This window comes from Triticum aestivum, chromosome 3B (assembly GCF_018294505.1).
Source record: "Triticum aestivum cultivar Chinese Spring chromosome 3B, IWGSC CS RefSeq v2.1, whole genome shotgun sequence".
Lineage (NCBI taxonomy): Eukaryota > Viridiplantae > Streptophyta > Magnoliopsida > Poales > Poaceae > Triticum > Triticum aestivum.
Genome location: NC_057801.1, coordinates 833,358,470 through 833,430,384, shown reverse-complemented (window position 1 = coordinate 833,430,384; position 71,915 = coordinate 833,358,470). Strand labels below are relative to the sequence as shown.

Here is a 71,915-nt window from a genome sequence, read left to right as displayed (position 1 = left end):
ACTTTTGCTTATAATTGAATGCATGCTAATTTGTATACTACTTTATTTTACGATTTGGTTTTTCTTATTGAATGCTCAAATTGGAAAAGTACTCCTACTTTGAATGCTAAAATTGGAGAGCACTATGCAGAAATCTAGGAGCCCCCTCCATCATCCGCGCCGTCGTCCCCGTCACCGACCCCCCTCCGACCTCAAGGTGAGACCAGCCAAATCTCCATGTCAATATGAGTCCTATAATATGAGTCCTCGGGTTGACTTCAAGTCTGTCGAGTCTCCACCTATATGATAGGACGAAGAATCCCGACTGTTGTCGTGGGGGTAGCTTCCCCTTCATTCCGTGTGCTAGACACAATTTGGTGTAATGCACTCGGACGAAAGGAGGAGCTACCATCACCGACGGTCGCAAATGTTAGAGAGGAATCCGTGAGGGAGAGTCTCCAACCATATATATATATGAGAGGATGAAGAATCCCGACTGTTTTCATGGGGGTAGCTTCTCCTACATTCCCGTGTGCTAGACAATTTGCTGTAATGCACTCGGGAATGAAAGGAGGAGCTACCATCACCGATAGTCGAATATGTACACCACATGAGCTGAGAGTTTTCAAGAAAAGGCTCGACAGACCAATAGTCAACCCGTGATGAATAATAATGATCTAATTTAGGTTTTTTAGTACATATATTTAATAGTACAAGTTTAATATTTGAATTATGAACATAGGAAATGTCGTACTCGGACGACGAAAACCGCCCGAGGGAGTGCGACTGGTGCCACGACGACTGGGGTATGTGCGACAAGTTCCTTGAGCTGGACGAAGATCGACGCTTCAACATTAAGATCGAGGAGACCTTCAATGTTAAAACGGTACGCAACGATGACAATAGTTTTTTTTCGTAATTAAGCACGACTTCAACTATTTAAACGTGTACTTTTCATATTTTCCAATTCGACTAGCTTATTCCATGCTATGCAAGATGCTATGTCTTGGAGAGGATGGGTTTTGAAGACATGAAAGTATGGAAACAAAGAAAATTTACCTAAGGACCCATCATGGTGTGGATTTTGAAGTAAAGCTGTACAATTCTAAGAGTATAACCCATTTTGGTTGTAAAAATTGGGAGGCACTTTGCAAGAAGTATGGTTTTGATGAGGATATGCTTGTTACCATGGATCTTGGTGATCCTAAAATCGAGCAAGACAATATGGACATTTTGGTCCTTGTTGATACGCTTCCAATTCTTCCCCTATGTGAGCTTCTCAAACATAGTTATTAAGTAATCTGTATTGTTTATTTGAAAATAGTTGACAACTTATTTCCATTGACATCTTATTTTCATTCTTCAAAGAATGTGCGGAAGATGGTAGACAAAACCCACACCGATGGCTCCGAATTAACTTATAAGGAGAAAAATCATCTGATCACATTTTGTACTGATCTTGAGAATTACAATATCTACAATCGAACTCCTCAACATTATGGTCAATACGTGCCACTAGTGCATGTGTTGAACTACGGTAACTACTATGGAGATACCCTGGTAAGATTTTTTTACTATTACGACATCCGTGCATCTTTTGCATACTTCTAAAACTAGTACATCATCGCTAACTACGAAGTTGTTACTATGTTTTTAACAGATAATCCCGAATGATTGTGTGCCTCATCTAATGTATCAGCATGGTCGCCTTGATGTTTTGAACATACAACCAGGTCATCCTACGAATCTCAACTGTCCATACCGGATTTCTAAAAGAAGTGGAGACATGACAATCAAAGAATAGAAAAAATGTATGGACAGTCGTAAGGAGGTTCTTGGAAGCAAAAGGAAGCGAAGCGCAAGAATTGGAGACAGGATGATCTCCATTCTCCATAATGGTGAGTAAGGGTTTATATTGTTTTATGCTATTTTACCTTAAGGGTATTTAGGTCCTACCTGATACTGATGATCATGTGCTAAGAACAATTAAGTAGGGTTGGTTCGATGACTATGAGGATGATGATCGTATGACTTGTTATTAATAACGAGTAGAAGTTGTATGATGATGCATGATTAGTAGGACTTGTTATTATATATGATGATGCATGATGCGAGCATGAAGAGTTATTATATATCAATGGGTGAAATGAACATAGTAGTAGCGTTGGTAAACCAAGTACGGAGATATAAGAGAGGACACTTCTCTCTATTAGCTAGCTAATAACAACCTAAATTAACCCCCAAAACCCCTAAACCAGCCCCTTTCAAAAAAACTCAGCTCCAGCCAGCCGCTGACGCGTGGATGCCTTTTGGTCCCGGTTTATGTCACCAACCAGGACCAAAGGCCCCCCTGCCCGGGCTGGTCGCAGCGGCCACGTGGAGGCCCATCTGTCCCGGTTCATGTAAGAACCGAGACTAAAGGCCAAGGGCATTATTACCGACCTTTTAGTACCGGTTCTTAAACCGGGACAGAAGGCCCTTACGAACCGGGACAAATGGCCCTTTTTCTACTAGTGTGATCCCGGGTGGCGATGAGGGGCGGCTCGAGGGCGGTCAATCCCTGGCGGCGACAGCGACGAGGGGCAACTCTTCTCACCGGATCCGGGGGACGGTGCAGCGTATCGGTGGTGGTGGGTGGGTACGCCACCGCGGCGCGATTCCGCCCGCAGATTTGGCCGGAATCGCCAGCGGTGGACGGGCGAAACCAATTGCGGGTGGCTGCGGAAGGAGGTGGGGAAAGGGCCCGGGCTGAAATGTCCCTCCCGTCAACCGCTTCACTGCGATACGGGCACCGTAGGGGCGAGGCGGAAACCTGCGTATTCGCGGGTTGGGGCCGAGGTTTTGCCGCGCTCCTCAAAAAAATTTGCGGGCCGGCCGCGTTTACAGGATCTGTTCGGGTGGGATTTTTCGCGTCGGCCCACATTTTGATGGTTATTTTGCGGGTTGGGGCTTTTTGCGGGGCCTGCTAGAGTTGCTCTTATATATGGCCCCGACCCGCGAAATAACCGTCAGTTTACGGTTCTGGCCAAAAAAGTGACCCGAACAAAAACCTTAAAAGCGGTCCCGGCAAAAGCGGTTGGCAGGAGGAACATTTCAGCGCACGCGCTCTCCACATCCCTTGCCGCAGCCGTCCGTGATACGTCTCCAACGTATCTATAATTTATGAAGTATTCATGCTATTATATTACCCATCTATGATGATTTATATCCATTTATATGTCATTTTATATGATTTTTGGGACTAACCTATTAACCTAGAGCCCAGTGCCAGTTTCTGTTTTCTCCTTGTTTTTGTGTTTTACAGAAAAGGGATACCAAATGGAGTCCAAATGACGTGCCAATTTTTGAGGATTTTTTATGGACCAAAAGAAGACCACGGAGCATCGGAGTTGGGCCAGAAGAGTCCTGGGCTGCCCACGAGAGTGGGGGGCGCCCCCCCCCTAGGGCGCGGCCCCCTATCTCGTGGACAGCCCGGAGACCTCCCTGACGTGAAACCAACGCCAAAAATTCCTATAAATACAGAAACCTTCGGGAATTAACCTAGATCAGAAGTTCCGCCGCCGCAAACCTCTGTAGCCACGAGAAATCAATCTAGGCCCTCTCTAGCACCCTGCCGGAGGGGGCCATCATCACCGGAGGCCATGGAGGGGGATCTTGGAGGGGCCATCATCATCATGAAGGCCAAGGACCAGAGGGGGAAAGCCATGGAGGAGGAAGCACAAGGGGGAGAACCTCTCCTCCTCTCTCTTGGTGGCACTGGAGTGCCATCGGGAGGGGAATCATCGCCGCGGTGATCGTCTTCATCAACATCACCATCATCATCACCATCCTCATCTATTTTACGTAGTCCACTCTCCCACACTCCGCCATAATCCCTACTTGAACATGGTGCTTTGTGCTACATATTATGATCCAATGATGTGTTGCCATCTTATGATGTTTTGAGTAGATATCTTTTGTCTTTGAGTTGATTGATGATCTAGATTGGTACGAGTTGTATGTTTTATTTTGGTGCTGTCCTATGGTGCCCTCCGTGTCGCGCAAGCGTGAGGGATTCCCACTGTAGGGTGTTGCAATACGTTCATGATTCGCTTATAGTGGGTTGCTAGAGTGACAGAAGCTTAAACCCAAGCAAGGGGGTTGTTGCGTACGGGATAAAAGGGGACTTGATGCTTTTAATGCTATGGTTGGGTTTTACCTTAATGAATCTTTAGTATTTGCGGATGCTTGCTAGAGTTCCAATCATAAGAGCATATGATCCAAGTAGGAAAAATATGTTACTTTATGCCTCTCCCTCATATGAAATTGCAATGACGACTATCGATCTTGTTAACAATTGCTTAGGACAATTCCGCACACCGATCCACCATTATTCCACACTCGCTACTTATATTATTTAGTATTATATTCTAAATTTATGATAACAGCACCTACTTTTATATTTTAGCTCTCCGATATCATACAAAGTTATCCTCTTCATACCCACAACACAGTTTTATTTCTTGTTTCTAGTTGGAAGCAAACGTTCGGTGCACGTAGAGTCGTATCAGTGGCAGATAGGGCTTGAGAGAATATTGATCTTACCTTTAGCTCCTTGTGGGTTCGACACTCCATACTTATCACTTCCACCTTTGGGAATTGCTACGATGATTCCCTGCACTTGGGGATTATCAAACTCTTTTCTGGCGCCGTTGCCGGGGAGCAATAGCGTGGGGTTGATATTCTCATGTGTGCTTCTTTGCTTTCTTTACTTAGTAGATTTTGTTTTTCCTTTTTGTTTCTGTTTAGTTGTGGGTGAAACATACAATTTTTTTAAAAGAATGAAAATACCAAAAAAAAATATTTACTTGCCTCTCATGCCTAAAAAGTTCTTTTCAAAAAGAGAAGTGATTGGAAAGTTATGCATTGAAGAAGTGAGGGTCGACCTTGAGCACTTGTGTTCATGCTCACGGAAACAATGTAGAATTTTTCATGGAAGTTTCTCTGTAAATAATTATCCCCTTGTATATAACCTTTGTATTATAAAAAAAAATTGTGCCAAGCTTTGGTTTTAGTATGTTAAGATTGCTTGTTTACTATGTGCAGAACAAAAACAGAAACTTTGGCTGTAGTGCATGCATTTACAGTTTTTACTGGAAAGTCAAATGGGTCTGAAACTTTTTGCACATTACTTCTGTACAAATTTGTCAAATTGTCAATTTTATTTCACTTTTTTTGGAGTTACAGAAGTTTACTAAACTTCCAGATTACTACAGACTGTCCTGTTCTTGACAGATTCTGTTTTTCGCGTGTTGTTTGCTTCTTTCGATGCATCTATGGCGAGTATGTAGGGTATGAACCATAGAAAAGTTGGAATACAGTAGGTTTAACACCAATATAAACAAAGACTGAGTTAATTATAGTACTTTAAGGTGGTAGTTTGCTTTATTACACTAACGGATCTCACAAGTTTTTGTCTAAGTTTTTGTGAATGAAGCGTTTGAAGAACGAGGAGTTACCGATGTGAGAAGAATAAAGAGAGACAAGAGTTCAAGCTTGGGGATTCCCAAGGCACCCCAACTAAACATTTCAAAGGATACTCAAGCATCTAAGCTTGGGGATGCCCCAATTGGCATCCCATCTTTCTTCTTCAACAAATATCGGTATACCTCGGTTTTTGTTTTGTTCACATGATTTGTGTCCTTTGTGCTTTTATTTTTCTTTAAGATTCATGCTAGTATGAGATAGCTCTTCATTGATTTATAGAATACTTCATGTGCTTCACTTATATCTTTTAAGTATGATCATATAGAATCGCTCTTTGTGCTTCACTTAAATCGTTTGAGTATGGTTTTATAGAATGCTTCGTGCGCTTCACTTATATATTTTGAGCTTGGATATTGGTTGGTCTATAGAATGCTCCAGGAACTTCACTCATATCTTTTGGAGTATGAATAATACTATAATTTAAAGTGGGTTTTGAAGAGTGTCAACTTTAGGAATTAGTGATCCCACTATCTTGGAGTGTGTTGAATCTTAGTGAGATATTTATGAAAGTGGATTTGGAAGAGTGTCAACTTTAGTTAGTATTCCACTATTTCGGAAGAGGTCCCAATTGAGTATGAGAACAAAGTTGCTATCCATGATGCTACTGAAATTTTTTATGAGGGAGGAATATGTGCTTGTAGGAGTTGCAATAATATCAAGTTTCCTCTCTATGTGCTTAAAGTTTTGAAGTTATACTTGTTTTGCCTTTCTATGCTAGTTGACTTTTGTTCCTATAAATTGTGTGCTCACAAAATCCCCAGGCATAGGAAGTGAGTTAGATTTAAATGTGCTAGTCATATTCTTCATGATGCTCCCTTTGTGTTTCAACTCTTTTCTTTTATGCGAGCATCATTGAAATCATCATGCCTAGCTAAAAGGCATTAAAGAAAAGCGCTTGTTGGGAGACGACCCAATATTTATCCTTACTGTTTTTGTGTGTCTACATGATTAAGATACTGTATTAATCATGGTTTATAGCTTTTTGTTTCAATAAAGTGCCAACTAAGACCTTTGGGAAGACTTGGGTGAAAGTTGATGTGATCTTGCTGTAAAAAACAGAAACTTTGCGCTCACGAGATTAGCTTTCATTTTTTACAGAAGAGTGCTTTTGAGTTGATTCCTTTTGAAGAAGATTAATAGACAAATTCCTCACGTCCAAAAATTTATCTCATAATTTTTGGAGTAGCAGAAGTATGGCTATTGTTCAGATCATTACAGACTGTTCTGTTTCTGACAGATTCTGTTTTCATTGCATAGTTTGCTTGTTTTCTAGTTTCTATGGCTTATATTTCTCAATATAAATTGTAGAAATGATATGGTACAGTAGGAATTATGTAAAAACAATTATGAACCTTGTCTTTTACAGTACCAAAGTTCATGGTTTACTCTTTTTCATACTAACCTATCTCACGAAGTTCCATTAAGTTTTGTGTGATTGAAGTTTTCAAGTTTTGGGTGAGATATCGATATGAGGAGAATAAGGAGTGGAAAGACCCTAAGCTTGGGGATGCTCAAGGCACCCGAAGGTAATATTCAAGGAATACTCAAGCGCCTAAGCTTGGGGATGCTCCGGAAGGCATCCCCTCTTTCATCTTCAAAACTATCGGTACATCTTACTCGGAGCTATATTTTTATTCATCACATGATATGTGTTTTTCTTGGAGCGTATTTTCAATTTTACTTTCTGTTTGAATAAAATCATTGGATCTGAAATTTTGAATAAAAAGGAACCCTCCCATGGCTAGTTAATTATTTGACTACTCAGTGTCTTTCACTCAGATCTTTTGGAGTAGTTTGTCATTTACTCTTGCGCTTCATGTATATCCTATGAGTAAATGGGGGAATGAATTGAATGTCATAAATCTGAACTTTTATATGTTTCACATGCTTATAACATGGTTAGTGATGATTTCACACATAGAAAGTATGAGGCATAAAAGTTGTTGAGAGTTGGCAAACGTAGTTTTGGTCATCGTTGCAATTAATAGGAAGTAATAAGGAAAGAGAGGTTCGCATACAAATATATTATCTTGGAAATCTTTTATGATTGTGAAGCACTCATTAAGTATGACATGCTAAAAGAGTCGACGTTGGACAAGGAAGACAACGTAATGGTTTATGTTTTCCGACATCTCAGTTAAAGTATATTATCATTGACCTTCCAAACATGTTGAGCTTGCCTTTCCCCCTCATGCTAGCCAAAAATTCCTAGCACCAAGTAGAGATACTACTTGTGCTTCCAAATATCCTTAAACCCAGTTTTGCCATGAGAGTCCACCATATCTACCTATGGATTGAGTAATATCCTTCAAGTAAGTTGTCATCGGTGCAAGCAATAAAAATTACTCTCTAAATATACATGACTTATTAGTGCGGAGAAAATAAGCTTTGTACGAACTTGTTATGGAAGCAATAAAAGCGACAGACTGCATAATAAAGGTCCATATACAAGGGGCAATATAAAGTGACGTTCTTTCGCATTAAGATTTTGTGTATCCAACCCTAAAAGCGCATGGCAACCTCTGCTTCCCTCTGCAAAGGGCCTATCTTTTACTTTATGTTTTTACTTTATGCTTGAGTCAAGGTGATCCTCACCTTTCCTTTTTTCATTTTATCCTTTGGCAAGCTCTTCGTGATTGAAAGATCATGATATATATATATCCAATTGGATGTAAGTTAGCATGGGCTATTATTGTTGACATCACGTAAAATTGGGAGGTAACACAATAAGCCCCTATCTTTCTCAGTGTCCGGCTGAAACTCCATAACCACAAGTATTGCGTGGGTGTTAGCAATTGTAGAAGACTATATGATAGTTGAGTAGGCGGACTTGCTGAAAAGCTCTATTCTTGACTCTTTCTAATGTTATGATAAATTGCAATTGCTTCAATGGCCGAGATTATAGTTTGTTAGTTCTCAATGAAGTTTCTGAACCATACTTGACATTGTGAATAGATCGTTACTTGATCATGAAAAGTTTTATGAGATAAGCTACTATTATGACACATATTGATGCTAGAAAAGGTGATTGAAATTATCATTGATCAAACTTGTGCACCTTCAAGCATTCACACTTCATAAATTATTTCTTTTATCATTTACGTACTCGAGGACGAGCAGGAATTAAGCTTGGGGATGCTCATACGTCTCCAACGTATCTATAATTTACGAAGTATTCATGCTATTATATTACCCATCTATGATGATTTATATGCATATATATGTCATTTTATATGATTTTTGGGACTAACCTATTAACCTAGAGCCCAGTGTTAGTTTCTGTTTTCTCCTTGCTTTTGTGTTTTACAGAAAAGGGATACCAAACGGAGTCCAAATCACGTGCCAATGTTGGAGGATTTTTTATGGACCAAAAGAAGACCACGGAGCATCGAAGTTGGGCCAGAAGAGTCCCGGGCTGCCCACGAGAGTGGGGGGCGCCCCCCCAGGGCGCGGCCCCCTATCTCGTGGACAGCCCGGAGACCTCCCTGACGTGAAACCAACGCCAAAAATTCCTATAAATACAGAAACCTTCGGGAATTAACCTAGATCGGAAGTTCCGCCGCCGCAAGCCTCTGTAGCCACGAGAAATCAATCTAGGCCCTCTCTGGCACCCTGCCGGAGGGGGCCATCATCACTGGAGGCCATGGAGGAGGATCTCGCTTATAGTGGGTTGCTAGAGTGACAGAAGCTTAAACCCGAGTAATGGGGTTGTTACATACGGGATAAAAGGGGACTTGATGCTTTAATGCTATGGTTGGGTTTTACCTTAATGAATCTTTAGTATTTGCGGATGCTTGCTAGTTTCCAATCATAAGAGCATATGATCCAAGTAGGAAAAATATGTTACTTTATGCCTCTCCCTCATATGAAATTGCAATGACGACTATCGATCTTGTTAACAATTGCTTAGAACAATTCCGCACACCAATCCACCATTATTCCACACTTGCTACTTATATTATTTAGTATTATATTCTAACTTTATGATAACAACACCTACTTTTATATTTTAGCTTTCCGATATCATACAAAGTTATCCTCTTCAAGCCCACAACACAGTTTTATTTCTTGTTTCTAGTTGGAAGCAAACATTCGGTGCACGTAGAGTCGTATCAGTGGCAGATAGGGCTTGAGAGAATATTGATCTTACCTTTAGCTCCTTGTGGGTTCGACACTCCATACTTATCACTTCCACCTTTGGGAATTGCTATGATGATTGCCTGCACTTGGGGATTATCAGTCCGCCGCCAGCAATTCAAGCCATTCCCGCCAGCGGAATCGCGCCGCCCGCCCAGAACCGCCGAGCCGAGCCGCTCCGGCGTCGCCGGCGCGCCAGATCGACCTCCGCGAGTCGCCGCCCGCCCCACATCCGCTGAGCCACCACCGGTCGCCCCTCGCCCCGGATTCGGCTTGCCGCCACCGGTCGTCGCTGCCCCGATGAGCCCCTTTTCCTTCCCCTTGTAGCTCGACCGCAGAAATTTCGTTGATGCGAACGTGGATGCGATTTTTTGTAGATGCATTTGAGTCCTTGCGAGCAATTTTTGCTCGAGGATTCGTCCTCGTCCGACGACTTAGACGTGGAATCAATGCTCGAGCGCCATCGACAGCGATGGTCGTGCGGGTCCTAGCCGTGAAGGAGGTCAAGGATTGAAACAGCAAGAGACGGCGAGGTTCGACCGTCAGCTGTCTTTGCATCCCTCGCAACTGCCATCTCAGAAATATGATGTTAATGCAAGACTACTTCGCGGACAATTGTTGTATTGAATTATTAGTTTTATTTGGTGATTTGAATAATTATTGTAATTTGGATTCATAATATTCACATTTTATGTTATTTGAATTCATATTACTATGATATGTGAGATATGTGTCAAATTCTGAAAAACCACGCGGTTTGCTAGCTCGCGCGGGCTGCGGCCGGACAAACCTACATAGCAAAACTGTAAAAACAAAATAGTCGGCCGCAGCCCGCGCTAGCCCGCAAAACACGTTTTCTGTGAACTGTAAACGCACGATAAGGGTCGGCAATATAAGAGGTCTGCTAGAAATGCTCCAACATTATTGGAGTATTGGCTTTGCTATGGCCAAATTTCTACAGTTAGGCACTTTAGCATATTTGTAATATTTGTGGTAAGCTTAATTTTTGGGTATGGTCATTATTGTCACCTTCTTTTATCGCAGCGCACCTTTGTAAGAAGCATTTTATCCATGCGTTGGACTGCCCCGTTGCTTTTTTTTTCTTTTTTTGAGTCGGCCCCGTCTTTTTTTTCCTGAACACAGCACAGACGTAGCGCTCATATACACGCGCATACACTCACCCCTATAAACGCACACACGCACACCTCAAGATGGCAACGGGGCCCCGAAACCCGCGTCCCCGTGGGTTTTTACCCTATTAGGGGACGGGGATGGGCATCTTTTCATCCCCGCGGGGCTGTTGGGCACATTATACAACCCGGCACGTTTCGTGGGTTTATACCCGTTTTGGTAGTCCCCGAACCCGAAACCCGTCAATACCCGCGAAGTTACATTTTTTTGCTACAATGCTTATCATATTATCATAAAGTTTATCATTACCTTGCTGCAGTGTTTCATAAGATGTTTATTCATTATTACTATTTGATTCTCAGAGATGTTGACAATGAACAAGGACAAAGCTTTTGGAGTTGTGTTCAAGACATTCAAGAGGGAATGCAGGTGAGGTACAAGTACTTGCAAATTTCATATACCAATCTGCATATTTTTTCATGTTTAACTTTAGCTTGAGCGAATTTTGATCTTCCCTAGGACTTGGCACTTTGATTTGGCATTGGAAGATTTGCACATCTTGTTGAACTATGTATGGCTGAAATCTGATCATCTTTGTTGCTGAAATCCGATCATCTTTGTTGCTGAAATGTGGCATCACACTACTAGGGAAAAGCCTAGCAGCAGCGCGGGTTTTGGGCCTATCAGTAGCGCGGGCAGGAGCGCTACTGGTAAGGCGCTACAGCTAATGCTTAGCAATAGCGCGTCTTCGCCCACGCTACTGCTAAATTGACTTAGTAGCAGCGCTTCATCAGAACATCGCTACTGGTAACTAGTAGTAGCGCTTCTCCTTACCCGCGCTACTACTATTTTTTAGTATTTTATTTCTTTTCTTTTTCTTTTCATGTTGTATTCATACACCTTTACACAAGTTTTCATACAACAGGAATTTAGAGATTGTTTTTACATCATAATGAGTTATTACATCATGGGGTGAAAGAACCGTGGACTAGTTTCAAGTGGATGTCCATCCACTTGAAACTAATCCGCGGTTCTTTCACCCAATGATATAATAATATCATCATCATCATCATCATATCATTAACAACTTAGCATCATAATACATCATTGTCATATAACACCTCCTCAATATCATCGTTTTTATCATTGACATCACATAACACCTCCTCAAGATCATCATTATCAACTCTAACACATTACCACATAATAAACATATTGTACCTCATAGGACCTATTGCATTCGATTAAGACCTACTACATTTTCTAAGGTAAAATAACAAAAAACAAGATAGCCCCTGACTCTCCAGTATGGAGAATGGAGATTAGCCTGTCTCCAATTCTTGCCTTTCGCTGAATGTTACTTCCATGAACCTCCTTGCGAATGTCCATACATTTCTTCCATTCTCTGATGATCATGTGTTCACGGGTTTAGAAATCCGATATGCACAGGTGAGCTCCGTAGATTTACCTGGCCGTATGTTTAGAACTGAGAGGCGACCATGCAGAGACATCAGATGAGGCACACAATCCATCGGGAGTTTCTTTTGAAAAACATAATAATAACTTCGTAGTTAGCATTGATGTACTAGTTTTAGAAGTATGCAAAATATGCACGGATGTCGTAATAGTAAAAAATCTTACCAGGGTATCTCCAGAGAAGTTATCGTTGTTCAACACATGCACTCGTGGCACGTATTCACCATAATTTGGAGGAGTTCGATAATAGTCATTGTAATTCTCAAGAAGAGTACAAAATGCGATCAGATGATTTTTCTCCTTAGACGTTAATTGGGTGCCTTCGGTGTAGTGGGTTTTATCTACCATCTTCCGCACAGTCTTTGAAGAATCAAAATAAGATGTCAATGGAAATAAGCTATCAACTATTTTGAAATGAACAATATAAATTAGTTAATAACTATGTTTGAGAAACTCACATAGCGGTACAATCGGAAGCATATCAACAAGGACCCAAATGTCCATATTGTCTTCCTCGCTGTCAGGATCACCAAGATCCATGGTGACAATCATACCCTCATAAAAACCATACATTTTGCAAAGTGCTTCCCAATTTTGGCAACCAAAATGGGTTACGCTTTGAGCATTGCACAGATTTACTTCAAAATCCATATCATGATGGGTCCTTAGGTGTATTTTCTTTGTTTCGAAATTTTCATGGTCTTCAAAACCCATCCTCTCCAAGACATAGGGTCTTGCATGGCATGGGATAAGCTAGTCGAATTGTAAAATATGAAAATAGACGTTGAAATAGTTGAAGTCATGCTTAATGGAGAAAAAAACACTTGTCGTTGTTGCGTACCGTTTCACAATCGAAGGTCTCCTCGAGCTTAATGCTGAAGCGCCGATCTTCGTCCAGCCGAACGAACCTGTCGCACATACCTCGATCGTCGTGGCACCAGCTACACTCCCCCGGGAGACCATCGTCGTCCGAGTACGACATTTCCTACAATCATAATTCAAAGATTAAACTTGTACATATTCTAGCACAAGTCATGCCAGAATTCACGACAAAATCCGGCATGACCTTTGCTAAAAAAGGACATATCGAGCGCCTGAAATTTGCCGGAACGGAAATTAATCAACACTCCGGCAAAACATAGGCCACTCGAAGATGTAAACTGAACATGAACAGCCACTTGGGCAACCACATATCCTATTTGAGCAACAACACAAGACATACAAGAATATTTGGCTGGTCTCACCTTGATGTCGGAGGGGGTCGGTGACTGGGACGACGGCGGGGATGTCGGAGGGGGTCGGTGACGGGGACGACGGAGGTCACCTGAAACCATATAAGTTATCACTAACAACAAACATGACATGTTCAACTAGTTTTATTAATTCAACTAGTTCTTACTAAATATAAACTTACTATAAATAGAAAAAAACTAGTTCTTTCTAAAAATAAAGTAGTTCAACTAGTTATATTAATTATCTTACTAAAAATAGATTAGTTCTGTTAATTCAACTAGTTCAACTAGTTTATTAATTTACTTACTAAACTAGTTCAACTACAACTAAAGTAGTTCAACTACCACTACTACTACTAAAAATCTAGTACTAACTAAGCAACATCTAGTACTAGCTAACCCTAAATTAACATCTACTACTACTAAATCTAATACTAACTAGTGGAAGGGGGTGGGGGCGACGGAGGGGTAGCTAGGGGCGGCGAGGTCGAGGGCGGTGGGAGGAGGGCTGCCGGCGGAGGAGGGAGGAGGGGCGGCCGCAGGCGGAGGGAGGAGGGCGGCGGCGGAGGAGGGAGGGGCGGCCGCAGGAGGAGGGAGGATGTGCGAGGAGGATGGAGGAGGGATGGAAGGAGGGGAGTACCTCGGCGGCGGACGAACGAAGGCGGCGGCGGCAGCGACGCACGACGACGGTTTACGCGGGCGAGAGTGAGAGTGTGAGTGAGAGGGCCGGTCGTGCGCGTGGGGATAAGGTAGGGATAGTTGTAGCGCGTTTTCCGAAACGCGCTACAGCTAACCTGAATAGCAGTAGCGCTCTACAGTAAAGTGCGCTACTGCTATAGCTAGCGGGGGGGGGGGGTGAGGTCATGGCAACTATAGCAGTAGCGCTGTATGCGGTGCACGCGCTACTGCTATTTCCAAGTCAGCAGCGCGTTTCGGTCACACGCGCTGCTGCTAAGTAGCAGTAGCGTGGTATTTTGAAGAGCGCTGCTGGTAAGATTCTGTGTATAGGCTTTTCCCTGGTAGTGTCATGCTGCCGAAATACACTTGATATAGCTGTTGAACCATCTACTATAGTTTTTTGTTGAAATTTGCTCAAGTTATGCTGCTGAAATGTGCTTGTTTTGCTGCTGAAATGATATTCTTTGTTGCCACTATGTTTAAATATTTTGATTTTATCATGGGTTCCCCGTGGGTTCCCCGAAACCCGATGGGTCTAGGGGACGGGCGGAAAACTAGCCCCGCGCACGGTGATGGGACGGGGACGGGTTTACGATTCTCTCGTGGGGATGGGTTTGGGAAGGCATAACCCGACGGGTTTCATCCCCGTTGTCATCTTGACACACACCCTACCCCTATGAGCACCTCTGACAAGGCTGAGCCGGCATATCGTCTTAAAATTTATGAAATCACTATAGGCACCTCGTCGTCGACTAGAACGTCTCCTCCCACTGAATGCGTATCGTCGAAATCCAAAACTAAATTCAGGAATAAATGTGAGCACCAGAACTTTGAACCATGGTGGGTTGCCTTTTTCTTTTATTTTTCACTGGACTTGTCTCATTGCATAGTTTGTTTTAGGCTGGTTTGTCTATTTCTTGGGTTTTCTTCTGTGTTGATTTGTGTTTTTTCTTGTTTTCCTAACAAACCATTGGGAGGACCGAAAAATATTCGATCACTTGTACACAGAAAGCTGAAGAAAACGGTAAACAATGGAGAAAAATGCCAGAGGGAAAAGACCTACGAGTTGAATCATCCCTGTGCGACACAGCGACAATTTGCCGCAGCGTGCGGTATATAGGGATTTCCTAGGTAGAGTCGAGAATGAGCCGAGAGCGCAAAATTTTAAGCGGTCGGTAACTGTAGTTCCTATATAGCCCGGCCATGTAGATTTTTGTTGAACGTTCCATTGGTTTTTCTATGGCCGTTTTCCTCTGCGGTTTTTTCAGCTTGGTCTTGGTTTTTTTTCTCTTTTTTTCCTGTTTTAAACATGATTTTTTTTAAAATCCCAATCTTTCTGTTTAGTTTATGAATTTTAATTGCGGAATTTTTCCAAATTCACCAGAAAGTTCAAATTCATGGAAATTTTTAAAATCCATGAAGTTTTTTGAAACTGTTTACAATTTTCATATTCATGATTTTTTTCAAATTCATGAACTTTTTAAATCATGATTTTTTGAAATCCATGAACTTTTTCTCAATTCGGAGAACATGCTTCAAGTTTGTGATTTTTTCCAAGTTCGTAAACAATTTTCAAATCCATAATTTTTTTAAAAAATTGTGGTTTATTTAAGAATAAAAGTTAATGCTCAACTATTCCTTCAAAAAAATTCCACCAAAACCTAGAAAAAGCTAGGCAAAAGCTGAAAAAAAAAATCCAAATACCCGTGCAGAAAGGAAAACAAACCCGTGCATCCGTGGGGTGCGCTGGCGTGCAACACGTGGCGGTGTTGGGAGTGTGCCACATGGTGCACTAGGAGCGGTGGGGGTGCCAGCAATTGCTCAATGTGGGGTTTATCCCCTCGTTAGTGGCTCCAATGTTGCTTTTTTTTACATGAGACTCCAATGTTGCTGGTGAGCGAGCAAGTACCGGAGGCTATTGGGCCACATCCCATGTAGTCGTGCGCGAGCGCCGACACTAAAGGCACCAGGGCAATTTCTAAATGGCGCCCTCAGCGCCCGTTTACATCCATTTCGCAATCGGGCGCATACCCCCCCCCCCCCCCACTTGGGCTCGGCCCGTCTAGTTTTTTCATGCTTTTATCCTGCGAAAAACTTTGCATGTATGGGATTCAAACCCGCGACTTCTTCGATGATTCTAAGACGCAGTAACCAACCAACACACAAATCTTTCGCGACTGTTCGTATCATCTTCGTTTTATTATTCTTTCCTTTTTCTATTTTTCTTTTATCTTTTTTCTTGTTTCCTGTTCCTTTTTGCCGAATGGTTTTGTTTGGTTTTTTCTTCCTCTCTTTTCCCTGTTTTCTTTTTCTTTTGCTCAATGCGTGAACTTTAAAATTGATGAACCTTTATCCAAATTCATGACTTGTTTTTCAAAATTGATGAACTTCTTTTCAAAATTGATAAGCTCTTTAAAACTTGATGAACTATTTTTCAAAATCGATGATTGTATTCCAAAATCGGTGAACTTTTTCAAAAACTGATGAACGTTTTTGAAAATTGATGAACTATTTTCAAATTCATGACCTGTTTTTCAAAATCGATGAACTTTTTTCAAATTAGTGAACTATTTTCAAAATCAATGAACTGTTTTCAAAACTGATGAACTTTTTTCCAAAATTGATAAAGTCTTTAAAACTTAATGAACTATTTTCAGAATTGATGATTGTGTTTCCAAAATTGTTGAACTTTTTTAAAGAACTGATGAACTTTTTCAAAATCGATGTACTTTTTTTAGAATTAATGATTTCTTTTCAAAACCCATGAACTTTTTTCAACTTGAGAACTGTTTGCAAATCCCATAAGTTTTTTGAAGTCGTGAACTATTTTGACTTGTGAACTTTTTTAAATCCAGATTCGTTTCAAATCTCATGAACTTTTTTGGAACTCATGGAATTTTTTGAACGCGCGAACATTTTTGACATTTTGATTTTTTTTCAAATCTCATGAAGTTTTTTGGAACTCATGAATTTTTTTAGTTCGCAAACTTTGCTGAAATCCCCATGATTTTATTTAAATCGACAAAATTAAATAAATTCATGAACCTATTTTTAATAACTCAAATAATGTCGATAATATTGAAATAAAGTTCGCCCAATTCAAATTTTTGTTCACGAATTCAACTGAAGGAAAGAAACTTTGAACAAAATTGTAAACTGAAAGAAACAGACTCATCCAATTGCAAAAAAAAAAAAAAAACTCGTAGCAAACTTGAAATCGTAGCTAGCGCTGACATATTTGTTTTTTAAAGCTAGCGCTGACAAGTGCGGCATTTGGACTCGTCATGAACTTGAATGACAGCGAGCGCTGTCAGGTGCGAACATGTCGGCTTTCGGAAAGCAGCCCACTTGGAATCGTAGCGAGCACCAGATCGTTGAATCGGCACTGAGGGCGCCGATTAGGAGGTCCCATGCACTGGGTGGAGGTCTCAAAGACCACTCATTGTAACCTTGGATTGGGCTGGTGTCTCATACTACTACATTCAGGACAAAGCCCGACTATGATTTTTTTTTTGAAAAGGGGAATTCCCCGGCCTCTGCATCAGAAAGATGCATATAGCCATCTTATTAGCCAAATAGATAAGTATCTACATGGTTCGAAAGGTCGCCAAAAATAATAAAAAAGTACAGAAAGCTCACACAAAGCCTAAAAAAAGGCTAGAAACACCCACTAGCCAAGACAAGATGCCACAACCGGCCGGCCCAAAGTAGATAGGGAAACTAAATACCTATCCTATTACATGACCGCCATCCAAACCGGTTGAAGATATCCCGAGCTACCATCTCCCAGCGGAAAGACCCAGTAACCAAATGCTCCCTGGCCGCCGTCTGGGTGAGTAGCGACCACGAACGGATCAGTGCCGTAGATCAAAAAATGACCTGCAAAAAATGTATACATGATAATCTGTTAAGGACCAAATCATTTTTGCAAGTCCAGAGAGTCCACAGCAAAGCACAAACTCCAACCCGAATATGTCTCGCTAAGCCAGGCTCAATCCCATTAAGCCAAGTCCCAAATAACGCATTAACAGAATTCGGTGGAGTGATATTAAAGGCAATGTGGTCTGTCTGCCAAAGTACCTTGGCCAACGGGCAATCAAAAAAGAGGTGTTTGATAGTCTCATCCCGATCGCAGAAACTACACCTAGTAGGTCATGTCCAATTACGCTTTATCAAATTATTCTTAGTTAAAATAACTTGTTTATGGACAAACCACATAAACACTTTTATTTTCAAAGGAACTTTAACGTCCCAAACATTTTTAGATGTAGGAATGGAGTTCAAATTGATAACATCAATATACATTGATTTAACCGTGAAAACTCCAGACTTACTCAATTTCCAGCATAATTCACCGGGTTGTTGTGAAAGCTGGACATCCATCAGTCTCCTAACTAGATGGAGCCATTCTTCCCAACGATTGCCCGCTAGCGTTCGACGGAACTGTATATTAAGGGGGGTGGTTTGAAAGACCGATGCGACGAATACCTCACGTCGTTGAACTATGCGGTATAAAGACGGATATTGGATGGCCAGGGGTGTGTCGCCGAGCCAAGTATCCTCCCAGAAACGTGTACTCGAGCCGTTTCCAATAACAAACTTCGTCCTATTAAATAAGGCCTGTTTGACTTTCATCAGGCCTTTCCAGAAAGGCGAATCGGTCGGCCTGACTATAACCTGGGACAGAGTTTTTGTCTGGAGGTATTTGCTGCGAAGGATTTGAGCCCACATAGCATCAGTCTCCGATGAGAGCTTCCACAGCCACTTGCTAAGAAGGCATTTATTCTTAATTTCCAGATTCTCAATACCTAGACCCCCTTGGTCTTTCGGTCTACAGATAATATCCCATTTAGCAAGCCGATATTTTCTTTTAAGCTCATCACCCTGCCAAAAGAAACGCGATCTATAGAAGTCCAGTCGCTTCCTAACACCAACTGGAACCTCAAAGAACGATAGGAGAAACATTGGCATACTCGTAAGCACCGAATTAATCAGGATTAATCGTCCTCCGTATGACATGAGCTTACCCTTCCAGCAGCTCAGTTTCTTCTCAAATCGGTCCTCGATGCACTTCCACTCTCTGTTTGTCAGCCAACGATGGTGGATTGGAATCCCCAGGTATGAGAATGGTAACTCTCCCAACTCGCACCCAAACAATTGCCTATAAGCATCCTGTTCATCTTTGGCCCTACCAAAACAGAACAGCTTGCTCTTATGAAAGTTAATCTTTAACCCGGTCAATTGTTCGAAAAGGCATAACAGAAGCTTCATATTTCTAGCCTTGGCCAAGTCATGCTCCATGAAGATGATTGTATCATCAGCGTACTGAAGGATGGATACACCTCCATCAATCAGATGAGGTACCAGTCCACCTATTTGACCATTTTCCTTAGCCCTTCCTATCAAGATTGCTAACATATCCACCACAATGTTAAATAAGATAGGGGACATCTGATCTCCTTGTCTGAGGCCTTTATGTGTCTAGAAGTAATGACCTATGTCATCATTAACTTTAATTCCCACACTACCTTTTTGCATAAATGATTCAACCTGGCGGCGCCAGGCTTCATCAAACCCTTTCATACGCAATGACTGTTGGAGGAATGGCCATTTGACCTTATCGTACGCTTTCTCGAAATCCACCTTAAAAATTACTCCATCTAATTTTTTGGAATGGATTTCATGAAGAGTTTCATGCAGGACGACCACCCCTTCAAGGATATTTCTGTCCGGCATGAAAGCAGTTTGGGACTGTTGCACCACAGAATGCGCAATCTGTGTGAGTCTGTTAGTCCCGACCTTGGTGAAAATTTTGAAACTAACATTGAGAAGACAGATCGGCCTGAATTGCTCAATTCTCAAAGCATCCGTCTTCTTAGGAAGCAGTGTGATAGTCCCAAAATTCAAGTGAAATAATTGAAGCTGGCCAGAGAACAGATCATGGAACATAGGTAGTAAATCCCCCTTAATAATGTGCCAGCACTTTTTATAGAACTCCGCCGGGAATCCATCCGGTCCGGGAGCCTTATTGTTTTTCATCTGTGCAATAGCATCAAAAACCTCCTTCTCCGAAAACGGGGCAACCAAAATATCATTATCAGCAGCTGATAGCTGAGGCACGTCCTCAGTCCTGGACTCATCGAGGGACACACAATTATCCTCCGGAGGTCCAAATAACTGCTTATAATAGTCAGTAATGTATGTTTTTAGGTTATCCTGACCTAAAATAGTGCCCTCGTCTTGCTCAAGCTGAAAGATACGCTTCTTTCTGTGCTTGCCGTTAGCTATCAGATGGAAGAACTGAGTATTCGCATCCCCTTGGACCACTTTGCGGACTTTAGCACGCAAAGCCCACTTCAATTCTTTTCGCGAAGCAGTTCTTTCAGCCTCTTCTCCGCCTCATTTTTAACCTGAAGCTGAGCTGGCGACAAGATATTGACTTCGGCCTGTATGTCCAGGGCCTGTATAAGAGTAAGGAGTCTATCCTTTTCAATCTTATATACACCACTGAGGTGCTTAGCCCAACCCCGTAAGAAACTTCTTAAATGCCTAATCTTATTCTGCCAACGCTCTATCGCATTGTTGCCTCCTACACCTCTAACCCATTCCCTGGCGATCAAGTCCAAGAATCCCTCACGTTCAAACCAAGACATCTCGAAGGAGAAGGTATTCTTGTTACCCACATGGTTCGGCTCTCCTGAGTCCACGAACAATGGGGTGTGATCGGATATTCCCCTCGAAAAAGCTTGCACCGTAACCAGAGGGAATTTTTGTTCCCACTCCACGCTCGCAAGTACCCGATCAAGTTTTTCATAGGTTGGGTTTGGTAGAGCATTAGCCCAAGTGAACTTTCTACCAGAAAGCTCTATCTCTCTCAGATCCAAGCTTTCAATAATGGTATTGAACATAAACGACCATCTGCCGTCAAAGTTATCATTGTTCTTCTCCTCTCTCCTCCTGATGATATTGAAATCACCTCGAACTAAAATTGGAAGCTGTTCTGACCCACAGATTCGAACAAGGTCCGCCAGGAACTCCGCTTTAAGCTCAGGCTGTGCGGCACCATAAACCGCCACCAAAGCCCAGTTAAACCCATCTACCCTAGACCTGACTCGAAACTTCACCGCGAAGTCTCCCATCACGACACTTCGAACGTCAAGCGAATCGCATCTCACACCGAGTAAGATACCACCCGATCTTCCTCGCGGAGGGAGGCAATGCCAATCGAAATCAATACCACCCACAAGGGAAGAGAGAAACTGTGGCGCAAAGTTATCTCTACCCGTCTCCGATAGAGCAACAAAATCTAACCTCAGCTCTAGAGCTGCCTCAGCTAGGAATCTTCTTTTAGCCAAGTCCTTCAGACCTCTGCTATTCCAAAAAATTCCTCTCATAGTTCATCATGGAATTTTTTAGTAACTCGAATCCTAGCACTCCTACGAACTGCGGAGTCGGGATAAATCTTCCATTTCCACTTACGCTTAGGTATACTAGGCTCAGTCGCCCGGTCCCCATAACCGGTCTCGCATATATTACTATCCTCATTCTCCTCATTCTCTAGGGGTACATCATCTTCGTCAGAGTCATGAGTAAGGGGTGCTAGATCCGCACACAGGTTATCGAGCACTCTAACCCCTAACGCATCAATCTCATCATCATTCATTGGTTTAACCGCTGCAAGATTACGAATAGTCTCTAAGACACGTTTCGCCTCCAAATCTAACAAATCATTGACCGAATTAGTGATCTCACTATCCGTTGCGCCTAGTGAAACTCCTAACTGGTTTGCATTATTTATAATTTTCTCATTAGAAAAATGCAATAAAGAGTTAGATATGTTGACGGACATACCAGAAGATGATGCAGCCTCCTGAAGTTTGGCCGCCCTCATAGCGCACCGCTGCTGCATATCATCCACCTCCGGGAGCTCGTGGATGCGAGCACTCATCCGTCTCCTTGTCGAGACGGGGTCCGGGATCCCGCCAAAAGCAACAACCTCCTCCCTAGTAAAACCTGGCGCTGTGTCCCTCAAAGGGTCAGCCAAGGTTACCATAGGAGGCGACTGCAGGCTCCCAAGCCCCAGAGACAGGTGCCCCACTCCGGGGACCACTGTCACCGGTGCGGACAGAGAGGGGATGACGGGGGCCACCTACCCGCGCCCTCCACCCTCCCCGTCCGCTTGTGCAGACTGAAGAGCTGTCGGCGAAGGAGAAGCGGTCCTCCAGACCACCGGGGAAGAACCCGACTATGATGAGTGGTACATTTTTTCGAGAAAACTTCTGATCTATTCATCATGACATTGCAGTACAAAGAACACAAAAATAAAATAAAACATGTCCATGTCCATAGAGCACCTAACGACGACTACAAACACTGGAGCGAACCGAAGGCGCGTCGCTGTCATCACCGCTCCTTCACTGGAGCCGGGCCAAACTTATAGCAGTAGATAGTCAGGGAAGTCGTCGTGCTAAGGCCCCACAGTACCATCGCACCAGAACAACAACCTGTGTCGATGAAGTGAAGTATAGATCGAAAGCATCCAACTTATAGATACACGAACGAATACAAGCAAAGACTGGGTTCAAGCAAATCCACTAAAGACCAGTACCGACCGAATCCTGCGAGATCCGGCGGAGACACATCTCAACACGCCCTCCGATGACGTTAGACGCATCACCGGCACGGGGCAGGCAGGGAAAACCTTATTCCATAACCAGGGAGTCGTCATTGCTTCATCTTCCCGAGTAGGACATAAACCCTACCCACTAGCAAGGGTCGGGGTCCACCGTGCCTTCATGGCCCTAGGGCTACCGGAGACGAGGCGAGCGGTGGCGGCACCTACGGGGGTCGGAGGAACCGTAAGTTCTTTTCTCGAGGGGAGGAGGCGGCGGCTTCGTCCGCGCACGTATATAATCTCTTATCGATGAGTGGTACATTGTGCAAGCTTGGCAAGGCTCAAGGGTATCGCAAAACAAAACAAAAAGGCAAGGCTCAGCGGATATTGCTTTTGGCTCTAGGTAGGTAGTACTATGTAAGCACGATGCTTCTTTTCTTAAAAAAATGTTAAGTTACTAACATGGTACACACTTTGCTTCAATTATTGACTTGAAACTTATTTCACAACCTCAATCGTGTGAGATGCACACATATATACTCCACAACAACATGATGGAGATGATATCACTCCCTTCCGGTTGATATTTGTTTATTTCTCGTGTAGGATCCATGAACCAATGGTTTATGAGGCGAACGTCTCGATGGCGGCGTCACCGTTACGGTGGAAGCTGGAGACGGCGCAGTCTGTGGAGAAGAGGCTGGCCGAGAGGTACTTGGGCGCGCCGCCCATGATGGGCATCTTGGCCGTGACGTTGACCTTGCTGATGTAGTCTAAGCGGTAGGTCTGGCCGAGCACGCCGTCGACGCCGTTAGTAAGGGTGTGGAACTTGAACCCTAGGTCGAGGTGCATGAGGCTGTCCTTGGTCTTCCCGTAGTTGTGGATCCGGGAGTCCTCGTCAGTGATGGGCACGGCGTTGGCCGAGATGCTGAACACGCCGTCGAGCTCCACGACGACGGTGTTCACCGTGTCGGTGCGAGTGACGGAGAGCCCCGGCATGGCCCTAGAGACCCATTGGGCATTCTTGCCGGCCTCCACCTCCACGGGCACCCCATCGAGGGTGATTTGAACATGGTCCTCCTCCTCGTCCCACTCGACGACCTTCTTGGCACCCACGTAGAGGCGGTGGTCGGCGCCGCCATGGACGAAGGTGACACCGAGGGCCTGCACCCACGTGAAGTCACGCTTCATATCAGGGTTGTGGTTGCCAATGAAGTGCGCGTTGATGTGGAGGTCCTTGTCAGAGACGATGCAAAAGTCCTGGTCCTTCTTTCCGTGGAAGTAGAAGGTGTTGCCGTCGCCGCCCGTGAAGCGCGGGTCCCCGCACGACGTGCCCGGGAACATGTCGCACACTGCATGATATGCCGTAGTTTCGTTAGATTCATCAGATAATAGTCTATTATTGATGCGGTAGACATTATTAGCATGCTCTTCCTTCTGTCTATAGATTTGGGTTAAATGGAAAATACAGAAATGAAGACTAGGAACAATTTGAATTTGGAAGTTGGAACCGAGAGGAAGAATGAGCGTAGGAGTACTTACTGCAGAAGGTCATGCAGTACTCGCAGAAGGCGAGGCACTTGTTGGGGCAGGTCTTGGGGCAGGAGACGACGCAGGGCGGGCCGCGGTTGTCGGTGCAGGCCACCTCGTACTTGCGCTTGTTGTTCTTGGCGAAGGTCACCGTCTCGAACTTGCCCGGCGGCATCTTGCCGCCTTTCTTCCCCGGCCCGCCCACCCTCGGCTGCACGGGCTGCGCCGACGCCACCGCCAGCGTCACTGCCAGAGCGATGACCACCAGGCACCAGGCTGCCTGCCGCCTCCCCGCCATCGTCGACGCCGACGAGAGCTAGCTAGCTGGATGTCGCCAAGTGTATGCTCGATGTTTCTACGGGTGGATGGATGATGTGTGTGGGTGGGATGTGTGTACATGGGTGGAAGAGTAGAGGGATTCTTATGGGTGATGGAAGGGTGAGACTTTGGGGCCGGGATGGCCGGGCATAGTCGGAAGTGAAGTGGAGCCGAAGTGGCGTAGGGGAAGACAAAGATGGTGACCGACAACATAGCTACGTTATTTTTCTTCGCTGCATGTTACCATGCACTGCATTCTACGCATCGTCCTAGCTAGCTACCTGTAGAGCGTTGACCAGTTATTTGCATTGACCCGCTACAATCCTACATAAAGTAGCTAGGTCTCGTACGTACGTCTCACTGTGCCCTTTTTTATCGTGTAAGACGACTGAGCTATAGCTTTCCAGCTCATGTGGATTCATGGAGAAACAAGCGTCCGTCGCTCTCTCGCGGCCGAGCTACGCTACGACTTTCGTGAACTGCATCATGTGCTAGCGCATAGTACGTGTTTGGAAGTCAACTCAACCGGTGCCAGTTACGAGCTCCGCGGGCGGCGGATGGCTGCCGGCTGACCGCCGACGGCCTCGGGTCGGCTGCATGCCTGCCATGCCATGCCATGAACAGGTCAACCCAGAATCTAAAATTGAGGCTCAGCCAGTGTCTGGAGCATTTTGTTGTTGATGGAAACCATGGCCCATGCCCAGTCTTCCTATGACTTCACATGAATTAATGAAATTTCTGTAAATTTTCTCTTTCAAGTTGATGTAGAGAGAGATATATATGTCTCTTCATCAGCATATGCCTCTTCATCAGCATACCAATCACTTTGGATAATTTGTTACATTCATGGAGCCACTAGAGATAATGTACTTCATCTTCCGGAGGGCCGTTTTGGCTCTAGGGTGCATATGCTCCCTAATGAACAGTAAAATCAAGATAAATTGTAACTAAAATTAAAAAATTCTGAATTTTTTGTAGATGTTCTTGTTAGTGTAACAAGCGTGCTTCACAATTTTCATGCGAAACGGTATAACGGTGCTTCGTCGGTGCAAAAACAAAATAAGTGTAACATTTGGAAATAACCTGTTTTGTTTGCACAGATCAAAACACTTGTGATTTCCTCCTAAAAATTTGCAGGTAACATTTTTGTGTGACAATGAACACATCTATTTTTTTTGACATTTGCAATAAAACATTTTTGGTGGGCGGGAGCATATGCTCCCAAGAGCCAAATTGTATTTTCATTCTCTTTACACTTTACTGCTACACATATTAGTTACAGTTATAACAAGTTAATTAAGCAGGGATTGGCTTATGAGCATGAAACTCTTACATCGCTCTGTGGAGACTCTAAATTATTACTATTCAGTACTAGAACTAGAATAGGGAGGAAGAGGAAGACCTAAAGCGAATTTTCACATTGCATGACCCTAAAATAAAACTGCACAGACAGGAAAGCTTCATTACAATTTGCAGCATGAAAGATCATTTCATTTCTCATGGGAAGGTCGTTGATTTCTGGCACAAAACAATGTTACACATTACATTTCTCACATATTATTTTATTTCTAGGCCTATGTTCATCATCAGTATAGGCCGGTTACATCAGTGTGACGTTGTCTTGAGGAATTGCTTAGTTTGCGGTGGTGGTGACCATGGAGATGCCGGTGCTAAGTCCGAACCTAGCGACCTTGCAGTCGGTGGAGAAAATGTCAGAGGAGATGTAGCTGGCTACACCACCCATCACAGGCATGCTAGCGCTCACGCTGAGCTTGTTGACGTAGTCAGGGCGGTAGGTCTGGCCAAGGACACCATGAACGTCGTCGGTGAGGTCATAGAACTTGAACCCGATGTCCAGATGCGCGAGGCTGTCATCGTCAGTTACACCGTAGTTGTGGACGCGGGAGTCCTCCTGCGTGATGGGCACCACCTTAGCCATGATGTCAAACACACCCTTAAGCTGGACCCTCACGCCATTGGTCACGGTGGTCCTCGTGACGGTCAGGCCAGGCACAACAGTGGACTGCCACTTTGCCCCGATGTCTGTAGCGATGTTGAATGATTCTCCATCGAGGTTCAACTCAAGGCGGTCGACGTCGTTCTTCCACTTGGTGGTCTTCTGGGCGCCCATGTACATGCGGTGATCAGCGAAGCGGATGCCCAGCGCTTGGATCCAGGTGAAGTCACGGCTCATAGCTGGGTTGCGCTTGCCGATGAAGTGAGCGTTGATATGGAGGTCAGCATCGGAGATGACACAGAAGTCCTGGTCCTTCTTGCCGTGGAAGTAGAAGTTGTTGCCGTCGGCTCCTGTGAAACGCGGGTCGCCACATGACACCCCGGGGTAAAAGTCACACACTTCAAGAAGGATTTGGTTAGCGTCAGCATGAGTAGAATGACATTGTGGGAATACATTTACTATTAGGATGCTTACAGCAGTATGTCTTGCAGCCTGGGCACATGACGACGCACTCGTTGGGGCAGCGCTTGTCGCAGGTGGCGCTGCAGGGGCTGTTCCCGTCCTTGGTGTCGTCGCAGGAGAGCACCTGGGCCCTCTTCCCGAACCGCCCCGGGGTGATCATGTGGGAGTTCTTTGGCAGAGGGGGACGAGGCTGCGCGGCGGCAGAAGAAATGACGGCACACAGCACCACCAGCACGGCCGCGGCGGCCACCACTCCCATGGGGAAAGCCCTGGCCATTGCTACCTTCCTGAGCTAAGCTGGCTTAGCTGACCTGTGTTCAGTAAGTGTGGCTAGTGGGTGGCTAGCCGTGAGTTTGGAGAGGTGTATGGCTGTATTGCATGGGGATTTATAGGAGGGAAAGATGCTCAGGTGTTGCATGCATCAATGCATGTGGGGGACAGCATCTGTCTGGGAGATCGACCCTGGGTGGGACGTACGTAAAGCGACTGAAATCGCTTAGCATCGCAGCCATCCGCAGAGATCGAGCTTTGTACGTCGGAAATTAGATTCGTCTACACAGTTTATATTCTGATGTTGCACGGCAGCACCACAGGAGGAGAAAGCACCAACTATATATATTTTACTCAATTAGATTTGTCTACAAATTTATATTTTGATGATGTAGCATGTAAGGACCATATACAAGAAGAGTAGAATGTACGAAATATATTTTCCTACATGCAATCGATGGGCCTACCTTTGCCGATCTTATTATTTCTCGCGAAACTAAGGGCCGGCTCTATGTTTTGGAGGGCCCTATGACACCTTAAAGTTATATATGACTAAGTTTATGTAGGTATATGTACAAGTATGTGTTTAACTTCACTTGTAAGGTGTTAAAGAGTTAATTTCCAAACCACATCTAGTAATGATTGTTGAGCAATGTCATATTACCAAAAAAAAAAAAAAAAAAAAAAACTAAACTACAGCAAAACAACCCGTATGTCAAATAAAAAACCAAATTCTGGTGAATCCATCGACAATAATTCTTCGGTGCTTTAGAATGCTTCTCCGGATGTTTCTAGATGCAAATTCATTGAATATAGAATCAGTATTCTAGAAATTAGATCCCTAACATCTAACATGATTTAACGAATCGGTTGTATATGTACAGAACGTAAGATAAGTTATGTGTACCTGAACGGTTATTATCGAAAAAGGCTTTCGCCCCGCTTTATAAATAAAGCAAACCGCCACAGAGCATACAAACCCACACAAGTCCACACACACACCCAAGTCTCACGACAAAGTACATAGGTTCTGCTGAGGGCACAGCTCAACAAACCCAGAAGGAAAGAAAAAACAACATCATCATCACACAAGGCGCCTAATCAGGCTCCGGCGGAGGCGGCGGTGGCGGCGGCGACAGGCGGACGGCCATCGATCGGATGTCGGCGATGAAGGTGGAGATGGCGTCACGGTCCGGGGGGCGGCTAAGCGGCCGCCAAAGCTGCAAGAAACCCGCGAATTTGTAGAGAGCGTCAGTAGTGCGACGAAGGGGAGCGTGCTGGATCACAAGCTTATTGCGTACGGTCCACATCGTCCAGGCGAGAACCCCAACCTCAAGCCACCTAATGTGGCGAGAGGACGCGGGGGACGACTGGATTTCAGCAAATAGGTCCGGGAAGTTGGTGTGGCACCAACTACCGCCGACCACCTCACGAAAGCAGCTCCAGAGAAATTGGGCGGAAACGCAGGAGAAGAAGATGTGGTTTGAGTCCTCAGGGACTCCACAGAGCGGGCAGATACCGGTGCCCGGGCCATTGCGCTTGCAGACCTCCACTCCAGACGGGACCCGACCGCGAATCCACTGCCACATGAAGATGCGAATCTTCAGTGGTACGCGGACGGACCAAACCATCGATAAGGGGAGGGGGCGGAGGAAGGGGCAATGGCCGAGTAAAGCGACTTGGTGGAGAACAGGCCCGACGGCTCCAGCCGCCACCGGACACGGTCCGACCTTGCCATCCACCAACGGCTCGTGCAACGCGACGCAATCAAGCAACTCACGCCAGGCAGCGGATTCCGCCGGCCCAAAAGGGCGACGGAAAGCAAGGCGCCCCAGGTCAAGAAGAGCCCTATTGACCGAAATCATGGGGTCGACGGAGATAGAGAAGAGGGCGGGGAAGCGGGCCGCAAAGGGGGAGTCTCCGGCCCAACGATCAAACCAGAAGAGCGTCGAGAGGCCGGACCCCACCGAGATGGAGGTCCCAATGCGAAGCACCGGGAGAAGCTGAACAATAGACTGCCAGAACTGGGAGCCGCCCGATTTCTGGCAGAAGGCAAGTGGCTGGCCTCGCAGGTATTTATTCCGGATAATGTCGAGCCAGAGGCCGCCATGACCCTGGGCGATGCGCCAGAGCCAGCGGGAGAGAAGGGCTATATTCATCCTCTTGGAGCACATGATGCCCATGCCACCTTGCTCCCTGGGCTTGCAGATGTCAGGCCAACTGACCATGTGGTACTTCTGCTTATCATGCTCGCCAGCCCAGTAGAAGCGGGACTGGATCTTGGCGATCTCCTTGTGGAGAGACTCATGGAGGCTATAGAAGCTCATAAGGAACAGCAGGAGACTAGAGAGGGAAGAGTTGATGAGAATAGTCCGGGCCGCCTTAGATAGCCATCTCCCCTGCCAGGGCTCGCAACGGGACTGGAGCTTAGTAACTGCGGGCCTCAGGTCCGCGGCAGAGAGACGCGAGTCGCTAATGGGGGTCCCCAAGTAGGAGGTGAGGAAAGAGCCCAGGCGGCAATTAAGTCTGTTGGCGATGGCTATAGACTCAGAGGGGGAATATCCCATCACCATGACATCACTCTTATCAAAGTTGATCTTGAGGCCCGACATCTGTTGAAAGCAGAGCAGGAGGAACTTGAGGTTGGCGATGTCCCCCTCCGAGCCTTCGACCATGATGATCGTGTCGTCAGCATACTGAAGGATGGAGATCCCCGAGCCCCCAGAAAGGTGTGGGGTAATCCCACGGATGTGGCCAGCGGCTTTGGCCTTATCAAGGATGGAGGCCAGAGCGTCCACAACCATATTGAAGAGGAACGGGGAGAAGGGGTCGCCTTGGCGAACCCCACAAAGGGTAGGGAAGAAAGGACCAATCTCGCCGTTGATGTTGACCGCCGTGCGACCGCAAGAGACCATTTGCATGACTCTAGTGATCCATCGGTCATCGAAGCCCTTCCGAAGAAGGACTTCCCTGAGGAAGGTCCAGCTAACAGAGTCGTAGGCTTTGTGGAAATCGATCTTCAGAAAGACCGCCCTAAGGCGCTTGGTCCGGACCTCGTGAAGGACCTCGTGGAGGACCAGGACTCCATCAAGGATATATCGGCCTTTAATGAAGGCCGACTGGTTAGGGTGGGTAATCCGGTCGGCAAGCAGGGTCACCCTATTGGCGTACCCTTTGGCCAGAATCCGGAAGATCACATTAATGACCGTGATCGGCCGGAACTGGCGGATGTCGGACGCCCCAGGGACCTTGGGAATGAGAGAGATGATCCCGTAGTTGAGGCGCCCCAGGTCAATAGATCCAACAAAGAATTCTTCGAAGATGGCCATGACCTCCGGTTTAATCACGTTCCAGAAGGTCTGGAAGAAAATGACCGGGAGGCCATCTGGGCCCGGCGCAGAAGAGGCATTCATACCCTTGATAGCCTCCCAGACCTCCTGCTCAGAGAAGGGGGCCGTCAGGGCCGCGTTCTCCGCGTCGGAGACTAACTGAATGCCGGCCCAACAATCATGGGCGAGGGAGATGCCGCTCCGAGGAGCGGCAGAGAAAAGGGACCTATAGAAGCCGTCGACATGAGTCCGGATGTCGCGAGGGTCCTGAAGAAGGGTCTCCCCATCCCAGAGGAGGGGGATGGTGTTGCGTCTATGGCGGCCGTTGGCGATAGCCTGGAAGTATGCAGTATTCGCATCACCCTTCAGGACCCACTTCTGAGCGCCCCGAAGGCGCCAATATGCCTGCTCATCAGAGTAGACCACGGAGAGTTGGTCTTCGAGGTCATAGCGGGCCAGCCACTCATCCGGAGACAGACCCACCATGTCGGCCCGAAGGTCAAGGGCCTGGATCACAGTAAGCAGCGCCTTATTGCGCTCTCTGGCATCGCGACCAAGGTTGGCCCCCACCCCGTCATAAATTGTCTGCTACGTTTCGCACAGAAGTGCCACGTGTCAATAGCCGAGGGGGCCCGAGGGTGGGGTGCTCCCAAGCCTCGATGCACCGTGTGCAGACTGCGTCGGTGAATACCGCCTGGGAGAGCCAGAAGGTCTCAAAGCGGAAGCGAGGAGGGATCGGCGGACGCTCGTCCGCGGAGGAGAGAAGAAGGGGGACATGATCTGAGCCAATCCTAGTGATGGCGCGGAGAGATGCAAGGGGGCAATGGAGGTCCCGATCCGGGGACACTAGGACCCTGTCCAAGACGGACTGGGTCGGGGCGGCTTGCCGATTGGTCCAGGTGAACCGGGCACTAATCCTGTCAATCTCCCGAAGGGCGAGGTCAGCGATGAAGTCATTAAACATCTGCATCCGGGCAAAGCAAACATTGTCGTTGCTCTTGTCTTCCGCCACGCGCAGCAAGTTAAAGTCGCCACCCACAACCACGGGGAGGGAGGCCGCCGAGATCTTTCGGTGAAGCTCCTCGAGGAAGGCGGCCGACCGACTATGGTTGGCAGGCCCGTATACAATGATGATCTCCCACTTGAAGTTGAGAGATCTCTCGAATAATTCCATGCTGACGAAGAATTCCCCCCGGTCCATGCTACCCACCTCGAAGGTGGCATCCTTCACTCCTAAAAGGATGCCACCCGAGTGGCCTGAGCTCCCACTAGAAGGGAGCCAGTGCCACGCAAAGAGGTGGGAGCTCAAACGGTCGAGCTCGGGGAGCGAGAAATCGCGACGCATGGTCTCCTGGACAGCAACGATGTCGATGTGCTCATCTCGCATGTACTCCACAAGTTGGCGGCGACGACCATCATGGCCGAAGCCGCGGATGTTCCAGAAGAGGGCTCGCATTAAGGAGCCATCGGGGGGCTGCTTGACCCCAGGACATGAGAAGCGCTTTGCGCACGAAGAGCCGCAGTGCGGGAGCAGGTACGGCCACGGATCTCCCCCGGAGGTGAGGGAGCCGGTAGCCGCGGCCCGGTCGGGGTGGGAGATATCCCGTCCGCGGAGGCGTCCGGGGGGGGGGGGGGGGGGAAGGAGGGCAGCCCGTGCCTCCGCGAGCTTCCCATCGAGGATCTCACGAGCCCGGACGGCTGCGATCTGAACTAAAGGGGGGCCAGCCTCCCCCCTGAAAATGATAGCTGAGTCGGAGGTCACTTTGGCGAGGTTGCCCAAAGGAATAGACTCAAGCGCAGAAAAGGAACAAGACGAAGCAGAGGGGGGAACAGGAGGTGTACCTGGCTCCAGGTTACGGGCGGCAGCGCATAGCTCCGCCCGCTCGGGGATGGGCAGAGCCGGGCATCCAGCCGCGCACTCCGGCGGGAGGCCACCACCGGGGAGGAGGTCGACCTACCGCGACGAGAGTACGCAGCTGAGCGGGGGGAGGGGGCTGAGCCGCCATCGGAGTGAGCACGCGAGTCGCACCCTCCCCCGGCACAGGCGGCGACGGAGGGGCCAGCTGAGCCGGCCCGACGCATCCGATGAGGAGAGGTGCAGGAGGGGGCGGCCCAGCCGGCGGAGGGGGTGGCGGAGGAGGGAGCGCGGGGAGGGTCGCCGGGACCGGGGCCGGGGCGTCCGGCAGTAGGGGGGTGGGCTGGGCATCCTCCAGCCGAGGAGACGGGGCAGTGAGGGAGCAGGTGGCCGGGGAGGGGGGGCACCCGCCCGCGGTGCCAGCCCCTCCGCGGGCTCCGCCGGCTCCACCGGCTCCACCGGAGGGGCATCGAGGGGCAGGTCCACCGAGTCCGGCTCAACGGGAGGGGACGAGGCGGGGGAGCGCGGGGAGGAGGCCGGGAAGACCACCAAGCCCACACTGGATATGTCGCTCCCCTCGGAGGAAGATGCCGCAGCGAGAGAAGAGTCACCCAGCCGAGGGAGAGGGGGGGCCTGGCGGCCCTTGCCCCCCCTGCAGGTGGGGGGGGGGAGGGTGAAGGGGAGCGGGAGTCCTCGGAAGCCCCCTCCTCATCCGAGCGGTGGGAACGGTGCCGGCCGTGGTAGTCACCACTAGCCCCCGGGTTGTCACCGGGGAGGCCAGCGTCGAAGGAGCGGGGGCGCCCAACGTGGTTGGGAGGCTCGGGGGCGATCCTGAGGTCGAAGCCCTGGTCGTTGAAGAAGACGCGGACTGAGGTGTGAAGCTTGGAGGAGTCGAGGCACTTGACCTTGACCCGGACCTCCTCCTCCTTGCGTAGAGAGAGCTCATCAACCACCACCACCTTGCCCAAAAGACGGGACATCTGGCGGATGACGAGCTCGGACCGCGCAATATCGGGAAGGCCGGAGATGAGGATCCAGGCGGTGTCGAGGACGGCCGCGGCCTGAGCGTCGTGAACCGGCTCGGAGATCTCGACCACCAGCTGGTTGAGGGCGAGAGTGATCCGGCCACTACGCGTCGCGTAGCCATAGCTGACAGAGTCGGGGAAGACGACAGAGAAGATGTGGCCAGCGGTGGGGGTGACCACCCAGTCCCACTGGTGACGGTAGAGATGGTTGAGCTCCGCCTCAATCATCTCCGGGGATGCCACGCCATCGACGACAGTGACAATCGCCTGAAGGGAAGGAGACGGCGGAGGAGCATCAGGGACCTCGAGGTGGAAGAAGCCCAACCCCTCGATCCCATGCCCATACATCATGAGCTCCGAGACCACCGGTCTATCCGGACATAGGAGGGCGGGGTGGCCGGGGTCCTTGCAGAGGTAGCAGCACTGGGGGTTGACGCAGGTGACTTGCGAGTGTCCCCTCACCCCACAGTTGAAACAGGGGGGGGGGGCGAGGAAGACCGGAGACGGGACCCGGAGCGGAGGCGGAGCCTTGGCCCGCGGGCGGGGGGACGGGCGGCGCGACACGCACGCCGCACCGCTTCTTCTTCTTGGCCGGACCGGGCCGACCGCGGGCGGGGCCTCCACCGGGAGCCGGAGCCGGGGCCACACCCCCGGGGGCCGAGGCATGGGGCGGCACATATCGGTGAGGCTCCGGGGTGGGGAGGATCCCATCCCGGGGAGGGAGGGGGGCTGAGCCGAGCCGCGGGGGAGGGGGAGGGCGATCGGCCCCGACGGGGGGCGGCGACGGGGAGCGTCGGCGGGCGCGCCAATCGCCCGAGGAAGCCCGAGGCAAGCGGGACTGACCACGGTCCTCGCGGCGGGAGGGGGACCGGCGGCAGTCGCGGAGCTCCCTCCGGAGCTCCTCCTCGCGCCGAATACCGTCAGGAGGGAGGAGGCAGGGGAAATCCACATGGGAGCCAGATCGAGGGGGTTTCCCCGATTTGGGCCTAGGGCAAGGAGCTGGCCGGTCCAGGCTGGGCCGGACGGGAAGCATCGAGGCGGGCCGGCCCGAAGCGAGCCGCGGGGGGCCCAGCAGCCGGCGCGGGGCGTCCAGCAGCCGGGGCGGGCCAGGGCCCAGCAGCCCATCCGCCCGCGCGGAGCGGCCAACGCTCAGAGAGGGTTCGGGGGAGAGGGATGGAACCCTACCGGAGCCAGCCATCAGCGCCGCCGCCGGCGCGGTGCCAGCCCGGGAGGGAGGAGGGGCCACAGCGCCCCGGACAGCCCGCACCCGAAGACCGGAGGTCCCGAAATGCGCAATAAACGGCCGGTACGGGGCGGAGCGGCGCGCCTTGAGCGAGAGGGAGAGAGGGAGGGAGAGAGCCGGCGAGGAGGAGGGGGGCGGGGGACCCGGCGGCCGAGCCACCACCACCGGGCGGCACCCCTCACGGAGCGCCCAGCCATGCCCCAGGTACGCCCGCGCCGGCGGCGCGAAGCCCGATCGGCCAAAGTCCCGCCTTGGGCGGCGACAGCCCAAGGAGGGCTCAGGGGAGCCGAGGGGGGGGGGGGGGGGGGGCGCCCGCCTGCCGGGGGCTGAACCCCTCACGTGGGGGGCTGAGTCCCCAGGCCGGCAGGGAGGAGATGGCCGGAGCCCGGAGGGGGGAGGAGCCGGGGCAGGGGATGACGAGGGGGGGGGGACGAGGGATCCTCAGCGCAATCAGCCCAGCAAAACCGGTCCGGCGACGCGGCGGCGGAGGGGATGGCCGCCGGAGAGGGCGGCAGCGGGGCCGCGGAGGAGGAAGGGGCGAGGTAGGGTGCCGGCGGCGAGGGGGAGGGCGCGGCGGAGCCGCCCGCAAGGTCGCCAGGAGAGACACCCATCTTTTCCTTCATACCAGGAGAAACTCCATGCTGTATGGTCAATATCTTAAATCCCTGAACGGCTATTAGACGCGTATAATGGGATATCGAGAGAACGACAAGCTCAGATCTAGCAGTCACTTACCTAATTTGAGGAGGTCGTGAGCTGGCAAGTTGAGAGAAGATGGGGAGCACTGGCTCCATCGAGCCTTGAGCCCTCGAGACAAGCACACAGAGATGAAGACAGCTAGATTGCCATTTGTGAAATATGATTACTACATTTTTGTTTATATCAAAAGATGGCTTATTTATTCACACTAGTAAGCATGCACGTGCAACGCACGCATTATAATTTGCAATGAAACATCTATTTTGAATCTTATTTCTCTTTTAGAGAGTTTTATTACCGAGCCATTTAAGAAATCGGAATTCGTCAATTACAATGACATAAGAGAATAATTTAGTAGAATACAAAATAAACTGAAAAATGTGGCTTATACTCCAGTAAGAGACATCATCAACCATACTGATGCACAAGTAAAGTTCATCTATTAAATCATCATTTGTTGGATTGGCAGACGATGAAAGGAGAAATAGTTGCGAGAAGAGCTTAACTTCTGATTCAAAATCAGACAATCTGTGGGATCTATGTTGTTTCCGTCATCTTGCATCTCATTGTTTCTTATGTTATCATCATTCAGTTCCGAGTCTAGTAAAATGGTAGCTAGTTATATAAATATTTTCAATAAATTTGTTTATCAACTTTTATAGATAGTTTTATAAAAAGCTACAACTCAAAAAAATAAATATAAAAGCTTTTAAAATCATCAAATCATAAATCAGACACAGCGCACAAAATAGACTGCATCCTCTTAACAATTTTTTTTTGTTTGGACAACGCCGCACTCACTCACTCACAGTCTCTCTGACCACTGTCTAATACTACTCCCCACCGCCCCCTCAGATTTCTCTGGTCACTTCCCCACCGCCCCGTCACAATTCTCCCCCATTCCCCATCCTACCATGGCCGTCAGCTCCCTCTCTCCATCGCCGGCTCTTCATGGTCAGGCCGCCACTCCCCTTCGTTCCCACTGCCGGCGCGAGGTCCGCAGCCCCTGCTTTTCCTCCTCTTCATGTTGAATCTGGTCGCGGAAGTGGCCGAGGAGGCCCTCGAGCTCGGCATGCTCGCGCGAGCAATCCAACAAGGCGCCGTCAGAGGCGGACGCGGAGGCACGGGACTCGCACGTCCCTGCTCTACCCTGCTCCCTCTTCGAATCTGGTCGCCGAAGTGCTCGAGGAAGCGCTAGAGCTCGGCATGCTCGCTGGCGAAGCCGGCCCCTTCTCTCCTCCTGAATCCTGATGCGAGGGAGGTCCCCCATCGCCGATGGAGGCGTACCAGAAAGTGCAGGAGTTCGACTTGTCCAGCGGCGCTGATTGGAAGACGACCGCCAACGTCCTCTTCACGGTGCCCCCAAGCACAAGGAGTTCGGGTGAGCATTAGGCAGTAAACTAATTTCTAGGGGACATGAGCCCGGACAGTTATTGTTCGAGGACAGCTGAAGCGAATAGCACATCTCGTTGCAAATTTATCACCATACACCAGTATGATTGATATATGATATGGGATGGGATAGGAATGCACTGCTTGAATATTAAAATTTATAGGTAATTCTATCTGTCACCGATGTTTCACTGGTAGAATCTATCAGTTGAGTTTGACATGAACCCTGTTCGTGGAGCACACAGATCATGGAAAAATTATGGTGCGTTTTGTTCAATTTTATTTGCCTAATAACCATACCCTTCTGCTAGGAATTACCCACTAATTCTGTGAGAATCCTACTCCGCTAATTCCAAGATCTGAGAGGATTTTCCTTTCTCATACTGAGATAGCAATAGAAGTTGATTTAAATCTTAGATATGTGACTCTTATTTTGTTCACGTTCAACAAATCATGTCTGGACTGAAGCTAGGAAAGTTCCCTGTGTGTTCTAATAATAAGGTCATGGAAATACAAATGGCATATTTCGTCAGGATGAGAAGGCGAGACTAAGATCAATATCTGCTCGGGGGCCATCTTGTGTTCTGCGTGGCGCTGCCTTCGCTGCCGCCCGGCGGTGAGGGCACCGAGTTGTGTCTCATGCATCGCTACCTGACGTCCACTCTAGGAACCGGGCTTGGTGGCCAATGGGGCCAGGAAGGTCCCAGATCGGAGGTCCCTGCTTGCCAACTCGCAGTTAGTTTGCATGATACAGTTAGTTGAAGTTGTTCCTTAAGTAGAATGCGATTAATCACGTATGGCCATTAATACAATCAGATCGTTGGGGCATGCATAAATATACTTGAATTTTAAATTAGCGTGTCAAGAGGTTTAGTTAGTGTCGCTCCCTGCTGTAATTATAGTTGGATATGTCGTTCCTGTTCTTAAAACTTAACAATCAGATGTACAGAAATTTGGTAGATAAGCTGACATTTGAAGGGGCAGTAAACATTAAACATTTCAGATGGTGATTGGGAATATCTGATATGTCCCCATTGTGTGTTTCCTGTTGTAGATAAATCTGCTTGCAAGGCTCTCGATGATATATCCATTTCATCAATTGCTCAAGGGTGTGGTCAGTTGGAGAAGACATTACTATGATTTTTTTTCAGGTGATGAATTGTAACCTTATATCCTTTATTACTTGAAATTCAAAATCATTGGAAACAGTCGGTAATTACTTTGGAGAGAATCCTTTATTATTTTCTGTCTTGTTCATGTTCAGCATAGGATGTATATCATTAAAACCATCATGCTATATTATTGTTTATGTTCAGCATAGGATGTGCTTTATTATATGTTAGACAATTGCTGCCTATATATTATTAGTATGTAGACTGGAGATATTTTTGTAGATTGAAACTGCACAAATAAGCTATTTATGGTATAGTTACCCAAGTATAACAGTTACAGTACTAAATCTCGTCCTGAGATCAATCAGCAAAAGTTCCTAATTGCTGATTTATTAGACGGACTGCTATTTCATAGAACTGAAAAGAATATGTGTCCATTGTTCTCTCAAAGTTTCTCTTTGGCCAAGATCAATTGATATGTCTAAAGTTCCAAGTGAAATATGAAATAAATGCACATGAACAAATCTAGGGGTGCAGTATTCTTATGGTATTTTTAGCTGGGGGTGTTTTTTTCATGGCTAGGTATCACCTGAAATTTGTGCACTTAAAATCCAGAATCTTCTCATTGTATTTAGAACATGGTCTATTTGAACATTGATTTAGATAGAGGCATGAAGCGCACCATGTAACCATTATTGTCCGTGCTAATTAGGAGAACAAGAAGAAGAGATATCTAATATACTACGTATTAGTATTAAAATCTTGCCTGGTGTTTTAGAGGATGGCGAAGGAGGTGCAGGGAGCTGACGGCATATCCGCGGTGAGTGGTGATGGAGGAACAACCGCACACTTGATGGCTTGGTGCAGGGCGGTGAGGGCGCCGACCAGGAAGGCGATGCCATTGCCGGGCGTCGAGGTCGTAGTCCCGGAAGCCGACGATGCTTCCGTGCGGCGAGGGGATAAGCCTGGGGATCTGTTGCTTATTTTATGGGATATATGTTATGTTTTTCTTTGCATGGCCTGCGTGGTGCGTGATTGTAGGGGTTTTGGTCGAGCCCGCGTGGAGTCTATGATGCGGTGGGGCGGTGGAGCATGGTCAGTCAACCTTAATTGTTGGGTGCACACCAGAGACACATGAGATAAAGGCTATCCATTGGATTGAGATTAGTGGGTCTAATCATGGGGTTGTAATGGGTCTGTGTATGTTTTGTGGGGTGCGTTTAGTAAAGTTCTTGTTGGATTGTTTAATAGTAGTGTAGATGGACATTCTGATCCTGGATGCAACGAGGGATACAGTAACAATACACCAGATGAGCTGTGAGTGAGTTATTTATCCAAAACTATCATATTTGGGGCTAGGGTAACAACTTGGTACCACATGCAAGCCGGGTCACAAAAAACCACCAAAAATGAGCCTAATGCGTAACGCGGAGCACCGGTTGTCTTATTTGCCTGCGAAAACAGCAAAACTGAGAAGTTGGTCCCACCTGTCGGGCTGACGTGGCCTGCCTATGTGGATAATTCACTGAGCTGGCCCAAGGCCCCACCTGTCAGATGCATCTCTTCTTCCCCTCTCTCTTGCTCCTGTAAAATAAAACCCCGACCAGCCTATCTCGCGCTGCCGCCAAAGCTCAACGCCGGAGAGCCACCCCAGCACCGGCGAGGCGCCCGGCCGCCACAACCACCTACCATCCGTGCTGAGCCGCCCCGTTGGAACTCAATCTGCCTCCATCAAGGCGGATGCAATGTCGGGCCCAGCGGCGGGCGGCCGACCAGGGCGCGACCAGTGGCTGGCGGCGCGACTAGCGGCTGGCGGTCGACCGGCGACCAGACTAGTGGCTGGCGGCGGAAGAAGCACCGGGCCGCGCCCCGAGTTGTCTCCCTCGTGGGGCATCCTGCTCGGGCTAATGGAGGATGCGCATCGGGCCCCATGGGATCCCTAGTGGAGCACACACGGGCGGCGCTGGAGCTGCTGTAAGGCGTCAGTCGGCACCGCGGCAGTGCACAGGGAGGATCTGGCCGCGCTTGTGCTGGCGCGCGCCGTTGAGGGCATCTCCGACCGCGACGGCGAGTCCGACATCGGCTTCCTGGCACCACATCGGCGTCCTTTGCGCTCGAGCCCACCGCCGCCTTGACAACCATGGAAGACCACCATGGGCACCGCTCGAGTGTCTCCTTGCCTCGGCTGTATCGGCCGGCTCCCCAGTGCGCCGCCGCGCGGCTTCACCTGGTCGTGGTGCCATCGACAGACACGCCCATAGCCTGTTTGTTGAAATGCCTAGGAGAAAATGGAGAGAGAAATAAAAAGAAAATTGCAAAAAGATAAACACTCCAGTCATTGATAGGTGGGCCCTCGTCCAAGTCAGCAAATTGTCCACATAGGCATGCCACGTCTGCCCGACAGGCGGGCCCCACTTGTCGGTTTTGCTATTTTCTCACCAAATTTCAGCATCAGTGCTCCGCGTTACACATTAGGCCCTTTTTTGGTGGTTTTTTATGACCCGGCTTGAATATGGTATCAAGTTGTTACCCTAGCTTTAAGTGTGATGGTTTTGGGTAAATAATTTGGTGTGAGTTCACTCAATCTAGCCCACATTTGAGGCTCTTACTAGCACTACGGCTTACATGAACAGAAGGACTAGTAGACTGTAATATGCGAACTACGAACTGATGGTGGGGCGATGCAATATTTTTTCTAGAAAAACCTGTAATTTTATTTATACTCGCAACCACTACAAGTCCAATGTCCAAAAATTTACAAAGTAAATACTACATCTAACAATGGGGAGGAGTTTCGGCTCCCGGAAGCATTTGCTCTAGGATGAACAGTACCTCAAAAAAAAGTGGTAAGATATTTCTAACAAATTCGTTCTGATTTTTTTTGTGGATGTTCGTGTTAGTGTCGCAAGCATGCTACACAATTTTCATGCGAAACGGAGCAGTAGTTTTTCGTCGAAGAAAATAATAAATTTGGGGTGAAATTTTTGGGTACCATTTGGTGTTCAATTTGTTTTTTTTCACAGGCCAAAATGTTTAAGGATTTTGCCTAAAACTTCGCAGGTAGCATTTGGATATGACTATAAATACATAATTTTTTTGGGGATTTTTTTTGACATTTCAAAAATCATTTTTAGTGCGTAGGAGCAGATGCTCCCGGGAGCCAAATTGGATTTCCGATCTAAGAACTACTATGAAATCTCTTAGAGACATCTTGTTCCGTAGTAAAAGTCTTTGTACGATGAAAAACATCAAGACTTCAGTAAAGAGATTGCAATTGGATTGGAGTGGTGATACTGCCACTCGTTCACCTACACGAATTTGGTTACTAATGAAGGTTTCTAAAAGGTGGGGCGATGTAGTTGTGTGCCCGTGTTGCTGGTGATTTCATTTTTTCTTCATGAGCCACATGTGCGAAGCATCCATGGGCTGCTTTCTCCCCCACATGGGCCCATGCCTCAAGCTACAAGGATGTTTTTTTTCCTTCTTAATACATTCAACGGGTAGGTCGATGTTTACCAATGTTTACCAACTGAACGCGCAGCCTATGGTAGCTACCTATAAGTATTGGGCCTGCCCCAAGTAGACTTCTCTAGTTTCCAGTAGGCTCCCTCTTCCGGTTTTGGGAAGGTAAGAACCTTGCCCGACCATTTTATGTTTTTTATTTCGTTTTCTTCTTGTTTCCTTTCCATTTTCTTATCATTTTTTATTATTAAATTTATGAAAAAATTTCAATTTGTATGTTTTTTCAAATTCAAAAACTTTTGTTAAGATTCACAATTTTTTCTGCATTCACAAACACTTTTTGAATTTGTGAATTTTTAAGACATGAATATTTTTTGAATTTATAAGATTTTTCAAATTCATGAACAAATTTTGAGTTCATGAACATTTTAGGATACATATTCATATAATTAAGAGGACTCAGGAAATATAAGGAAAATTTGAATCCTCAATGCATTGTAAACATGATATGATCCTTGGTTGGTTGCTATTGTTTGTTTATTTTTCTTGCGTTTAAACCAAGCTTGCAACCAAACATCTGGATGCGCATTCAGGATAACCCTGACTTATAAATACAATCAGTGTGGCCCTTATCAAAGGTAGAAAGTTTCAACCTACTACAAAGAGGGAGGTATACTGCAACCAGGAAAATCGTTTCAGTAAGACCACCGTGATTGCATTAGGTATTTTTCGCAGGGAATTTTATCACGGCAAAAGCTAAATGCAGTTGGTTCGATACATTGTGTGGTAATAAATTGTTGCAACACATTAAAATTTGACACCACACTATTGCAACAATACATACTAGTTCTGGCAGTAAGAAAACTTTGTATTACACATTTAAAGCCATGGAGCCCTTTTCTATTGCAATGGAAACGTAAGTTGTGGCATTAACATACCGCAATGGTTTTCCCCATGGTAAAATATTAATGCAATGGCCTTATTTTCCATGGTATTATTACATTGCAAGGGCCAACTAAATGTTTTGCAAGGGCATTGCCCTTTTATATTTTATTGCATTGGCTATATTTTGTGGCAGTAGCCCATCAACACAGTACCATTTTCATGTTATTAGTATGTCAAAAAAAAACGTGGCAAAACCCATGTTTCAACAATAAACTATTTCATCACATGCAAAATAAATAGTTAGTCCCAACAATTACTTTATGTTGAATAAACAAATGACATCTACATAAATTGAATCAAGTTGCGTGTATGCCTTCATAATCAATTGAAAACAGTAAATGTCCATAAAAATATTCTGGTATACTTGTGGTAAAAAAAAACTACTTGTAATATACCTACAGACAATACATATAACTAAGATAGTTGGAACAAATATTGAAAGTAAGAAATCACAACATAGTTTTGTCATCTCCTTAAGTAAAATCCATTTTCTAATACCAAATTAAGCATTATTGTTCACTTCACCCGCATGTTCCATTCCTTCAGACGTATCCATCCTAGAATAATACAGAACTTGTATAAAAATAAGGTAAGTGTGCTAATGACCAAGAGATGCAATTTAAAGAGTTGAAGAGATAAATCACCAAAGAATGAACCTTGTATGAGTTCAAAGTAGTTTGCAGAAGCACTTCACAAAGCAATCATCTAGTACAACAAGTTACATACTCCCTCCTTTCCGTTTAATAGGGCCCAATTTGAAAATCTCTCCAACCAAGGTAGATAGTGAGTGCTGGAGCACATTTCGTAGTTTGCAAAAATACTTAATTAGTATGCTTGTTTTTCTTAAAAAGTTGTGTTTACTGATGCATTAATGACAATGCATGCATGCATAACCACTAAATGAGCAAGAACTTTTACATGCATTGGTGAGTTTTCTCTTAATCCTTGCATGCAGTGATTTAATGCACCTTAAAATTTGAATATGTAATAGTAACTAGTAGAACTGAGACTTACAAAATAAAAAATAATTTTTTTTATTGAGACGAGCCCTATAAATCATAAAGGAAGGAGTATGCAAAATGTAGCCAACTTCTAACTAGCTGAACACATACATAAACGGCTTGCATGATCAACTCTCGATTCTCTTCTTCATCGAGGTGGACATCTGCAAAAACATTCCAAGTTAGCAATAAGAACATGATCGAGGAGCACACACTATTTGGACGCCGATAACGCCCACACGTGTGGGTGTTAAGGGATCTGGCCACACGTTTTGTGTGGTGTTTAAGAGAACCAGCCCACACGTCTTCGTGTGGGAAAATAACTAGCGAGCACACGCCTCTTTTTTTTCCTCGCGGTCCCTCTCACACGCCTACGTGTTGGCAAAATGGATAACGCCCACACGACCTTTCTTAGCCACCTACCTCGCGGTCCCGCATGCCCCGCGTGACAGTCACCACGCGTCCCCGCAGTTGCCATGGTCCGGACCCTCTTCAATATCCATTTAACTGCAGTTGCCATGTCGCTGAACTACGATTGCCATGTCGGACAACTACAATTGTCATGGTTGCTCAACTGCAGTTGCCATGTCAGATCAAGTGCCAGATGCCATTTTGGACAACTGCAACTGTTGCCATATATGCTCTGATTTACTATAGATGCCATGATTTGAAAACTTTAAGGGTTGCCACCTACTAACACTAGGCAGTTGCCATGTATGGTCTGGTTAACTACAGTTGCCATGATTTGAAAACCTTAGGAGTTGCCACCTACTAACACTAGGCAGTACAGTGTAGAGCTACAAAAAGACATGACAAAATAACATGTTCGAATAAAGAGAGACTTGTTATCTGCTTACAAGCACACTAGGGTAGTTGCCATGTACCTTGCAAAACACATGGCAACTGACATGTTCGGGTAAAAAAACAGAGAGTTGCCATCTGCTTACAAGCACACTAGGGCGGTTGCCATGTACATTGCAAAACACATGGCAACTGACAGCTTTTGGTGTGGGAGAGGAGACGGGCGTGCGGGCGAGATTGCAAATACCCACACACCAGCCCTTATGCGTGAGTGAAAAACACACGTGTGGGCGAACTGCTAAACGCCCACACACGGCGCCCCGTGTGTTGAAACGGACGTGTGGGCGGCCGGATGAATGACCACACACACCATCCCAATCCTACGTGGCACCACAAACATGCCAAGATTCGTGCAACCACAAACGGACGTGGATCCACGCGGGTGGGCGAGATGCAAACGCCCACACGTGTGGGCGTTAGTATTTCCAAACTATTTTTGAGCATGCTTTGTAATAGCCTTTACAAGTTTTACTACTTTAACCTTAAGTACTTTCAGTTGATCCAAAGTGCCATAACAGTAATTAGCTTCACACCCAAATTGCATGTTTAGATGCATAAATCTGGAGCAGTGACCGAAACACACAACACACCGCAAGCCACGTTTCCTGTACCCAGGGCATTGCAATTCATACTGCCATTTGTGAAAATGTGAAGCAAATGTCTCCTTATCAAATCCTCATGAAGTAAAGGTTGCAGCAGTCAGAACAGCTTGGAGGATGGACCGGTCAACCGGCGGGGCCACCTTACATATCGCATCGTCGTGAAGCAAAGCGAAAGCTGCAGCACGCACAACAGCTTGGAACATGGGCGCCAGAGCCGCTCCCTCCGTCCTCGATCAGTCACACTTTCTGCCGTTCAATCACGCTCCTTGCATGCATAGCAGCCGCAGTTGGGCAATACGATCGGTGTTGCCACTGCCACCACACCATGTCACCATGCATATATACTTAGCCTCCCTTGTTCAAGAGATGGATCGGTGTGCACTGCTGTATACCGGCTGCAATGGCCGCGTTTAACCACCACCTGCGCTTCTTCCTCCTTCTCGCCCTTGCCGCCAGCAGCATCATCAGCGCAGGGGCCGCTGCCGGCGACGAGGACGACGTGCAGCTGCGGAAGGTGGCCATGTCGCAGGCCGTGAAAGTGCTGTCCCGCTACAGCCCGGAGACCACCGACCAGGAAACGCTGAAGCGGGCGCTGGCGGTGGTGAACCGGGAGGCACAGCGGTACTGGAAGCCCATCTTCAACAACGTCGACAGGCTGATGGACAGCGGCGCCGACGGCCGCAGCAAGGAGGCGGCGTTCGCCGTGGCCAAGGAGCTGCTCAACCGCGAGCTCGGCCAAGGCCCCAACGCCGTCAAGATCGACTTCGAATATGCGTGACATGCATGCATCGCCAGTTTGCCACCTCTGCCTTTTTTTTTCGTAGGGCTTTTAGCGTGCCCTGTCTTTGTCTGTGGTGTGTTGTTGTGAGTCCTTGTGCTAGCTGCGGCCTGTCGCAGTTGTCTGAGCCTTCCACTTCCGTGTCGACTTTTAGAGAAAAGGCACAAAGGCCCGACTTCAAATTAATGAAGCCATCAACCGGCTAGGATACAATGATGTTGAATTACAAAGGCAAAGACTTGAAAAAAACTGAAAAATACATGCCAAATTCAATACAACCAAGAGCAGCAGAGAATAAGGCAGCAATAAATACTGCGATCAAGCCGCCGGAGATCTTGCACAACTAGAACGGCAGGGCCGAAGCCACCCGGCGACAGCAAAAGCCGTGAACATGAAGATCCAGACCGCGTGAAGGAAACCATCTACTCCATCGCCCGCCGCCTCGGGCCACTGCCGGAGGAGAGACCACTATCTCCCCTTCGTCCAGACCGTGCCGAACACGCGGACGCCCACTGCCGGCCGGCGACCAACCAGCAAACAAAGCGAGGAGCCGCTGAAGGATGCGAAAGAACCCACACGCCTCCACCAACGCCGGCAACCAAGGGAACCGAGCACCGCCACCGCCACCCACCACCATGAACCAGGTCCACAACCCCCAACCACCCCTTGAACGGCGCCTCCAGGAAGGGCCTAGACGCCAGAGCGCCTCCACCGTCCGGCCAAAAAGGCCAAGGCTTTTGCCCGGGGAAGCGAGGAGGAGGAGGGGGACGGATCTGAAAGCTCGACCCGCGCTCAAGAGGGAGAACGGCACCGGAGCGCCGCCGGCGTCGAGGTCGACGCGAAATCGACCAGGGGTTTCCCCCGTTCCAAGTCTCCACCGCCCCATCCCTGTCGATTCCTGTTGTTGATTGTGCTCTCCTGTAACATGTGTTTTCTTAGGAGGTGGCGCCTTGCTCTCCTTGTCATTGTGCTAGGCTTTCGTGCATGGCTGGTGTAGATGGGCTCATGACACAGTCTTCACAAACATATTACATAGTGTTTTTATCTGGTGGCATTCTTTTCCCATTTTTCTTCTTTGTTTTTTCTTGTTTATTTTTCCTATTTTATTTTAAAAATTCAAGACCATTAATTTGTGCATGTTTTTCAAAATCACGAATATTTTTCCAACTCATGAACTTTTAGAAATACTGATTTTCTTTCTCAGTGCATGAACTTGTCTTCAATAATTTGTCAACAATTTAACAAAATCAGAATTTTTTAGAACTTTATGATCATTTTTATTTCACTACTTTTTTTTGTCAAAATTAACAAAAATACTCTGTGGCTTTATTTTTCACGAGCAAAGCAGCAGGACCAAATGGTGAGCCAAAAAAATAGCATCCTACAACACCTAGAGCCTCCCGATCCCTTGACCATGCATGGTACCGTACATGGCACGCCGTTCAAAGAATTAATGCTTGTGCTTCCGGGGCTTTAAGGATGTGTACAATAGTGACATCTTAAGAGTGCCATGTATATGATAAGCGTTGAGGGGGTGGATAGAGAAAGTAGAAAAAGGCTTATCTCTAACAGCATATTTAAGCATGTTAGTTACTAATGACAAGACTAAAAAATAACTTATTTTACATCAGATTTTTATTGTCATTTCTAGATTGCGTGTCAGGCTTAGGATAAGACTATCTTTAAGACTATCTTATGAGCCAGAGTATCGTCCTAGATGAGATGGAGCACACAAGACACAACCATCTATGCAGCTTCAACTTTTCATATATTCATGGAGGAACACGGGGAGCACTAGCAGTGTAACAAAAGAAACCACCACGCTGACTAATGAAACAGGAAGGAAAGTAAAGGTGGAGCTCCGACAACTGCGACAGGCCGCAGTGCACGGACGGGAGCTCTCCGACAACTAACAACCGCACTGGCGACTGGCACGTTCAGGGAGAAAGAGAAAGGCAGAGGTGGCGAACTGGCGACTGCATGCATGCATTTTACAGATCACCGATTCCGAGGTCCCTTCTGAGGCTGTCCGGGCACGGGCCGAGCTCGCGGTCGAGCAGCACCTTGAGCTCGGTGGACGCCTCCGCCCTACTGCGGTCGTCGGCACCACTGTCCATCACCTTGTCAAGGGCCTTGAAGATGGGCTTCCACTGCTGTGGGCGGGCCTCGACCTCACGGTTCAGCACGGCGAGCGCCTGCTTCACCTGCCGCACTGCCTCGACGTCGGTGGTGGCGAGGTCGAAGCGGACGACCACCCCGAGGGCCTGCATCATGACCTCCTGCCGCAGCCGCACGTCATCGTCGTCTGCGGCGGCCACTACGCTGGCACTGCTGCTGGCGGCGAGCGCAAGCACGAGGACGAAGAGGAGGTGGAAGGCAGCCATGGCAGCTATGCTGAGTACAGTGTACTCCATCTGCTGAACAAGGACGCTTAGTATATATGATGTGATGGCACTGGCAGTTGCAACGCCGATCGCATTCCACAACTGAAAGTGGCGTGAGTGGCAGAAGAAATCATGTGACTAATCTGATCGATTGGGCGCCCTTTTGACCGATTGATCTTGCCCATGTTCAAACTTGCTGCAGGAGAAGCGTGGACAGAAGACGTGCAGGATGTGATGTGAGTATGTGAGTACTCCCTACGTGATAAAGCTGGCCGCGCACCCTCGCCTCCTGTTGTACCGTTGGCCACTGATCTAAAAGCAAAAATATGCCCTAATCGTGAAAGTATTTGAATTAATTAACTTCGGCTGTTGTGTTATTGTGAATTTCTTTACAAGAAAAGGAATTACATTTCCATCCAAAGGCGGAAGTATAACCTAATGGTGTCACTCCCTTCCGGGCGACTCGGGGGCTCAAAACCATAGCCCCGCTGCCGCCCCCTCCCTTCCCTCCCCCCTCGCCACCGCCTGAGGCTGCCGCCGGGCAAGCCGGGGCGCCGCCAGGGAAGGTGGCGGTGGGGCCTTCGCTGCTCTGCATCTGCTACAGGGGACTGCGTGCTCCCGGGCGGCGGCCCTGTTCGGAGTGGCGTCACTGGCCTGCCGCGGGCGGATGCGCGGGCGCGGACCGGCGACCTCAGCCAAGTGGACGGCTGGCAAACCGGAGGACGTGAGCTAGGGTGTGCCGATTGTCGGGATACCCTCCTCATGTGGGCTGTGAGGAGATGACCATTTGAGGCCTTTTAGGCAGCCCAAAGAGGTGCAGAAGCCCACTACCCATTATATGAGAGAACAAGAATCCCGACTGTTGTTGTGGAGGTCGCTCTTCTTCTTCTTCTTTCTGGTGATAGACCTTTTGGTAATGCACGGGAAGGAAGAGAAGAGAGACCATCACCGACGGTCAAAAAATCAGTGAGGGAGAGTGTCGGTGTCAAAACCGGCGGATCTCGGGTAGGGGGTCCCGAACTATGCGTCTAGGCGGATGGTAACAGGAGACAAGGGACACGATGTTTTACCCAGGTTCGGGCCCTCTTGATGGAGGTAAAACCCTACGTCCTGCTTGATTAATATTGATGATGTGTGTTACAAGAGTAGATCTACCACGAGATCAAGGAGGCTAAACCCTAGAAGCTAGCCTATGGTATGATTGTTGTTCGTCCTACGGATTAAAACCATCCGGTTTATATAGACACCAGAGAGGGCTAGGGTTACACAGAGTCGGTTACAATGGTAGGAGATCTACATATCCGTATCGCCAAGCTTGCCTTCCACGCCAAGGAAAGTCCCATCCGGACACGGGACGAAGTCTTCAATCTTGTATCTTCATAGTCTTGGAGTCCGACCGATGATGATAGTCCGGCTATCCGTACACCCCCTAGTCCAGGACTCCCTCAGTAGCCCCTGAACCAGACTTCAATGACGACGAGTCCGGCGCGCATATTGTCTTCGGTATTGCAAGGCGGGTTCCTCCTCCGAATAATTTATGGAAGATTGTGAACACCAGGATAGTGTCCGGCTCTGCAAAATAAATTCCACGTACCACCATAGAGAGAATAATATTACACAAGTTCAATCTGCTGACGTATTTGGTGGCGTGACGTCACACCACTACCAAGCCTTTACTAGAATTGTTTTTATTGTACCGCCTCAGCGCGTTTAGCGAAGCGGTTTCCTTGGCACGTCTTGTCGAAGCAGAGATCATGTTCCCCTTATTCCGGGATTCCCATCAATACGGACGTGGGTAACCCAACCGCGCCATTGATTGCGGCGCTTGGGAGATAAGCGAGTTTTATCAGGCTGGTGGGGACACATGTTTTTGTCCGCCTATATAAGGGGATAAAGATCCAACCCTTTTACCTGCGCCTTCTTCCTCCTTGCCTTATCCATCTCCGCGAACTCGAGCTCCAGCGCCCTAGTCCGCACATCTCACCTTAACCTTCTCCAACTATGTCCGGAGCGGGAGGCAAGTGGATGGCCTCCTCTGTCACGGAGGGGCACATCCAGAAGCTGCGCAGCATCGGATATTTGTCCAGCAACATCGCGCATCGGCTCCCCGACGAGGGAGAGCTCATCCCCACCCCCAGGCCCCATGAGAGGGTAGTATTTCTTACCCATTTCCTCCGTGGACTGGGCTTCCCACTCCATCCCTTTATCCGGGGGCTCATGTTCTACTACGGTCTGGATTTTCATGATCTGGCCCCGAATTTCATCCTCAACATCTCGGCGTTTATCGTCGTGTGCGAGGCCTTCCTTTGCATCCAGCCCCACTTCGGCTTGTGGCTCAAGACCTTCAGTGTCAAGCCGAAGGTTGTGAAGGGCAGCCAAGCGGAGTGCGGAGGCGCCATGGTGGGCAGGATGTCCAATGTTACTTGGCTTGAGGGCACTTTCGTGGAAACCACTAAGGGGTGGCAATCGGGGTGGTTCTACATCACCGAGCCGCGTGACCCCGAATGGCAGCGGCCCCCGAATTCAGATCTGGCATCCCCACACGGCTCACCTCCTGGAAAGAGAGCGGCCGGACTTGGGGTGATTCGGAGGAGCTGACCGGACTCCAAGCCTGCGTCCAAAAGCTGGTGGACAAGAAGCTCAAGCTTGTCAACGTGGTCCAGGTCATGCTCATCCGCCGGATCCTCCCGTGCCAATGACGGGGCTTCAACATGTGGGAGTTCGATCCGGCGCAGCACCAGACTTTGAGCGGGCTCTTCGACACTGCGTACGAAGATGTCTGGAAGGTGCTGTTCAAGGGCGTCGAGGCTCCCGCATCCGCTACCGAAGATCGCAGATTCAGCTCGCAGCGTCCGGCTGACGAGGTAAGCGATTTTGTCCTTTACGAGACGCTTGTTTTCCATAGTTTGACTCTATGCGGGATCTAAACTCCCCTTCCTTTGACAGGGCTGGCTGACGAAGGCCGAGTAGACTATCTGTCCGGCCCCATTGCCAGAGGACCCAGTGGACGCCCGCCTAACAGGGCTGCTGGCTCCGGCACCCCACGTGGTGCCGGAGAAGAAGGCCAAGAAGAAGGCCACGGGTACTCGGAAGAGTTCCCGTTTTCAGGTGTTATCGGATGACGACTCCGAGGCCGACTCCTCTCACAAAGGTGAGGAGGAGAAGAAGAAAGCCTCTCCCCCCGTGGGGGGAGGGAAAAAAAGGAAGGCCTCCCCAACGAGGGAGGCCGAAGGGTCCAAGAAGGGAAAAACTCTTTCCCCGGACTGTTCTGCCAACGCCAGTAACGACGACGAGGACTGGCCTCCAAGGGCCAAGCCCCTCGCGAGATCGTAAGTATCCGGACTCCCGAATAACTTCATGGTTTTTCTTTTTGCCACGTAATGTCTTTCTAATGCCGCATACAACCCTGCAGTCCGCCCAAGGATGATCTTCCCACTTCGTCGAGCAGGTCCTTAGGTGCGTCGGATATGGATTCTCTTCCGACCGCCTCCACCCCCCGTGATGCGGACGATGCCGAGGTGGGATCCCGGGAAGGGACCCACTAGGAGGAGGAGGCCCCGGAGGTGTCGTAGGACAACCTCCCGGACTTTGTACCGGACTCGGCACCGGAACCCATAGTGGCTCCGGAGTCCGGCGGGCGGCCCCTTCATAAGAAGGGCAAGACCGTGACGCCGGCAGCCTCCGTCCAACCGGAGGCGCCGGATAGCTTGCTGGAGGCGCTCAATGGCGCCTCCATCGAAGAGGAGCACCGCACTGTTATGAGTGCGGTGATTCAGAAGGTTCAGCTTGCCCACCACCATTAGTGCCGGTTGGTGGCTTGAACAGGGACCAAAGGTTGTCCATTAGTCCCGGTTTTAGCCACAAACCGGGACCAAAAAGAGGCCTATATATACCCCCGCCCCGGCCCACGAACAGAGCCACTGCTCTGTTTTTTGGCCGGCCATGGGAGAACTCTGTGGTGCTCTAGCTCACCTCCTATGCACACGAGGTGTTTGATGAAATACCCGAGACACACTTAAGCTTTCTCCTCTCCAAGCTCCTTGTCCAACCTCCATTTCCTCAAGATTTGTCTAGGTTTGGCGGTCCGTCCTGTCCCGTCCCTGTCCTCACTGCCGCCGATTGCCCGCGCCGATCTCGTCGTCGGCACCACTGTGGTGAGCCTCTTGTTGTTATCTTCTTTCTAAAAGATAAAAATAATCTTACTTGTATGATTTAGATAGATATTTGTATAATTTTCTTACTTTTATTATTGTTTGTTATTATATAGTGCGATGGTTTTGGTACCCGCCTCCGTCGGCCCTCATCCTGTTTATGATTCGGATGTGGTATATATTATCTTTTATAAATATTTGTTTCATCTGGTGTTTATGACAATTATGTCGACCAACGTGACATAGATGTTTTTATCTAGGAGGTATGTAAACCGGAAATTCCAACCGATCCTATTGTCGAGATGTTAAATTTAGTTGAAAAAGAAAACAATTACTTGAAGAAAAAACTGAAAATAATTGAGAGGAGAATATGAAATTGGAGTTGCATGTTGCGGATGTCGTCGATGACCACAAGATCAAGATGGATGCAATGTGCTTGAAGATTAGAAAGATTATGCCATTCGTACTGAGGCTTGATATCATTATGCCGTTGGATCAATTGTTACCTTATTGCGATTATGATTTCATTTGTTGTTGCATTGAAATGTTTTACATAGTTTCAGTGAATGGTTTAATTAGATGCTCTAGTGAGCTATATGTTGTTCAATGAGAACTATGTATGAACTTTATGCATTTATTTTTTTCAGTAATAACATTTGATCACTACTGTACTTTGGTTTAATGTGATGATGAACTTCTATTAATTTGTTCACTTCTCTATTCATGATGTTCTGTAATGGTTTTTGACACACTTAATTATATATAATGCACGCAGATGAACCGACAATGGATGTATGGTGAAAGACACACCTCCGATTACATTAAGGGCGTGCATAATTTTCTCGAAGTGGCTGAGGCAAACAAGCAGAATGGTTTCATGTGTTGTCCATGCCCTATCTGTGAGAATACGAAGTCTTACTCTAACCGGAAAACCCTTCACATCCACCTGCTTGAGAAGGGTTTCATGCCACACTATAATGTTTGGACCAAGCACGAAGAAAGAGGGGTTATGATGGAAGACAACGAAGAAGAAGAGGATGATGACAACTATCGGCCCCCTGAATATGGTGATGCTGCAACGGGGGAAGCTGAAGATCAAGAGGAACCAGACGATGTGCCCGATGATGATCTTCGCCAGGTCGTTGTTGATGAAAAGAGACAATGCCAAAGTGAAAAGGAGAAGTTGAAGTTCGATCGCATGTTAGAGGATCACAAAAAAGGGTTGTATCCAAATTGCAAAGATGGCAACACAAAGCTCGGTACCACACTAGAACTGTTGCAATGGAAGGCAGACAATGGTGTATCTGACAACGGATTTGAGAAGCTACTAAAAATATTGAAGAAGAAGCTTCCAAAGGATAACGAATTGCCCGACAATACAACTTAAAATGATTGGTGTTTCTTCGATTGATTCTTTGTTTAGCAAAATTAAAATTGATAATAAAGGGACTGGAGAAGAGTCGACTTTAGCTAGAAGGCGTCCCGATAATTTGGAGGGTGAAAATCTTGTTGAGAAAATTGATAAAAGTGGGTTTGAAGAGGTCAAAACTTTAACTAGTGATGTGCCCATTCTTTTGGATTACAAATACTTTAATTATGATAGTTGCTCTTTAATTGATTGTATTTGTTTGTTGCAATCCATGATAAATTCACCCCATGCTCATGAACAAAATAAAGCTTTTACTAAACATATTTTTGATGCTATGATGAAAGCTTTAGAAGAAAAGTTAGAATTAGAAGTTTCAATTCCTAGAAAATTGAATGATGAATGGGAACCTACTATCAAAGTCAAGATTAAAAATTATGAGTGTGTTGCTCTATGTGACTTGGGTGCTAGTGTTTCTACAATTCCGAAATCTTTATGTGATGTGCTTGGTCTTACCGATATTGAAGAGTGTTCTCCAAATTTGCACTTGGCGGATTCTACTATTAAAAAACCTATGGGAAGAATTAATGGTGTGTTCTTATTCATGCAAATAGGAATTATGTGCCCATACATTTTATTGTTCTTGATATCTATTGCAATCCGTCTTGTCCAATTATTCTTGGTAGACCTTTCTACGCTCTATTAGTGCCGTGATTGATATGAAAGAAGGCAATATTAAATTTCAATTAAGACTAAGGAAGGGTATGGAAAACTTACCTAGAACTAAAATTAAGATACCATATGAATCAATCATGAGGGCATCAGATGGATCTAGAAACAAAGATGACAATACTTAAATCCTTCGCACTATGCCTAGCTAGGGGTGTAAAACGATAGCGCTCGCTGGGAGGCAACCCAACTTGTATCTTTTCGCTTTTTGGTTTTCTTGCTGTTTTCAATAAAATACCCAATTATGCCCCTGTTTAGAAGTGTTTTTGTGGTTTAGGTTAGTGTTTGTGCCAAGCAGAGCCTTTGGGATAATTTGGGTGATAGTTGATTTGATCTTGCTGAAAAACAGAAACTTTTTTGCCCAGAACAATAATTTTCATGAATCACAGAAACGTGATTTTGCTATGAAATTTTTGCTCAAGATTTATATACAAATTTCCCAAGTTGTCCTATTTTTTCAGAATTTTTGTAGTTACAGAAGTATACGAAGTTCCCTGATTACTACAGACTGTTCTGTTTTTGACATATTCTGTTTTCGTTGTGTTACGTGCTTGTTTTGATGATTCTATGGTTTCCTTTGAAGAGTTTTTGCCATGGAAAACTTAAAATACAGTAGATATAATACAATAACAAAATATGAATGGGTTTGGAACAGTACTTAGAGTAGTGATTTGCGTTCTTATACTAACGGATCTCACGAAGGTTTTGTTGAGTTTTGTGTGATTGAAGTTTTCAAGTTTTGGGTCAGATTGCGATGGATGAAGGAATAAGGATTAGCAAAAGGCTAAGCTTGGGGATGTCCGAGGTACCCCAAGAGAATATTCAAGAAGTATCAAGTAACTAAGCTTGGGGATGCCCCCGAGTGGCATCCCCTCTTTCTTCTAACAACCATCGGTATCTTACTTAGAGCTATATTTTTATTCGTCACATATTATGAGTTTTGCTTGGAGCGTCTTGAATGCTATGAGTCTTTGCTTGTTTTTATTTGTGTTTTAAGTCATCTTTCCTTGCTGGAGACACCTAGTTGAGGGAGCCAAAATTATGCTATGACTTGTTAGAATTTCTCTCTATGCTTCACTTAAATCATTATGAGCTATGGAATTGCTCTAGTGCTTCACTTATATCTTTTTGAGCATGGTGTGCTTTACTATTTTTGAAGAAATGCTCTCATGATTCACTTAGATTTATTTGAGAGTTAGTACAACTTTAAAGAATTTCTCTGTTGCTTCACTTAAATTATTTTGAGAGAAGATAATTTTTATGCTCATGTTCTTCACTCAGATTTGTTTGAGCTATCAAAAGCAACATATGAAATTAGTCCCAAAGTGATAGATATTCAAGAAGCATATAACAAAAACTTTCATGAAGATCATTGAAAAAATAAACTTGATTCCTTGTAATAGTTTTGAGATATGATGATAGTGATATGTGAGTCATGTAAGAATATTGGTGTTAACGTTTGTGATTCCCTACGCGAGCACGAAAGTCAATAGTTATGCAATGAAATTACATCCTACTTGCGGTGCATTATTCGGTATTAGTTATGCTTAATGCTCTCTTATGAGATATTTCGTTTCTTGGTTGGATGCTTCCCAATCTTTTGCTAGCCTTCATTTCCACTAAGTTGGATGCTTCCCAATCTTTTGCTAGCTTTTGGAATATTTATGATTTTTGGGAAGTGAAATCAACGCGAAACGGTGTCCGAGGTGGCCACGAGACAAGGGGGCGCGCCCTCCCCCTGGGCGCGGCCTGGGCTCTCCTGGGCCACCTGTAAGGAGGTTGATGCTCTTCTTTTGGCGCAAGAAAGCTAATTTTAAGATCTGGGCGAAAGATTCACCCCAATCGGAGTTACGGATCTCCGGATATTTAAGAAACCGTGAAGGGATAGAATCTGAGAACGCAGAAACAGAGAGATAGATCCAATCTCGGAGGGGCTCTCGCCCCTCCCACGCCATGGGAGCCAAGGACCAGAGGGGAAACCCTTCTCCCATCTAGGGAGGAGATCAAGGAAGAAGAAGAAGAAGAAGAAGGGGGGCTCTCTCCCCCTTGCTTTCGGTGGCGCCGGAATGCCGCCGGGGGCCATCATCATCACCGTGATCTTCACCAACACCGCCGTCATCTTCACCAACATGTCCATCACCTTCCCCCATCTATATCCAGCGGTCCATTGTCCCGCAACCCTCTGTACCCTCTACTTGAACATGGTGCTTTATACTTCATATTATTATCCAATGATGTGTTGCCATCCTACACTAGTAGAAAAAGGACCTAATGTGAGACACATTAGTGCCGGTTTGATTTTGGCCCAGTACTAATGGTACCATTAGTGCTGGTTCGAACGGCTATGCATTAATGCCGGTTCGTTTTGAACCTTTAGTACCGGTTCGTACCAGGCTGGCGTCAGGCCGGGGCCCCGCGATCATCTTTAGTACCGGTTCATGGCACAAACCGGTACTAAAAGGCTAACCTTTAGTACCGGTTCGTGCCACGAACCGGTACTAAAGGGGTTTGACCTATAGTACCGGTTCGTGGCAGAAACCGGTACTAAAGGGCAATTTTCAATCTCTACCCCCCTTGTATATCGCCATTTCAGTTTTGAAAAATACAAAAGAAAATGATAAAAAATTCAAAAAATAAAATTCTTCGAGATGTAGTTATATTACTACATCTACTAGTTAGGAAAATTAAAAAACTTAAATTTGGACATGTTTTGCAAAAAGTGTAGGGAAAATGTAAAACGGCTATAACTATTGCATACGATGTCGGAAAAAAACGTATAATATATCAAAAAATTCAGCACGAAAATCCGCATCCGATTTTGACTGCCTATGGCTTGTTTGCAATTTTTTAGAATCCTCAAATTCTAAAAGGACAAAAAGATATGCTCAAATTTAAGTTTTTTTTAATTTTGGTTAAATCTGGTCAAACTATGGTCAAACTACTTATTCAAAAAGTATTAATGTTACTACATACTTATTCAAGAATATTAGTGTTACTAAATAATTATTTCAATTTTTTGAATTTTGGTTAAATCTGGTCAAACTATGGTCAAACTATGGTCAAATTTATTTAAGAAATATTAGTGTTACTAAATAATTACTATTTTTTAGAATAATAGTTTCAAACTCAAACGCTGAAATGTGTGACCTAATGCTCAAGCTAAACTGGTGAGGGTTAATAGGATTTACAACTTACATTTGTCAGGAAAACAACAAGTATAGACTTGGAAAGTAGGGGGAATAGAACTCCGAAGTTAAGCGTGCTCGGGCTGGGGAAGTGAGAGGATGGGTGACCGGTCGGGAAGTTAGACGATTTGGAATGAGTGATCCACACTTGAGTAGTTAAGAGGGGCGATTAGAGACTAAATCATCAAATAATTCAGAAAATTGAAAATCGAAAAAAAAATCAATTTTTTTTCGAAATTTTTAGAAAGATAAATTCAAAAAAAAATACCTTTAGTACCGGTTGGTAACACCAACCGGTATTAAAGGTCCCCTATACCACGGCGCGAGCTCATGCCACGTGGTGGGCCTTTAGTGGCGGTTCGTGCCGAACCGGTACTAAAGGGGGGGCCTTTAGTCTCCACTCTTTAGTGCCGGTTGCAGAATCGGTATTAAAGGCCCTTATGAACCGGTATTAAAGCTTCATTTTCTACTAGTGCTATGATGTCTGAGTAGATTTTAGTTGTCCTATCGGTGATTGATGAATTGCTATGATTGGTTTGAGTTGCATGTTTTATTATTGGTGCTGTCCTATTGTGCCCTCCGTGTCGCGCAAGCGTGAGGGATTCCTGCTATAGGGTTTGAAATATGTTTATGATTTTCTTATGGTGGGTGGCGTGAGTGACAGAAGCACAGACCCGAGTAAGTAGGTTGTTTGCGTATGGGATAAAGGGGACTTGATACTTTAATGCTATGGTTGGGTTTTACCTTAATGAATCTTTAGTATTTGCGGATGCTTGCTAGAGTTCCAATCATAAGTGCATATGATCCAAGTAGAGAAAGTATGTTAGCTTATGCCTCTCCCTCAAATAGAATTGCAATAGTGATTACCGGTCTAGTAACGTAGTCAGTTGCTTAGGGACAATTTCACAACTCCTACCACCACTTTTCCACACTCGCTATATTTAATTTATGGCATCTTTATCTAAACAGCCCCTAGTTTATGTTTACGTGCTCTTTATTATCTTGCAAACCTATCCTTTCACACCTACAAAGTACTTCTAGTTTCATACTTGTTCTAGGTAAAGCGAATGTCAAGCGTGCGTAGAGTCGTATCAGTGGCCGATAGGACTTGAGAGAGTATTTATTCTACCTTTAGCTCCTCGTTGGGTTCGACACTCTTACTTATCGAAAGAGGCTACAACTATCCCGTATACTTGCGGGTTATCAAGACCTTTTTCTGGCGCCGTTGCCGGGGAGTCATAGCATGGGGTGAATATTCTCGTGTGTGCTTGTTTGCTTTATCACTAAGTAATTTTTATTTGCTCTTCTTAGTTGTTTTCTATCTTTAGTTATGGGTAGGAAACGCAAAATACCAAAAAAATTAGTTGTACCTACTACTCCAATGGTTGAAGAACCACTCAAAATCTATCACACTAGTGAAGCTTTTTACTTGGATCATCTTCCATCCCTATGTGCTCGTGCTGAAACCCCAACTAGCTTAGTTGAGGGCAAATGTTTAGATGAGCATGCTTGTTATGTGCGACACCGTATTTCTGAAAAAGGGAAACTATTATGGGATCAAATTCAACGTTTGCAATGCTATGCTTGGAATTTATGTGAAATTTATGATGTTACTTGTTGTTCTGAAGACCCTAAGAAACACCTTCCCTACCAATGTGAGTTTATTGATAATGGAATCATATCTTCGTATGCTAAGGGTGTTTATAATTACTATGATGTTCAACAAATTGAAGAATTTGTTGCTTTTAAAGGTGCTTATGAGATTGCCTCTTTGATTGAAAAGTATGATGCTACTCTTTACAGATCTGATTTTTTTCCCATATTTCAATATTGTTATGATAATTATGCTTCTAATGCCTATATTAAACCATATATTGAGAAAGGCTCTATAGTATGCTATGTTGTGTACCACACCGGAAGTGTGCCTTGTCATGAGTCAGTCAAGGGGTACAAGAATGATCCAAGAATGGATCATTGGACAGCGGTCAAAATTGTCCTTGGAGTAAATAAGCACAGGTTTCTCGATTATGGAGGTGATAAAGAGTTCGGCGTAAAGGGTTACGTCGATGTAAGCTTTAACACCTATCCGAATGACTCTGAGTAGCAAACCGGATACGTATAGTGGAGCAACCATTTGGAACAGCTCCAAGTGGAGCGTGGAAGCAACACTTACAATATGACCTAGAGATTTGCGAAGTACATACGGATCTGAATGTTGCAGACCCGTTGACTAAAACCTCTCTCACAAGCAAAACATGATCAAACCCCAGAACTCATTGAGTCTTAATCACATGATGATGTGAACTAGTTTAGACACTAGTAAACTCTTTGGATGTTGGTCACATGGCGATGTGACCTGTGAGTGTTAATCACATGGCATTGTGAACTAGATTATTGACTCTAGTGCGAGTGGGAGACTGTTGGAAATATGCCCTAGAGGCAATAATAAATTAGTTATTATTATATTTCCTTGTTCATGATAATCGTTTATTACCCATGCTATAATTGTATTGATAGGAAACTCAGATACATGTGTGGGCACATAGACAACACCATGTCCCTAGTAAGCCTCTAGTTGACTAGCTCGTTGATCAACAGATGGTTACGGTTTCCTGACCATGGACATTGGATGTCGTTGATAACGGGATCACATCATTAGAAGAATGATGTGATGGACAACACCCAATCCTAAGCCTAGCACAAAGATCGTAGTTCGTATGCTAAAGCTTTTCTAATGTCAAGTATCTTTTCCTTAGACCATGAGATTGTGCAACTCTCGGATACCGTAGGAATGCTTTGCGTGTACCAAACGTCACAACGTAACTGGGTGGCTATAAAGGTGCACTGCAGGTATCTCCGAAAGTGTCTGTTGGGTTGGCACGAATCGAGACTGGGTTTTGTCACTCCGTGTGACGGAGAGGTATCTCTAGGCCCACTCGATAGGACATCATCATAATGTGCACAATGTGATCAAAGGGTCGATCATGGGATGATGTGTTATGGAACGAGTAAAGAGACTTGCCGGTAACGAGATTGAACATGGTATCGGCATACCGATAATCTCGGGCAAGTATAATACCGCTGGACAAAGGGAATTGAATACGGGATCTATTGAGTCCTTGACATCGTGGTTCATCCGATGAGATCATCATGGAACATGTGGGATCCAACATGGGTATCCAGATCCCGCTGTTGGTAATTGACCGGAGAACGTCTCGGTCATGTCTGCATGGTTCCCGAACCTGTAGGGTCTACACACTTAAGGTTCGATGACGCTAGGGTTGTAAAGTAAGTTTGTATGTGCTTACCGAATGTTGTTCGGAGTCCCGGATGAGATCCCGGACGTCACGAGGAGTTCCGGAATGGTCCGAAGGTAAAGATTTATATATGGAAAGTTGTTGTTCGGGTTCCGGAAAAAGTTCAGGTTTTTTCGGTATTGTACCGGGAAGCTTCCAGAAGGTTCCGGAGGATTCCGGAGGTCCGGAAATTGTTCCACCACGTCCAATACAGCATCATGGGCTGTAGGGGGCTCCCTAGCCTTAATGGGCCAGGGGCACCAGCCCCCCAAGGCCCATGCGCATGGGAGAGGGGAAACCCTAAGGGGGAGGGCCTCCACTTGACTTGGGAGGCACTCCTCCCCCCCTTGGCCACCACCCCCTCCTCAGATTGGATCTGAGGGGGCCGTCCCCCCTCTCCCTTGCCCCTATATATATGTGGGGGTGGGAGGGCAGCCGCACCCAAGTTCTGGCGCAGCCCCCCCTCTCCCAAGTCCTCCTCCTCTCCCGCGGTGCTTGGCGAAGCCCTGCAGGATTGCCACACTCCTCCAGCACCACCACGTCGTCGTGCTGCAGCTGGACGGAGTCTTCCTCAACCTCTCCCTCTCTCCTTGCTGGATCAAGGCATGGGAGACGTCACCGGGCTGCACGTGTGTTGAACGCGGAGGTGCCGTCCGTTCGGCACTAGGATCTCCGGTAATTTGGATCACGACGAGTATGACTCCTTCAACCCCATTCTCTTGAACGCTTCCGCTTAGCGATCTACAAGGGTATGTAGATGCACTCTCCTTCCCCTCGTTGCTAGTTTCTACATAGATAGATCTTGGTGACACGTAGGAAAATTTTGAATTTTTGCTACGTTCCCCAACAGTGGCATCATGAGCTAGGTCTATTGCGTAGATTCTTTGCACGAGTAGAACGCAAAGTAGTTGTGGGCGTTGATCTTGTTCAATATGCTTACCGTTACTAGTCCAATCTTGATTCGGCGGCATTGTGGGATGAAGAGGCCCGGACCGACCTTACACGTACACTTACGTGAGACAGGTTCCACCGACTGACATGCACTTGTTGCATAAGGTGGCTAGCGGGTGCCAGTCTCTCCCACTTTAGTCGGATCGGATTCGATGAAAAGGGTCCTTATGAAGGGTAAATAGCAATTGACATATCACGTTGTGGTTTTTGCGTAGGTAAGAAACGTTCTTGCTAGAAACCCATAGCAGCCACGTAAAACATGCAAACAACAATTAGAGGACGTCTAACTTGTTTTTGCAAGGTATGCTATGTGATGTGATATGGCCAAGAAGAATGTGATGAATGATATGTGATGTATGAGATTGATCATGTTCTTGTAATAGGAATCACGACTTGCATGTCGATGAGTATGACAACCGGCAGGAGCCATAGGAGTTATCTTTATTTATTGTATGACCTGCGTGTCATTGAACAACGCCATGTAATTACTTTACTTTATTGCTAACCGGTAGCCATAGTAGTAGAAGTAATAAGTTGGCAAGACAACTTCATGGAGACACGATGATGGAGATCATGATGATGGAGATCATGCTGTCATGCCGGTGACGATGATGATCATGGAGCCCCGAAGATGGAGATCAAAAGGAGCAATATGATCTTGGCCATATCATGTCACTATTTGATCGCATGTGATGTTTATCATGTTTATACATCTTATTTTCTTAGAATGACGGTAGTAAATAAGATGATCCCTCATTAAAATTTCAAGAAAGTGTTCCCCCTAACTGTGCACCATTGCAAAAGTTCGTCCTTTCGAAGCACCACGTGATGATCGGGTGTGATAGATTCTTACGTTCACATACAATGGGTGTAAGCCAGATTTACACACGCGAAACACTTAGGTTAACTTGACGAGCCTAGCATGTACAGACATGGCCTCGGAACACAAGAGACCGAAAGGTCGAGCATGAGTCGTATGGAGGATACGATCAACATGAAGATGTTCACCGATGATGACTAGTCCGTCTCACGTGATGATCGGACACGACCTAGTTGACTCGGATCATGTAATCACTTAGATGACTAGAGGGATGTCTATCTAAGTGGGAGTTCATAAGATGAACTTAATTATCCTGAACATAGCCAAAGACCCTTTGCAAATTATGTCATAGCTCGCGCTTTAGTTCTACTGTTTTAGATATGTTCCTAGAGAAAATATAGTTGAAAGTTGATAGTAGCGATTATGCGATCAGTAGAAAGCTTATGTCCTTAATGCACCGCTCAGTGTGCAGAACCCCAAACGTCGTCTGCGAATGTTGCGAACATCGGATATACACGTTTAGATAACTAAGTGGTAGTTCAGTTAAATGGTTTAGAGTAGAGGGACCAAAGACGTTTTCGAAATGTCGCGGAACATATGAGATGTTTCGAGGGCTGAAATTGGGATTTCGGGCTCGTGCCCACGTCAAGAGGTATAAGACCTCCGACGATTTTCTTAGCCGGCAAACTAAGGGAGAAAAGCTCAATCGTTGAGCTTGTGCTCAGATTGTCTGAGTGCAACAATCACTTGAATCGAGTGGGAGTTGATCTTCCAGATGAGATAGTGATGTTTCTCAAAAGTCATTGCCACCAAGCTGCTAGAGCTTCGTGATGAACTATAACATATCAGGGATAGATATGATGATCCTTGAGGTATTCGCGATGTTTGACACCGCGAAAGTAGAAATCAAGAAGGAGCATCAATTGTTGATGGTTGGTGAAATCACTAGTTTCAAGAAGGGCAAGGGCAAGAAGGGATACTTCATGAAACGGCAAATCAGCTACTGCTCTAGTGAAGAAACCCAAGGTTGAACCCAAACCCAAGACTAAGTGCTTCTGTAATAAGGGGAACAGCCACTGGAGCAGCATTACCCTAGATACTTGGTAGATGAGAAGGCTGGCAAGGTCGATAGAAGTATATTGGATATACATTATGTTAATGTGTACTTTACTAGTACTCCTAGTAGCACCAGGGTATTAAGATACCGGTTCGGTTGCTAAGTGTTAGTAATTTGAAATAAAAAGAGCTACGGAATAAACGGAGACTAGCTAAAGGTGAGCTGACGATATGTGTTGGAAGTGTTTCCATGTTTGATGTGATCAAACATCGCACACTCCCTCTACCATCAAGATTAGTATTAAAACTGAATAATTGTCATTTGGTGTTTGAGTTGAGCATAGACATGATTGGATTATGTCTATCGCAATACGGTTATTCATTTAAGGAGAATAATGGTTACTCTGTTTATTTGAATAATACCTTCAATGGTATTGCACCTAATAGGAATGGTTTACTGAATCTCGATCGTAGTGATACACATTTTCATGCCAAAAGATATAAGATAGTAATGATAGTACTACTTACTTGTGGCACTGCCATGTAAGTCATATTGGTGTAAAACGCATGAAGAAGCTCCATGTTGATGGATCTTTGGACTCACTGGTTTTTGAAAAGTTTGAGACATGCGAACCATGTCTATTGGTGTATACGCATGAAGAAACTCCATGCAGATGGATCGTTTGGACTCACTTGATTTTGAATCACTTGAGATATGCAAATCATACCACATGGGCAAGATGACTGAAAAGCCTCGTTTTCAGTAAGATGGAACAATATAGCAACTTGTTGGAAGTAATACATTTTGATGTGTGCAGTCCAATAAGTGCTAAGGCACGTAGTGGATTTCGTTATGTTCTTACTTCACGGATGATTTGAGTAGATACTAAGTATATTTACTTGACGAAACACAAGTCTGCATTATTGAATGGTTCAAGTAATTTCAGAGTGAAGTTGAAGATCATCGTGACAAGAGGATAAAATGATCATAAAGATGAGTATCTGAGTTACGAGCTTTGGCACACAATTAAGAGATTGTGGAAATTGTTTCACAATTAATACCGCCTGGAACACCATAGTGTGATGGTGTGTCCGAACATCATACTTGCACCCTATTGGATATGGTGCGTACCATGATGTCTCTTATCGAATTACCACTATCGTTCATGGGTTAGGCATTAGAGACAACCGCATTCACTTTAAAATAGGGCACCACGTAATTCCGTTGAGACGCCACCGTTTGAACTATGGTTTGGAGAAACCTAAGTTGTCGTTTCTTAAAGGTTTGGGTCTGCGACGCTTATGTGAAAAAAGTTTCAGGTTGAGAAGCTCGAACCCAAAGCGGATAAAATGCATCTTCATAGGACACCCAAAACAGTTGGGTATACCTCCTAATTCAGATCCGGAAGCAAAAGTGATTGTTTCTAGAAACGGGTCCTTTCTCGAGGAAAAGTTTCTCTCGAAAGAATTGAGTTGGAGGATGGTGGAGACTTGATAAGGTTATTAAACCATCACTTCAACCAGTGTGTAGCAGGGCACATGAAGTTGTTCCTGTGGCACCTACACCAATTGAAGTAGAAGCTTATGATAGTGATCATGAAGCTTTGGATCAAGTCACTATCGAACCTCGTAGGACGACAAGGACGCGTACTGCTTCGGAGTGGTACGGTGATCCTGTCTTGAAGGTCATGTTGCTAGACAACAATGAGCCTACGAGCTATGGAGAAGCGATGGTGGGCCCAAATTCTGACAAATGGTTAGAAGCCATGAAATCCGAGATAGGATCCATGTATCAGAACAAAGCATGGACTTTGGTGGACTTACCCGATGATCGGCAAGCCATTGAGATAAATGGATCTTTAAGAAGAAGACGGACGTGGACGGTAATGTCACCGTCTATGAAGCTCGAATTGTGGCGAAGAGTTCTTCACAAGTTCAAGGAGTTGACTACGATGAGATTTTCTCATCCGCAGCGATGCTTAAGTCCGTCGGAATCATGTTAGCATTAGCTGCATTTATAAAATCTGGCAGATGGATGTCAAGACGAGTTTCCTTGCCAGATTTCGTAAGGAAAGGTTGTATGTGATACAATCAGAAAAGTTGTGTCGATCCTAAGGATGCTAAAAGGTATGCTGGCTCCAGCGATCCTTCTAAGGACTGGAGTAAGCATCTCGGAGTTGGAATGTGCGCTTTGATGAGATGATCAAAGATTTTTGGTTTATAAAAATTCATGAGAAACTTGTATTTCCAAAGAAGTGAGTGGGAGCACTATAGAATTTCTGATGAGTATATGTTGTTGACATATTGTTGATCAGAAATGATGTAGAATTTCTGGAAAGCATATAGGGTTATTTGAAAGGTGTTTTTCAATAGAAAACCTGGATTAAGCTACTTGAACATTTAGCATCAAGATCTATGAGGATAGATCAAAAAACGCTAAATGGTACTTTCAAATGAGCACATACCTTGACGTGATCTTGAAGGTGTTCAAGATGGATCAGTCAAAGAAGGAGTTCTTGCCTGAGTTGTAAGGTATGAAGTTAAGACTTAAAGCTCGACCATGGCAGAAGAGAGAGAAAGGACGAAGGTCGTCCCCTATGCTTCAGACGTAGGCTCTATAGTATGCTATGCTGTGTACCACACCGGAAGTGTGCCTTGTCATGAGTCAGTCAAGGGGTACAAGAATGATCCAAGAATGGATCATTGGACAGCGGTCAAAATTGTCCTTGGAGTAAATAAGCACAAGTTTCTCGATTATGGAGGTGATAAAGAGTTCGGCGTAAAGGGTTACGTCGATGTAAGCTTTAACACCTATGCAAATGACTCTGAGTAGCAAACCGGATACGTATAGTGGAGCAACCATTTGGAACAGCTCCAAGTGGAGCGTGGAAGCAGCACTTACAATATGACCTAGTGATTTGCGAAGTACATACGGATCTGAATGTTGCAGACTCGTTGACTAAAACCTCTCTCACAAGCAAAACATGATCAAACCCCAGAACTCATTGAGTCTTAATCACATGATGATGTGAACTAGTTTAGACACTAGTAAACTCTTTGGATGTTGGTCACATGGCGATGTGACCTGTGAGTGTTAATCACATGGCGTTGTGAACTAGATTATTGACTCTAGTGCAAGTGGGAGACTGTTGGAAATATGCCCTAGAGGCAATAATAAATTAGTTATTATTATATTTCCTTGTTCATGATAATCGTTTATTACCCATGCTATAATTGTATTGATAGGAAACTCAGATACATGTGTGGGCACATAGACAACACCATGTCCCTAGTAAGCCTCTAGTTGACTAGCTCGTTGATCAACAGATGGTTACGGTTTCCTGACCATGGACATTGGATGTCGTTGATAACGGGATCACATCATTAGAAGAATGATGTGATGGACAAGACCCAATCCTAAGCCTAGCACAAAGATCGTAGTTCGTATGCTAAAGCTTTTCTAATGTCAAATATCTTTTCCTTAGACCATGAGATTGTGCAACTCCCGAATACCGTAGGAATGCTTTGCGTGTACCAAACGTCACAACATAACTGGGTGGCTATAAAGGTGCACTACAGGTATCTCCGAAAGTGTCTATTGGGTTGGCACGAATCGAGACTGGGATTTGTCACTCCGTGTGACGGAGAGGTATCTCTTGGGCCCACTCGGTAGGACATCATCATAATGTGCACAATGTGATCAAAGGGTTGATCACGGGATGATGTGTTAGGGAACGAGTAAAGAGACTTGCCGGTAACGAGATTGAACAAGGTATCGGCATACCGACGATCGAATCTCGGGCAAGTATAATACCGCTGGACAAAGGGAATTGAATACGGGATCTATTGAGTCCTTGACATCGTGGTTCATCCGATGAGATCATCGTGGAACATGTGGGAGCCAACATGGGTATCCAGATCCCGCTGTTGGTTATTGACCGGAGAACATCTCCGTCATGTCTGCATGGTTCCCGAACCCGTAGGGTCTACACACTTAAGGTTTGATGATGCTAGGGTTATAAAGGAAGTTTGTATGTGGTTACCGAATGTTGTTCGGAGTCCCGGATGAGATCCCGGATGTCACGAGGAGTTCCGGAATGGTCCGGAGGTAAAGATTTATATATGGAAAGTTGTTGTTCGGGTTCCAGGAAAAGTTTGGGTTTTTCCGGTATTGTACCGGGAAGCTTCTAGAAGGTTCCGGAGGATTCCGGAGGGGTCCGGAGGTACGGAAATTGTTCCACCACGTCCAATACAGCAGCATGGGCTGTAAGGGGGCTCCCTGGCCTTAATTGGCCAGGGGCACCAGCCCCCCGAGGCCCATGCGCATGGGAGAGGGGAAACCCTAAGGGGGAGGGCCTCCACTTGACTCGGGAGGCACTCCTCCCCCCTTGGCCGCCGCCCCAACCCTAGATGAGATCTATGGGGGCCGGCCCCCTCTCCCCCCCCCAACTATAAATAGTGGAGGGGTGGGAGGGCAGCCGCACCCAAGTTCTGGTGCAGCCCTACCCCTCTCCCAAGTCCTCCTCCTCTCCCGCGGTGCTTGGCGAAGCCCTGCAGGATTGCCACGCTCCTCCACCACCACCACGCCGTCGTGCTGCTGCTGGACGGAGTCTTCCTCAACCTCTCCCTCTCTCCTTGCTGGATCAAGGCATGGGAGACGTCACCGGGCTGCACGTGTGTTGAACGCGGAGGTGCCGTCCGTTCGGCACTAGGATCTCCGGTAATTTGGATCACGACGAGTACGACTCCTTCAACCCCATTCTCTTGAACGCTTCCGCTTAGCTATCTGCAAGGGTATGTAGATGCACTCTCCTTCCCCTCGTTGCTAGTTTCTACATAGATAGATCTTGGTGACACGTAGGAAAATTTTGAATTTCTGCTACGTTCCCCAACAGTGGCATCATGAGCTAGGTCTGTTGCGTAGATTCTTTGCACGAGTAGAACACAAAGTAGTTGTGGGAGTTGATCTTGTTCAATATGCTTACCGTTACTAGTCCAATCTTGATTCGGCGGCATTGTGGGATGAAGAGGCCTGGACCGACCTTACACGTACACTTACGTGAGACAGGTTCCACCGACTGACATGCACTTGTTGCATAAGGTGGCTAGCGGGTGCCAGTCTCTCCCACTTTAGTCGGATCGGATTCGATGAAAAGGGTCCTTATGAAGGGTAAATAGCAATTGACATATCACGTTGTGGTTTTTGCGTAGGTAAGAAACGTTCTTGCTAGAAACCCATAGCAGCCACGTAAAACATGCAAACAACAATTAGAGGACGTCTAACTTGTTTTTGCAAGGTATGCTATGTGATGTGATATGGCCAAGAAGAATGTGATGAATGATATGTGATGTATGAGATTGATCATGTTCTTGTAATAGGAATCACGACTTGCATGTCGATGAGTATGACAACCGGCAGGAGCCATAGGAGTTGTCTTTATTTATTGTATGACCTGCGTGTCATTGAACAACGCCATGTAATTACTTTACTTTATTGCTAACCGGTAGCCATAGTAGTAGAAGTAATAAGTTGGCGAGCCAACTTCATGGAGACACGATGATGGAGATCATGATGATGGAGATCATGCTGTCATGCCGGTGACGATGATGATCATGGAGCCCCGAAGATGGAGATCAAAAGGAGCAATATGATATTGGCCATATCATGTCACTATTTGATTGCATGTGATGTTTATCATGTTTATACATCTTATTTTCTTAGAATGACGGTAGTAAATAAGATGATCCCTCATTAAAATTTCAAGAAAGTGTTCCCCCTAACTGTGCACGGTTGCAAAAGTTCGTCCTTTCGAAGCACCACGTGATGATCGGGTGTGATAGATTCTTACGTTCACATACAATGGGTGTAAGCCAGATTTACACACGCGAAACACTTAGGTTAACTTGACGAGCCTAGCATGTACAGACATGGCCTCGGAACACAAGAGACCGAAAGGTCGAGCATGAGTCGTATGGAGGATACGATCAACATGAAGATGTTCACCGATGATGACTAGTCCGTCTCACGTGATGATCGGACACGACCTAGTTGACTCGGATCATGTAATCACTTAGATGACTAGAGGGATGTCTATCTAAGTGGGAGTTCATAAGATGAACTTAATTATCCTGAACATAGCCAAAGACCCTTTGCAAATTATGTCATAGCTCGCGCTTTAGTTCTACTATTTTAGATATGTTCCTAGAGAAAATATAGTTGAAAGTTGATAGTAGAGATTATGCGATCAGTAGAAAGCTTATGTCCTTAATGCACCGCTCAGTGTGCAGAACCCCAAACGTCGTCTCCGGATGTTGCGAACATCGGATATACACGTTTAGATAACTAAGTGATAGTTCAGTTAAATGGTTTAGAGTAGAGGGACCGAAGACGTTTTCGAAATGTCGCGGAACATATGAGATGTTTCGAGGGCTGAAATTGGGATTTCGGGCTCGTGCCCACGTCAAGAGGTATAAGACCTCCGACGATTTTCTTAGCCGGCAAACTAAGGGAGAAAAGCTCAATCGTTGAGCTTGTGCTCAGATTGTCTGAGTGCAACAATCACTTGAATCGAGTGGGAGTTGATCTTCCAGATGAGATAGTGATGTTTCTCAAAAGTCATTGCCACCAAGCTGCTAGAGCTTCGTGATGAACTATAACATATCAGGAATAGATTTGATGATCCTTGAGGTATTCGTGATGTTTGACACCGCGAAAGTAGAAATCAAGAAGGGGCATCAATTGTTGATGGTTGGTGAAACCACTAGTTTCAAGAAGGGCAAGGGCAAGAAGGGATACTCGGCAAATCAGCTACTGCTCTAGTGAAGAAACCCAAGGTTGAACCCAAACCCAAGACTAAGTGCTTCTGTAATAAGGAGAACAGCCACTGGAGCAGCATTACCCTAGATACTTGGTAGATGAGAAGGCTGGCAAGGTCAATAGAAGTATATTGGATATACATTATGTTAATGTGTACTTTACTAGTACTCCTAGTAGCACCAGGGTATTAAGATACCGGTTCGGTTGCTAAGTGTTAGTAATTTGAAATAAAAAGAGCTACGGAATAAACGGAGACTAGCTAAAGGTGAGCTGACGATATGTGTTGGAAGTGTTTCCATGTTTGATGTGATCAAACATCGCACGCTCCCTCTACCATCAAGATTAGTATTAAAAATGAATAATTGTCATTTGGTGTTTGAGTTGAGCATAGACATGATTGGATTATGTCTATCGCAATACGGTTATTCATTTAAGGAGAATAATGGTTACTCTGTTTATTTGAATAATACCTTCAATGGTATTGCACCTAATAGGAATGGTTTACTGAATCTCGATCGTAGTGATACACATTTTCATGCCAAAAGATATAAGATAGTAATGATAGTACTACTTACTTGTGGCACTGCCATGTAAGTCATATTGGTGTAAAACGCATGAAGAAGCTCCATGTTGATGGATCTTTGGACTCACTGGTTTTTGAAAAGTTTGAGACATGCGAACCATGTCTATTGGTGTATACGCATGAAGAAACTCCATGCAGATGGATCGTTTGGACTCACTTGATTTTGAATCACTTGAGATATGCAAATCATACCACATGGGCAAGATGACTGAAAAGCCTCGTTTTCAGTAAGATGGAACAATATAGCAACTTGTTGGAAGTAATACATTTTGATGTGTGCTGTCCAATAAGTGCTAAGGCACGCAGTGGATTTCGTTATGTTCTTACTTCACGGATGATTTGAGTAGATACTAAGTATATTTACTTGACGAAACACAAGTCTGCATTATTGAATGGTTCAAGTAATTTCAGAGTGAAGTTGAAGATCATCGTGACAAGAGGATAAAATGATCATAGAGATGAGTATCTGAGTTACGAGCTTTGGCACGCAATTAAGAGATTGTGGAAATTGTTTCACAATTAATACCGCCTGGAACACCATAGTGTGATGGTGTGTCCGAACATCATAGTTGCACCCTATTGGATATGGTGCGTACCATGATGTCTCTTATCGAATTACCACTATCGTTCATGGGTTAGGCATTAGAGACAACCGCATTCACTTTAAAATAGGGCACCACGTAATTCCGTTGAGACGCCACCGTTTGAACTATGGTTTGGAGAAACCTAAGTTGTCGTTTCTTAAAGGTTTGGGTCTGCGACGCTTATGTGAAAAAAGTTTTAGGTTGATAAGCTCGAACCCAAAGCGGATAAAATGCATCTTCATAGGACACCCAAAACAGTTGGGTATACCTCCTAATTCAGATCCGGAAGCAAAAGTGATTGTTTCTAGAAACGGGTCCTTTCTCGAGGAAAAGTTTCTCTCGAAAGAATTGAGTTGGAGGATGGTGGAGACTTGATAAG

At 46.3% G+C, this 71,915-nt stretch overlaps 4 protein-coding genes across 4 annotated transcripts; 1 reads left to right on the top strand and 3 right to left on the bottom strand.

Moving 5' to 3' along the window:
• Positions 1-23,226: 23,226 nt before the first annotated feature.
• On the bottom strand, positions 23,227-24,678 carry LOC123066949 (uncharacterized). The gene is made up of 2 exons (XM_044489924.1): positions 24,316-24,678; positions 23,227-24,125 (listed from the first exon to the last, which is right to left on the bottom strand). The coding sequence occupies exons 1-2, from the start codon at positions 24,599-24,601 to the stop codon at positions 23,398-23,400; spliced, it is 1,014 nt and encodes a 337-aa protein (XP_044345859.1). The 5' UTR covers positions 24,602-24,678; the 3' UTR covers positions 23,227-23,397.
• Positions 24,679-26,090: 1,412 nt separating this feature from the next.
• On the bottom strand, positions 26,091-27,382 carry LOC123066948 (uncharacterized). The gene is made up of 2 exons (XM_044489923.1): positions 27,053-27,382; positions 26,091-26,976 (listed from the first exon to the last, which is right to left on the bottom strand). The coding sequence occupies exons 1-2, from the start codon at positions 27,315-27,317 to the stop codon at positions 26,255-26,257; spliced, it is 987 nt and encodes a 328-aa protein (XP_044345858.1). The 5' UTR covers positions 27,318-27,382; the 3' UTR covers positions 26,091-26,254.
• A 17,817-nt stretch (positions 27,383-45,199) lies between these two features.
• On the top strand, positions 45,200-45,800 carry LOC123066947 (uncharacterized). Its single transcript, XM_044489922.1, has one exon. It carries the CDS (start codon positions 45,237-45,239, stop codon positions 45,612-45,614), a length of 378 nt encoding a protein of 125 aa, XP_044345857.1. The 5' UTR covers positions 45,200-45,236; the 3' UTR covers positions 45,615-45,800.
• A 1,601-nt stretch (positions 45,801-47,401) lies between these two features.
• LOC123066945 (uncharacterized) lies at positions 47,402-48,012 on the bottom strand. The gene has a single exon (XM_044489921.1). It carries the CDS (start codon positions 47,996-47,998, stop codon positions 47,606-47,608), a length of 393 nt encoding a protein of 130 aa, XP_044345856.1. The 5' UTR covers positions 47,999-48,012; the 3' UTR covers positions 47,402-47,605.
• Between the last annotated feature and the right edge of the window lie 23,903 nt (positions 48,013-71,915).

What these genes read in the sequence shown, in the direction of transcription:
- LOC123066949 (XM_044489924.1), bottom strand. Translation starts at nt 24,601, where the DNA reads ATGGCGGGGAGGCGGCAGGCAGCCTGGTGCCTGGTGGTCATCGCTCTG. An exon ending in GTACTGCATGACCTTCTGCA is followed by an intron (nt 24,126 to 24,315) that starts GTAAGTACTCCT and finishes CATATCATGCAG; the next exon opens with TGTGCGACATGTTCCCGGGC.
- LOC123066947 (XM_044489922.1), top strand. Translation starts at nt 45,237, where the DNA reads ATGGCCGCGTTTAACCACCACCTGCGCTTCTTCCTCCTTCTCGCCCTT.
- LOC123066948 (XM_044489923.1), bottom strand. Translation starts at nt 27,317, where the DNA reads ATGGCCAGGGCTTTCCCCATGGGAGTGGTGGCCGCCGCGGCCGTGCTG. An exon ending in AGGCTGCAAGACATACTGCT is followed by an intron (nt 26,977 to 27,052) that starts GTAAGCATCCTA and finishes TCCTTCTTGAAG; the next exon opens with TGTGTGACTTTTACCCCGGG.
- LOC123066945 (XM_044489921.1), bottom strand. Translation starts at nt 47,998, where the DNA reads ATGGCTGCCTTCCACCTCCTCTTCGTCCTCGTGCTTGCGCTCGCCGCC.